The 72,089-nt window shown below is 46.8% G+C and overlaps 1 protein-coding gene across 1 annotated transcript; it reads right to left on the bottom strand.

Moving 5' to 3' along the window:
* Positions 1–40,298: 40,298 nt before the first annotated feature.
* On the bottom strand, positions 40,299–43,776 carry LOC120839375 (1,2-dihydroxy-3-keto-5-methylthiopentene dioxygenase 2-like). Its single transcript, XM_040209657.3, has 2 exons — positions 43,525–43,776; positions 40,299–40,438 (listed from the first exon to the last, which is right to left on the bottom strand). The coding sequence occupies exons 1-2, from the start codon at positions 43,774–43,776 to the stop codon at positions 40,370–40,372; spliced, it is 321 nt and encodes a 106-aa protein (XP_040065591.2). The 3' UTR covers positions 40,299–40,369.
* Between the last annotated feature and the right edge of the window lie 28,313 nt (positions 43,777–72,089).

Genomic DNA, 72,089 nt, shown 5'->3' with positions numbered 1-72,089 from the left:
CAACACCTCGCTCCCCCTTTCCCCTTCCCCTTCCTACGAGACCTGGGAAGCTTCGCTGCTCAGCCCCTTCTCCAACGACCAGCAAATGCTAGTACAAAGGGGGAAGGTTGCGGCAGAGAGCACTGGAGCCCTGGACTAAGGGCCCCACCTAGACCAAAAGTCTCTTGCAATCAATAAAGTTATACTCCTCCTCGACGAATGTTTCATTTCTCCCAAAAAGTGACGGAAGTGACGATATCGCGTCTGATTTGTTAGAGGCTCAAATGACGAAAGAGGGAACATTTGTCATTTGAGCCTCTAGCCAATCAGATGCGATATCGTCACTTCCGTTTCTTTTTAGGACAAACGAAGCATGTGCCGAACATAGCCCCCCTGGCCTTTGCCAGCGCCGAAATCAACTGGTGAGACCTAGCATGCTCTTCGGTGCCCCACTAGATTGCGCTGGGCACTTCGCGTATGGTCTTACTACGCAGAGCACCAAGTTGGTCTCTGTTATGAATACCTGGGACCTGAAAATTTAGGGCGAAACTTAATTATTCTCTCAATGAATATCTTTGTTAGTCTCTTCGCTCTGGAAAAGACGGATGTTTGCATCCTTAATTAAGCAAAAATAATGCAACGATTCGTAGTGCTTGCGTGAAATCGATGTGCAGTTCAGAGCGACTGGCCACGCTTGATCGCCGCAGTCTGTGGCGTCATTTATTTTTTTGGAAATCTGCCAAATCAAAGCTGTGCAGTCAATTGCACAGCACTACGCATCTTTCGCAGCCACTGGACGCGGAGAACAGCCCAAAATACCAACTGCATGACACAACACACCACACTTCGCAAAGACATATTTCCCTTTAAACGCATACAAACAATATACCCGAACCGGAAAAGATCTTCGGCCTGTGTCATGGCGGCTGCAAGTGCCCAGAGTACCATGTATATGTGTATACTAACGCCTCGATACCACTTTGGACGGTCCCCATAAATCGGGTTCTTAATGTATCTCGCTAGCATGTACTACAGAGGTGCCCGATGGTGGTGGAAGGTTTAACTAAAATTGTGGGAAGATTGACTCATCCGAGTGAATCACGCAAAAATAAAAACAATGTTTTACTCCATACTCTGCATATACACTTCAATAATGATTTGTGTCACCGCGGCGCTTATTTGGGCCAAATGAAGTGAAAAGTAGTTAAGCCAATGGCATTTTCTTTGCAAATTAAGTAAAAAAAAAAACGCGTGATAAAACCCGTTAATAGCGGCCGTACGGCAAACCACTTTTCGTTTTTATATTTTCTCATATAAGAGAAAACAAACCCGGCTTTCTCCATGATTTCTCGCGACTCCAACTAACTATAGGTGGCGCCACTGATTTTCCAAGATGGCGGGTTTAGTGAGGGTCAGAGATGCGTGCCGCTGTTGAGCCTGTCTAGTGTGCTGGCTTCACTGAGCGACATAAATTATTTCTGGTAATACGAGGAAGCTAATGTTTTATGAGCGCAAGTCACCTCTTTAACCTGAAAACAAGAACGGTGTTTAGCGTATTATTTACGGAAGGATGCGCGTTTTAATTCTGGAGCGAAACCGACACTTACCTCTATTTTGGATTTAATTTCTCAATATAGGTCGTAATTTCGGATTCTTTCATGACTCAAGATGTGTCTCACATCGTAATTATTTACTTAGAAAAGTTGTTCGCGGAAACTTTAATTTGTGACATACTGTTCGATTCAGGCTGATATTTGTAGTTGTTGAAAAAATCAGTGCTGATATCTGTGCGTTCTCGCTGCCTTTTTCTCGCTCAGACTATTGTCATGGAAAATAATGACAATTATCCCAGCACAAGAACTCGAATAATTTTAATTTTTACAATGTGTCCACCAAACGCATAAACTAATAAACACTGCTCTCACTGCAACAACCCAAAGACGGAATCCGAGTCAGACAGCTGAAGTGTGTGTGTGTGTGTTTTTATAAGCACCGCGGGACTCGTAGGACTTCATATTACATCCAGTGTTTGACTGTTTGTCTATCTTGATAACTACGTCATAGTTTTTCATATGCTAAAAAGAAAACAGAATTATACCTTTCTGGAAAGACTATCATGGTTAAATAGAGTATTCTCGTGATCTTGGCGTTAATTAGAGGCATACATTGCCGCGGTTTGTATTAATAATATTAAATTGACATATTTGAGCAAGTAATTCTTCAAGCTCTAATATAATTTGTTGCTTATGATCTAATTTTAAACGCGCGAAGAAATATGACAATGAAAACTGTGCTAATTATCATCACTGGTTCCAATTGTTGCATTTTAATTACCAATAAAACAAAAATAGTCTAAAATGAATTAAAACCTTCTAGCTAATGTGGGAAATCCATGTAAAATTACATTAATTGTGGGTAAAGTATATTGTGCTATCAAAGTCGTGACTTTTGACAATCGGCGAAACGTCCAAAGTCGCCGCCAATATACCTCCAAACCAAATGCCCAAAAGTAAAAAAGAAAAAGGTTTTTTTTTTAATTACTAGTTTTTTCATAACATTTATTTACTCTTGTGTTTGCTCGCCGTCGTTTTGCCAATCTCAGCCTTTCCAGTTCGAAGGAACGCTATACCTGCTTGCACGTCTGCTCACTGCAGCACGTTTCGTTGGCGTTGGAAGCCGGTGAAACAGTAGTGAGTTTTAGTATTGCGTATACGAGCGAACTCAAGCCCTGTGTGTTTGCGTTAGCTTTGCGTGTTCCACACTGCGCGTGCGCGGAACCCGAAATTGCGGTCTTGGATGGTGCATGGCGATGAGGCGCACGCAAAACGTGGGGCACGCAACTCGAACGCAAACGCACACCGCTTGCGTTTGCTTCTATGCGCTATACTGAAACTCTCCAGTGAGGTACAATCTCATACCGGCTGCAGCACTATACTTTGGGACAGTGAAGAGTGTTGTTTGCATTCGGAAACGACATATCGCGAGCCATGATCGCGAGCAGTTCCGCCATGCCCGCTAAGGAGGAGAATCGGGGGACCCTCACTAAAGTGCTTCCCGTTTCCGCCGCGGGAGGGCGAGCGTCGAGCTGGAGACGCGAATACAGCTTGCCCTCCTTGTGGGAGTAGGAGGATGGAGGATCTGCCCAGGGACTAAGAAAGGAGGGTAAGTCGTAGGTGGAAATAGGTAGCAAAGACAGCTTAAAAACGTTTCGGGCGCCACCAACGGAATATCCTTTCTGTTATGTACTCTCCAAGTTTTGGCGGCTGGTTGTGGTACGAATTTTGCAGGCTTTAAAACAAATCCACTAAGGGCCCTCTGGGCGGTGCCATTTTGTTCGATTGCAGCGCCGTCCTCATATATCCTGGCATTTCAACGGATTCGGTTAACATTTGCAGGGTAAAAGGAAAAGGGCACACACATTTGGTCCCGGTAGCAGATATCAAATCGGACGGTCTCAACGTTTGGGCAGTTTCGATAGGCCTTTCCGCCAGAACTGCCTGCCCTCCCCCCCTCTCCCCAATTCAAGTCATGAAGATCCCAGCCAATGCGGAGTTCGTCTGCTTCTTTTGCAGGGGTTGTGGTGACGTCAGAACGCCGCCGAACTCCGCTCTTTCTGAAGGATCGTGGGTAGACCTCACAGCAAGCTGCCTTGAAGCCGCTATCCTTCAACCAGAACTCGGCCTTCTGACGTCATTGCAGCCCCCTGCGGAAGAAGCAGACCAACTTGCGCTCCGCATACCGACAACATTTCTTGGCAATGCAGTAGGAGGTACAGGCCCGCGTCCCCTCTCCCATTTTGATTGGGCTCTCCTCCTCTCCCGGAAATGGGGGAGGAGGAGAGCCCGCGTACACTCAAAATGGGAGAGGGGACGCGGGCTTGTACCTTCCACTGCATTGCCAAGAAAAGTTGTCGCGGAGTATAGTAGACAAGGCCTGCGCATTTCCCACGCACGTCGTCGCTAGTGGATTCACGCAGAGCAGCCTACTTTGCATCATCATCATCATCGGCAGAGCGCCTTGCAGCGTTTCGCGGCGAGCGCGTCTGCGTCCAGACAGAGACGGACGCGTCTGCTGCTTTGCGGTGGCTCTCGTCGCGCTTCCGTGTGTTCGCCGCTTGGAGCTGGTCGGCGATCCACAAGCGGCGACGTCCCGCGCAGGCCTTTTCGTCTAAGTTGTATTGTCCCAGACTCCCAGCCCTCCTCGAAAAAACGTCATTGAAAGTGGGGTCTCACGGGCGGCTGCGTGGTGATGAAACGGTGGTAGGTGTTGGGCGCCAGCACGAGGTGGTCTCCGGGCCCCACCTTGACCCGCACCCATCGGTCCTGGCAGTCGCGGGCGTCGAAGTACAGCGAGCCCCGCTCCATGTACCGGACCTCGGCCTCGTCGTGGCGGTGTTCCGTTGCCATGTATTTCACCTGGGGGACCGAGCGGGCTTCATCAGAGCAACTCCTGTGTGGCGGAAGCATGCGACAAAGCGGTGGCGCCGCGGTGCGGCCTTTAGCACAAGCATCTCGCTAAGACCATAGCAGCCGATCGGTTTTGACGTAAAACGTTCTTTGGCTAGGTGTTTGGTGTCTCGTCAAGCCCAGATAAAAGCGTGGCCGGGAGGTTTGACGCTGATTGGTTGGCAGAGTTGGAGTGGATGAGTGACCTGCGCGGCGCTGATTGGTTGACGGGGAGGTCTGGTGACCAGAGGGGTAGGCGAAAACGAGCTTGACCATCTTTTCGTACTGAGGGAGAGGAGCTCAAGAGTATGGAAGATTGCCAAGTTTATCAGCCCGATTATCAAGTGTACACATTGTACGTGTTAAGGCTGCGGTACCACGGCGGCCATCTTGAACAAAACATTAGTTGAACCACCAGGGCAGCGTTGGCTGTCCGTGTGAGCAAATGCTGCAAAACCTGCGCGCCAATTTCGAAACCCTTTTTCCCGTCGCTTGCGACCTTGAGTTTCCTTCTCCACTCTTACGCCCCTCCTTTCACGTGTTCACCCTCTGGCGCGTCGCGCCCACGTTCATTGTTGGGAGGACAATGTACCGGATAATCCCCAACTTGAGGCCCCCTGCCAAAATTGTCCGGCTGCCAAGGGATTTGAGCGAGATGGGGTTTTGAAGCGGTATGGAAAAGTGGGACCGTCAATTTTGAACTATGCCTTTTCGATACTGCATAAGTTGTGTACGGGGCTGGCCAAGGCACGGGCGCGAGGACGTAACTGTATACAATGCTTGGGTTGCAGGAGCACTTGCGCGTAGAAATGGTAGGACGCGCTTTCTGAAATCACACGCCTACATTCCGCAGCGTTGCAATCCTACGAGTAAAACAGAGTACATCTTCGGACAGTGCGTGACTTGATGCCGGCCGTACGAAAGACACACCTCGCGCTTCCTGTCACTACTGCCTATGCTTGCACGCGCTGCCGATTGGCGGTCCTTTCTTTATTTTGTTTCGTCGCTCTTTTGAAAATACTGAAACTAATATTTTCTCAGACCCTGCTCATCGTACCTCTGCACTACAGTTGTGTAAACACATTGTGATGTAATTTGAGATATGGGACGGAGTGTCTACATTCTTATTTCGTGTGTAATGCCGGCATAAGATTCCTTTGCTGCCAGAGGGTCAAAATAATGGTAGGGTCGGCAGCAAAAACTATTTCAATGACCGAATTATGATCAAACACCAGTAAGAACATAAAAAAGAAATCACATGGGGACAATAAAAATATTGCTACAAGAGGATGGTGCGCGGGGCACAAACAATATTCGGAGTGACGTTGAGGGAACGCGACAAGCCAGATCTTTCCTGATGGCAGCCGTAAAAGTTGATCTGGTGCCTCGTTTTGATCGGCTTTGCACGGAAACAGGTCGACTACCGACTATCTTGTCAGTGGTGAACATAGTGAACATGAACTGGATGATATTTTTGTTGTTTTTGTTTCTGTAGTTAAATGAGAGTATGGAAATATGAGACGTCCGCTGACGCTTGCGTCGGCTAACGGAACCTCAATCGCCGATCGCGGCCGATGTCATGGGCGTACACAAATACATCAAGTCGTCTGGGCGGGAGCAGTTGAAGCGCCGCACTTTTTTGGCCGGTCAGTAGAGACTCCGCGAATTCTGACTCGAGGCTACTCTGTGCGGAGGGAGCCGCTACTGAGCGCGACCAATCGGAAACCAAGGATGGCTGAAATTTCCTAATTGCCATGAGATTTGCAAATTCGTTCTTCCCGTCGTAGTAAATTCGTCCGAATCGCTATTCGATTTACTAATCGATTATTTGGATGAAAAGATATATTTCAAAATTCGTACGTGGCTCACCAAATGGCAATAAAATTGGTATACAGGATTTCAAACCTATATAGTGTCACCCTAATTTACAAACTTGTTTCACTTGAAATTAGAGTTCACGCGCAAGCGAGCTGGTGGAAGCCTACTAAAAAGGCCAGAAACAAAAAATAAATAAATAAGAGCGGGATAAGCGCAACACAGTCTCAAATCACAGCTGAAAATGGTTACTTGGTAAGTGTAAATGTCCAGACATTGTATTAGTAAAATGTATATATATATATATATATATATATATAAAGTCAAAAATGCGTACTGTCGGAGTTATTAATTCGAAGTTTATTCCGACGTTTCGAGCGGGGACCGTTCTTCATTAGGTGATGAAGAGTGGTCCCCGCTCGAAACGTCGTAGTAAACTTCGAATTAGTAACTCCGACAGTACGGATGTTAGATAAATATTTTTCACTATTTGCTGACGGCCGAAACTAACTATGCAACACAATTTTCGCTAAAGGCTACCGTTATTTACAAAATATGACGAGCGTAGTTATTATATCTGCAATAATTTGATAGCAGAAACATAATTCGATCAAGCTACTTGAGTTGGCGTTCAATGAAGCGGTGTTCGATGAAATGTCCACTATTCGATGAAACGCTAATCAATAAAACAGAGCTTCATCGGACGAAGATGCCTAGCTGTTGTGATCCGCAATATTTCGCGCAAAAACGAAAGACACCAGAATAAACAACAAGTAAAACCACAGAGCTGCCCCGCCTCATATCACCCTCAGTTGGAGCTCGACTGACACATTGCGCCGATCAAGCATCACCAACAGCTCAACACCTAAACGCCACGGCGTTCACTATCTTTGTTTGGGTGATTCCACCCACTAATATAACAACTCATACAATGCGCCGTGATAAAGTGCTTTTTGTCTTTGTGTATGTGTTTTCGTGACATCTAACCTCTGTTTGCGCTCTGACTAAGAATGAAACCATGTATACTAAAACATCTATAGTGGTCTCTATTTTTAGCAACGCTCGCACACGTCTTGTCTTTGACGCAGTGGCATTCTCATCTCCCATACACGGACAATTGGACAAAATAGGTTGGTCGGCCTTCACTCATTAGCTGCGGAACGTTTTGACCGTGACGTATGTATAATTCAAAGAAGCACCGACAGGCGGGTGCCCCTTTGAAAACAAATCATGCTCGCGTAGAGATATTTAGCGGCTATAGTATAGTCCGTGGGTATTTATTTCTAGGCCAACTCGTCGGCGTCAGTCGGTGCAGGCGCTGAAGGCGTGATGAAAATGCTGGCAGATGTCGGCTTGACGAGCCCCACACTCTCCCCTTACACCAGATGGCAAATAAACCAACAACAATATTTGTCGACGGGCAATTGATTGAAGAGGCCAATCGGTAGTAGGATGACTCGACAAAGGGTAATTCATCAAAAATTCCAACTCGTTGACAATTGTCTGTGAGGCCATTCAGTTTCCACATTGCACTCATCTTCTGTATTAGAACACATACACATGTTAGACATTTTAATATAAGCAAGTTTCGGGCACCGGATATTTTTTTGAAAAGCTGTTTCACCAAATTTCGCATCTCCCGGTTCGTCGAATTTTGATATGAAATCATAATATAATTATTATACTTGTCACTTCTTCAATTAGAAATGGTTACAGATAATTATAAAATAAAAGTAGGCTTTCGCAAAAATTATGTCGATTATAGGCTATGCCAACGTAGCCGAACAGTAAAAAAAAATGTTATGAGGGTGTTTTTGTTAGGGTTCAGGAAAGACAAAGGCGATTCTTCAAATGAGCACTGGTCACACAGGCCGACTGGTAACATAATTAAAATAAAAGCACCGACTTCACAGAACAGGAAAAAACAATTTCACTAGACGTTTCGCCTCCCTTGCGGGAGGCATCTTCAGTAGTTACACAACAATGCCAGTGTAAGCTTCGTGGAGAGGGCCGCGTTTTTTGTTACACACGGATCTGTGTGTCCCTGCGAACAAACCACGATTCTAGGAGTTTTCGGGACCCCCATCTGTCCTCCCTCGCCAAGGTCGTCGCGGCCGGGAAGTCAAAATAATGCCCTATTGTCCACACATAGTACACCAGTTCAGACTTCAGTCGGGTCGCGTGGGATGCGCACGTGACGTCACGCTTGTGTTTACAAAGCAAATGAAAAGTTCAACCTCAAGTCAACGCTATTTATCAAATATGTCCGTACTTCATGGAGAGGGCCGCGGTTTTTCTTACACACGGATGTGTCTCTGAGAACAAACACGATTTTAGGAGATTTTCGGGACCCCCATCTTTGTCATAGGGTGACTCGTCTATCGGACTGTTCGTCGCAGCGAGAGTACAGGGAAGGATAATAATTCATATCCTATATCGTGCAGAAGAGAAGAATATTAAAAAAAAAAGAAAACGAAGCGAAAATTTCGATTTCCCTTCTTGTGGACAGGGCATTGTAGGTGAACGTGGCTTCCTTGTTTGATTCGCCAAAGTAGCAACAAAGCGGCATTTTACGATCGAGCGAGCACCGTCGGAAACACTGCCCAAGATAACTTTATAGGGAGTTTCACGGCTTTCCACTGCGACATAAGCACGTGGATAGAAAAACAAATATTGACAACAATAAATGTCGAATATTTTTGGCAGGCTCACACCTGGTTTTTCTTCATAATTTGATGACTCATATGTTGATTTTGTTTGCGGAACCGAACTTCTGACCGGCAATTTTATTGCGTACACGAAACTTTTGCGTGCGATCCACTAAAGTTAAATATTTTTGGGGTGTCCAAGTTGAAACGATGCGTGTTATTTTTCGATCTCTGTCCGAATGATACAAAGTTTCACGTTTTCACCCTGTGAGTGAAGTGAGTTGGTCAGTGCTAGCATCGAAGGCTAACTTCGAACTCTAATTTGGAAATAATGTCTCTGTTGCCGCATCGCGGACAAAGATATATATGCTCTTATCACTGTAGCAAAATAATGTGGCAGGATTTGTGCTCTTGTTATGATCGTGTGCCATTGTAGTCGACGTCATCCCAGCACGGCGTATCGTTTTTGTATTCGGTTCAGCCCTGCAAACCACACTTAGGAAAAAAAATGAAAGTTTGCACCTTGTTTGTTCAATTTTTTGTTATACTGCAGAAACACATTGCGCCCCGTGTTTTTGAAGGCACGGTAGACGGTGGTGACGGTGAGGTGACCGACCCCCATGTCAGCCGGCGTCTCGCTCGACCTCCTCGGAGGACAGGTCGTTTTTACTGGTGACTGGTGCATACGTGGAGCAACTCCGCGCGCATTGCGTTCTTCATCTCAGAGGACGCAATACATGACTCAGCTCTATCTCGTCATCGCTCCAAAATGACAAGTGGAATTCGCAACTGTAGTCGGTGACAGGTCAAGAACGAAGTGGGAGCTCCTCCCACCCTGTTCCACTTCAGCGGAGCGAACCGAGGAGAGGAGGTCGCCCCCTCTCCAGCGTTCGCAAATGGCAAATTTTAGTTTATTAGGCCACTAACTGTCAATTTACGCTCGTTCCTTTACGTCCGCCGCAGCCGATAATGTTATCCCCGGGAATACCAAAAGTATAATTTCTTTCAGAAAAAAAAACAACAAAACAAAACAAAACATAATAATAAAACGCCCGGTATATCACAGCTTTGACAACGCTTCACGTGTGTGAGGTTCGATGACCGACAGAGAACCACCGCTGGCCGTGCTCCCGAAGCGGGGAAGTGAAATTTATGGAGACCGATCATATTATCAGAAAGGTGCAGACTAGGGAGCCTTCATGTGCGCGAAGCGCACATGGAGGCACTCTAATGCAGACAATCCAGGAAAAGTATTCTTGCAACTATGAGGTTCCAGTTGTACTTACACATGCATTACCGTCAAATTTGACGGAGTTCCTTCCAACACTAAAGAGTTGTCAAGAGTGAAGATTATAAAGGAGAATATCAGCAGGAATCTATTGTCTGTTTACTGAAAACAAAACAAGCATCAGAAAAACGCATTTGGGCGGCCGGGGCGGCCAGAAGCACGGACTGCGCGCACCCGAATGGGAGGACACTCCTAGCAATTTGTTTTCAGAGCCACGGTATGCCGGCTGCCGGCCAAATAGTCACTTTAATTCTATTATGGCTTTCGAAACGTAAATACACGCTCGAGGATTTTCAACAATATCACGCGAGCGCCGACCGGCCTGTAGATCAGCGCATCGTCACGGCGCGAAGTAGCGATATCAATGACAGTACGCGCGTGCGCAGAAGAAACGCGCCGAAGTCGGCGTCGGCTGCTAAGCTGTTTCCCCAATCACGACCCACCCCTGGCGCGACGCCCACCGCTTGCTCCACCCCATAAGCAGGGGACCTAGTAATCAAAGCGACACACACGGTACGCAAACACGAAGAGCAGCCAGTAGGAAGGACACCGACACGAGCTTAGTCAGCGAACGAAAAGACAGACACAAACTTCACTCTAGGCAAACAGAGCAGGGGTAGTTACAAGGATGAGAGGCGTGCGCAGACCAACAGCAGACGGAGGTAAGCAGTGCACAATAAATACGCGAAAACTCGCAGCAACCGAAGAACCACGCAGCAAACACGTACGTGCACACGCACCAAAAGCACGTGCGTCACGCTGCGTATCTACGCGGAGCTGGCGATTTTAGCATTTCGAGCATTTCGGTAATTTGAAACTTCGATATCGATTGCGTGAACAATTTATTCAGCAAACTGAACCGGTGGAGCCTCGCATAAAAAAAAAAAAAAATCGTTTGACAATATGAAAGCGACTGAAATTCTTCCTAAAAGCTATATTAGCAGAAAGTACCGTGTTATAAAGGACCTCACGAGTTTCGACCAAGTTTTCCAGCACGTTATTTTGCAAGAAACGGAAGAAGCCAAGTGTACAACCAGTTTCCGAAGCTGGCAACCACAGCTGGAATCAGCGCCATCCTCGGCAGTTTCCTGAACCTCGCGTAGTCACATTTCAGCCACCGCCACATAGAGGGCGCAACCAGACATCCAATTTGTGTTTTCTGTGTGTTTTATGATTTTTTTTAATAAATAGGCTCGATTAGTGAAAATGTGGGCTAATAATCAGGACCTGGAACAGTAATCTCCATTTAATACTAAAAATATCGGCCTAAATGTCTGCCAAAAAGGGTCAAAATACTCGGTTTTGACTATCAACAAATTCGTGATTTCGCCTATATTCAAACTTTTTTTATGGAAACTCAAAGGTGAAATTTAGAAAAAGGGCCTCTAATGACAAAGCAGAATATGTTTTTCTTTGCAGGTCTACAATTTTATTCAAATGTGCCAATCCCTAAGCGCTGTACCACTGTACTACCAAATGAAGTTTGCCAAAAAAAAAACTGTTTTTGTCACTTTTCACGTGAGCATTCCGAAAAAAGTTTAGGCCATATTACAATGAAATTTAGCGTAGCTCTTTCTACCATAGTTGCAAACACATGTAAAAAGTTTCAAATAAAATGACCGAGTAGGCGGCCAAAAATCCGCGACTGAATGTGCTTCCGCGAGGTACATTTTTTAAAGTCAATATCTGTCAAAATAAAATGAAAAACGAAAAAAGGGCCTCTAATGACAATGAACGCACTCTTCTTCTATAACATTCTAAAATTTGAAATAAATTGCTCCAACTGTGCACCCTGTACCACTGTACTACGAAACCATGTTTTGCCGAAAAGGCCAATGTTCACGGGTGCCCACTGAATTAGCGTTTTGCACTAGGAAAACAAATCCTACATCAGAGGAAAGATAATGTTGTACAGGACAAGATGATATATAACACATAATCTTAGAAAGCTTGAACACGCCACAATCGCATTTCGAAAACGTGCGGAAAGCGTCATATGTCATGGCCGCCGTGGGACCGCAGCCTATCTGATGAAGAGTGCCATGAACGTAGGCGTCTGGCTTCTCGAAACTCAGAGTATCGCTAAACGTCTTTGATACTACGTTTCGCGCATGCAACACAATTGCGTAGGAATTTGCCGTACGTTTTTTTTATTTTTGTTTAAATCATTGTCAACTTACCCGAGCACAGCGCAATACGATATCTTCGGGGCAACAATCTGTGCTAACGTTTTATTAATGTGATAACATTATTCAGCTACTCACCACAGATTTCTGTCTCTCTTGAGTCTGGCCTCGAATACTTTCCTCGTAAAGTTTTGCAGGAAACTTCTCCGCAAAAATTTAGGAGAAAAATGGACGTCGTGTGGCCTATGTTGTAGAAGCCACAAGGGTGATCATCTATGAATGCGATGGTATTATTGTTGCACACACAGGAAGGTTAGGGGAAAACAGAATTTGTGCAGAGGTCACGTGACGTAAATGTTCCGCTAAATTCAGTGGGGAACATGAATTTGTAGATCTCGTGAGGTCAGGTCACGTGATATCAATTTTCCTGCCAAATTTAGCTGGCAAACTGAACTGGTGCATCGGTCACGTGACGTCAATTTTCCCCCTAAATTTAGCAGGGAACGTGAATTGGTGCATAGTCATGTGACATCTGAAATGGCATCGAATACTTTTTCCCGCTAAATTTGGGGAAAACATTTTTTACGAAATTAAGCAGTAAAAGTTAACGTGACGTGACCTAGGCACCAATTCAGTTTCCCCGCTAAATTTAGCGGAAAAATCGCCGTCAGTTGACATATGCACCAATTCAGTTTCCCCTCTAAATTTAGGGGTAAAATTGACGTCACGCGACCTATGCACCAATTCAATTTCCCCGCTATATGTGGCGGGAAAACTTTCCGCTAAATTTAGCGGCAAAATTTATATAACGTGACCTATGCACCAATTTAGTTCGCCGCTATATATGGCGAAAAATTATCCGCTAAATTTAGTGGAAAAATGACATCACGTAACCTTTGCACCAATTCAATTTCCCCCCTAAATTTAGAAAAAAAAATGTGTTGCTAAATCGTTTGAAAAATCGATGTCACGTGACCTATGAACAAAATCAATTTGCCCGCTAAATTTAACGAAAAAATGACCTCAGGTAACCTATGCGCCAATTCAGTTTTCCCGCCAAATTTAGTGGAAAAATTGATGTCAGGTTACCAATAGACCAATTAAGTTTCCCCGCTAAATTCGGCGAGAAAAATTGTCCGCTAAATTTAGCGAAAAAATTGACATCATGTGACCTATGCACCAACTCAGTTTCCCCGCAAATTTTGCGCAAAAAGTTTGTGATAAATTTAGCGGAAAATTGACGTCACATGAGGTGACCAATGCACTGATTCAGTTTCCCCGCTAATTTTTTGGGAAAGTCAATGTCAAATGACTTAAACACCAGTAGTTTTCCCGCTAAATTTAGCGAGAAAAGTGACGTCACGCTACCTGACAATACGTGACATATATCAATTGCATTTCCCCGATAAACCTTGCAGGAAAATTGATGTCATGTGACCTAACACCAATTTAGTTTCCCTACTAAATTTAGCGGGAAAATTGACGTCACGGGACCTAGACCGCCTAGTCTCCCCCACTCTATGTAGTGCGAAAATAAAATTAAAATAAAAGGTTCACTCGCCGAAGCGATGGTTTTAATGGTTTCTAAACAATTTTAAACTATAGCCTTTTAAATACTGCGTTTCGTATTTTTCTGTTTCTTTTTTTAGCCGTGATTTGGACATGGTGCGCGTGTTTCGTCTTCCTTCCGCTTATCTTGAAGTGTTCGGAGCACGTGGCTCCTCGGATGTTTCTGCAGCTACACATTGAATCCGCACTCACGATCCCTTCGTAGTTGACGTTGCTGGGGTCCACGGGCTGCGTCCTTGTCGTGTGCCAGCCAATCTCGCTCTTGAGGGCTTCTAGCTTGGCTTCGCCATCTCCTCTGGAGCTAGCCTGGAGGACGAGGTGCGTATGCCCCGGGAGAAAAAAGAAAAGCATCCAAAAGTCAGTGTTGCAAGCACTGTCCGAGGGTTGTTCCTACCTTACTCGATGCTCACATTGGTTATAGATATTCATTATACATTATGCATGGTCACATATACGTGTTCGAAGCGTCTGTACGTATGTGACATGCATGCTTCGAACAGGCTTGAGACGTATCCGCAGTTGATTCTCTCATCATGACTGCAGATAGCTCCGTGTCTTTTCAAGCAGTGTGACGCGGGCTTCAAGCAAAAGCTGTCTAGGCTAGTATCTTGCGATAAAGCTCGCGTGACACCACCAGTTACGGCGCCAAATTTGTATAAAATATGAACTTGCGTTTTTGACGTACGTCATGGTTGTGACTTACCACTTGTGTGCGGAGCAATGTCTTACCCTAAAAAATGAAAGACGTTTACAACTCCCTGTAACACCGAATTAGAGCGCAGCTTTTGAGGAGGAGGAAAGGATGGTACAAAGAGGAGGGTATGCCCCTCATTCTCCTCCTCTCCCCCCTCTCCTCCTCCTTTCCCCACCTCCTCCCTCTTCCTCTCATTCTCCTCCCCCTCCTCCCCCTCCCTCCTCCCTCGTGACGCCCGTGACCCTAGTGACTGTCAAGACGTCACTCGTGAAGGTACAACCTTCACGTGACCTTCACTGTGAAGGTCGTGACCTTCGTGAAGTCACGTGTGACGTCATTATGAAAAAAATGTCTTATAATGCAACGCGCGGGTCACGAGTGACCCGCACGTTGCATCATGGGATGTTTCACATAATACAACGCGCGCGACCTTCGTGACGTCACACGGGAAACGTCTCATAAACCGACCCGCGGGTCACGAGTGACACCCGCGCGTTGCATTATGGGACGTTTCCCATAATGCAACGCGCAATCGTCGCGCGCAACGCGCAAAGGTGACGCCGCTCAAGCCGGAAACGGGCGCCTAAAAGCTGCGCTCTAAAACTTTTTTTTTTTTTTTTTTTTTTTTTTTTTTTTTTACGTACGAAGTACATGGAGCTTATGTGGACGAGCGTGTAGTGAGCCCACCTTGCAGCGGACTACGCCACCTGTTTTGTTGGGCGGCGTTTCCGTTTCTGAATCTGGTGGATTAAAGGCACTCTTCGTTCAACGTTCTTCTGCCGTGGTCATTTCTCGGCTGCTGTCTCGTGAGCAACCCCGCGGTCGCAACTAGAACGCGCTTGCAAATAGGATGTATTCACTGGCGGCCATAGCTGTGTGCGTGTCTGCTGAGCGCGTGCTGATGGTGAGCTTCCACAGTTCTTTTGTAACGTGCATTCCGCACCCTCAAGATTGCCGGTCTTAGCAGCCTATTAATGTGGACTCGTTCTGAACATGCGCTCTAAACAGCACCCACAAATATGGCGCCCAGTGAATACTCCTTATATGTGCGCCACTGCTAGGGTGTTCTAGAAGGGGAGGTGTGAAAAGTGCGGTCCTTTCCCGTAGGGCGACGTGGTACCTCCTGGTGTGTGTGTGTAGGCGTTGTAACTGGCAGATTGAGGGGGAGAGAGGGCCAATTATGTACGCGCACAAGGCGCATTTGTCACTGGCTCGTTCCTCCTCACGTTGATGCCACGAGGGGTAACTTTGGCGCAGTACCTATTGGCGACTCCAGCGAAATCGACGCCGCGTAGCGGCAACGCCGAGAAGCCGAAGAGAGGAGGTCGTTTGGACTCTATTGTCTGCTATCGTTTCTTGGTTCTCGTAGGCAGCATAGAAACAAACATTGTTTCCAGTAATTATGTTTATGCTTCAGTCGTGTCATTCCTATGCACTTACTAGAAGAATGTTTTTACCTTCGAAAAATCTCTTTGATTTTATATGTAATACCGATCTTACGCTGCAGTGCAAAAAAATATGAGATGGTCCGCGTGCGGAACGATGAAAACGACCTCTTTTCGTTCTCCATTTTTCCTGACCAGTGCCCTCTATAGTTCGCTGGAGTCGCGAATACTGCATTTCACTAAAACCGTACAGTACAGCCAAAGCTACAGGGGAGAGAGTGTATCCCGACCTGTTCAAGAGGAGGGAGAGGAAGAACGGGGGAATCCCAGCCCTTCTTTCCTGTGCCTCTTTTCCCTCCTCTTGAATAGGTTAGCATACAATTTTTCCTTTCTAGCTTTGGCTGTACAGCACGGTTTTAGTAAGAGTGAGTATAGTGGTGTCGTACGCGGGTCGGAGTTGCTCCGTGGTAGGGTGCAGTAGAACACGTTATCCCTTCTGGACAGGGATGGGCAGTATTTCAAATACAAGTATTTGAAATACGTATTTCAAATACTTTGTGTTTTTTGCATTTGTATTTAATTAAAAAATTAAATAATGTATTTGACGTGTGTATTTAAATACTAAAACGTGGGTATTTTAAATACAATTAGTAAATACAATTTTGTGGGCGAAAATACATCCCTCAAATTTATTGTCACTGTCCAGAGCAGGAAGAAAACTACGTCCTGCACCGAATGCAGTGTCTCTCAATCAAGCACAAGCGTTTAGTGACTTTGTGATTACGGTGCTAATCCAGGGCAAGAATAGTGACGAAATCGAGGTTCACAGGCAGACTGGCTAAATAAGTGCCTGTGACAACTTCTGATGCTTTCCAGCCTCATTTCCATCCATATTTTTGCCTGGAACATTCTAAATGCGCGGGTCGTCCAGATATTCGTAACTGGTGCGAGTTGCAACAATAAAAAAATTCTCTAGCTAGTGCTGCGCGCCTCGGTTCTTTGTTGGTCTATACCAAAATGTAATCGACAAAAAAAGCTGCTTGAAGCTCTGTACTTTGTTCACCTATTACGTCCAAGCTGATTACATTTTTTTTTGTGAGCAGTGTTGCCAGATGGTTTCACCAAAAAATCGCCAAACGACTAGGAGGTATAGCCCAAATATAGCCAAAGCCGGAAAAAGAATACAGCCCGAAATAGCCAAGACTGATTCAATTCATTTTAAGCCGCTCGTACAATACATGTTACAATCTCAATCTCTGTTTCAACCCTGATATGCACCACCTTTTGTGTACATTGTGTTACTTGTAAAATTTTCAAGAAAAGCTTCGGAAGGATGAATATCCGTACAAAACTGGCCCTTCCTTCGTCGGTTTTCAGAAGTACAAAACACACACAGACAGCTTTATGGTAAAGCTCGAGCGATATGATCCTACAATAAAAGAACAAAATACAGAAACAGAACAGTCATGACACTGGGTGTTTCAAACCAGAACCCCAATATCCGAGATCCTTACTAATATCCCCACGTCTCTTTTTCTTTGTGAAGAATATTAGTGTCACCCATTCATGTTCACGCTATTTCTGGTTGTGTTGTACTTACTTGGGGTAAACAACGATTGGAAGGTAGTCAATTGTTTAGCGGTGAAACTGCGGACTTCTCATTTTTGCAAACCTGGGCGCCTAAGGATTTTCACAATGGGAACCAAAGCAGCATTTGGAGAGTTCAGTCTACATCCGGGCAGAGCCATATGCGTTTGTGTTGAAAACGCGCTACCGGCCTGTGGTAATAGTGCAACCTGTTTGGTTTGATCCACTGCGCTGTAGGGGGACCGCTTAAACTCTGCAAGCTTTGCTTCACTGCGTATTGCGAAAACCCCGAAGTTTGTAGAAGTTTGAAGCCTTTTTCCTTTCTCTCCCTCCTCTCGACTAACCAAAAGAGAAACTTTCATTTCGAAACTGATTAAAAGTTCGAAAATCAACTAGCCGAACCTCAAAGTTCGGAGTCGAACCTGAGGTTCGACAAAAGTTCGCCGCGTTCTGAGAAATAGCCCAAAATAGCCACACAGCCAACCACAAAATTTTGAGGCCAACGAGAAAAAAATGTAGCCCAATTTGGCTATATATGGCCAAATCTGGCAACACTGTTTGTGAGTATATTTCTATTACGTTACTAAAGCCTCACACACTAACTCCCGAGTGTGCGATGCAAAATTAAAATGAGATATCCAGAAACCGTTGCAGGTGCCCTGAAGTCGCTGACGCAAATTTTGAGGAATGTATTTGGAAAAAGTATTTGGAGGAGACGAAATACATTTGGTTGTATTTGTGTCTTGTACTTCAATGCTTTTTTGGAAATGTAATTAGATTTGTAACTAAATACATTTTTGACGAAGTATTTTGTATTTGTATTTCAACGCATATTTGCATGTATTTTGCCCATCCCTGCTTCTGGAACACCTTATCCGTGGATCCTGAAGCTGTCAGGCCGTCAGGCTTACGGTCGCGTTCGGTGTTTACTCGGCTTTCTCGTTGTGGTATGCCATGTTTTCCACGAAAAAGAAGAAAACACAACGATCGTGGTTTGTGCCGGGGTGCGATGGATCATGGAGGATACAAGCTATCCCGTTTTCGAGCACTGAGAAACCCCGACGCGTTTCAGAAGTGGGCCCGCGCGATCCTCAGGGCGGATAAGCCTCTCGAAGGGCTGTAGCACGATTGCCCCCGCGTGCAGAATCCCTGTCGCAAAAGCCCCGCTTCATTAGCCCCACGTTTCAAAAACCCCGTGTTCAATTACCCCGTCCCGTATTCCCCGCGTGCCAAAAGCCGCGTCTCACCTTCTTCGCGCTTCAACCAGCCTTGTTCAATTTCCTACCTTAATCTGTCGAGCACCTATACTAAGGGTCATGCAATTGAAAGAAAAAACAAAATAAGCTTAACTTCAATTTTCGAAAAGCCTTTAATGACATACAAGTGGCCGATTGCATAGGTCTGCATCACCATCGATGCGCCACGCTGTCATAGAGGAATGCTCGAACGCAAAGTTACGAACTTTATCAAGATGAGTCCAAATATTTTTTTTTTTTTTTTTTAGAACAGCGTAAAAAGAATGGGACTGGTGTTTGGTGCTTGATAAATATGGCGCCATGAGCTGCGATTTAACAGTTTTGACAAAACCCTTTTCGTCGGAACTGTGAATCCGCGCGTGCTTCAGAGTGAACGAAAGCTTCGGTTCAATGCTTACTGATATTAACTGTAACTTCAAATGTTTTTCCAGTGAAGGATATTGGTCTGCGTATTTTCACTTTCATCGTCGTAAGACGTGAATATGTTAAGTGCAGGCCTGAAGAACGGAAGCTTTATCCAATTATTCCTTCTTTGAGTCCCGGGTACCTCATGATTACGTACACAAGCTCGCGTGCACACTGTCCCTAGTTAAAAGCAGAATGCTCCGCCGTCACGTTAAAAACCCGGCCACTTGACACGGGGGATTCGGGTCGTGGGCTTCTAAAACTGAGGCCTTTGAAAGCGGGGCAAAAATAACAGGGTGTTTGCCGCGGGTTGTTTGACACGGGGCTTTTGACATCGGGTGCTTTCGTGCACCTCTGTCGAAGAGAACTCCGCCGTATGCGAAAGGCATTTTGACGACAGGTGGGTGAATCTGCTCAACCGCTTTGCGCTATGGAGTGGAAACCGCTGCAATTCGCTTAAAAGAAGTGCAGCTTTTACAGCACTTACGAAAAATAACCCTCCAAATGTTAGGTAGGCCGATGCAGGGCTGGGCAGAGATACTCCAAAAAAGAATTCGGGAATACAAATACTGAGATACATGTATTTTAAGGCCCAACATAAAGATACTGAGGTACATTTCTCTTTTATGCAACCGGATATCCCTTAGATACTTCTGGAAAAACGGCGAAAAAGTATTCTGGAATACAGATACAGGTACGTATAGAAATACATTTGTTCCCGAACGTTGCTACGTGTGGAGGGTGGAGTTCGTGGCGAAATGAATGATAATTTATGCTTCTGCTCCTTTTTTTAGAGCGCAGCTCTTAGGCGAGGGGAAAAGAAAAAATAAAGAGGGAGCGGAGGACACTCTAGCAACGATAGCCACCCTAGCAACGGCGCTCACGCCGGATTGGCAGCTCGGCAACACGCGGGAACTTGGATTTCGGATTCGTACGGCGCGTGTTTCACTGGGGAGCATGTTAAGCCAGCCCCGCCTGCGTTCACGCCGCTTTGCGGCGAAAGTCCGCGGCCGCTTATTACAGAACTATTAGCCCACTTGCCCCCCCCCCCCCCCCCCCGGCAACCCAAGCCCCGCTGTCCCCCATGCACCTCTGCAAAGGGAGTCCCATACCATTTAGTTCAACGAAGTTTCGTCGACAACATTCGTTTTTTTTTTTTTTTTTTTTTTGTGTTAAGTTCCCAAACAAAATAAAATATTCAAAAAAAAAAAGGTAAGCCCACACTGTGGGTTGAACCGGGGTCTGCTGCATATAATACAGACAGATTACCACTAAGCTACGCTCCCGCTTCTGAAACTCGTTGTAACCGCTGCCTATGTCGACGAGCCAGCCAATCCGGCGTGAGCGCCGTTGCTAGGGTATCCTCCTCTCCCTCTTTTTTTTCTCTCGCTGCGTTGGGAGTCCAGGCAACACCACCTAGAGCAAAGGCCGCAGTGCTCGGAGTTGTGACGTCACAGATTCACGACAAGTGGGCCGACCTGAGAGGAAGGCTTCTCCGCAACACATGCTCTCTTTTTTTCTTATATGAGTTTTCCCGAGGACGCCAAGCGGCCCATGCTCCGACCTTTTTTTGTTTTTGTTTTTAGCTTTCTCCGAGCCCATGGTTATCCCGGGGCAGTTGCGCAATGAACAATCTTTGCCTCCTTTGCGCACGGCGGCTTGCACAAGTCTCGCGGCGGGCGTACGCGAACTGCTTGAACCGTCTCTTTTGTCTTTTTTTTTGTTTGGTGTGCTTTGCGGTTAACGCGTGGTGGTTGTCAGGTTACGGGCGGCTTTCGGGCTAGCCACGCATTCCTCATAAATGCTGTGTCCCTGGGTGCCATGGGAACTACGAAACGTAGTCGAAAAAAAAGTGTCTGTGTTTAAGTTCCCGGAGGATGAAGAACTGCGAAAAATATGGGTGCGGGCGATTCCTCGAAATAACCTGGTTCTATCGACGCGTACCAGGGTGAGAACTTTCATATCTTTTCACTTTTTTCATTTTTTAATCGTTCAATTTATTTTGTTGAATTTTACGCTGACGCGGCAGCGAAGGCGACAAGCACAAGCTAGCTCTCGCTTTTAATTTTAAAAACGTATCTTTGAAGTGCAAGCTCCCGTTTTCAAAACCACAGTCAGGAGCCTGTAGCCTTCGCTCTATGTCCCCCTCCTGTTCCTACATCTGTGGTGCATATTATTAATGAAATCAATGAAATCGTCCGGGTCTCGAAATATGAAGGAAATGCTAACATGGACGCCGAACAGAGGAACGCGACTCAGAGACGACTTTCAAGAACCAGTGACTTCTGCAGAGGACGATTCCAATGTTGTGCAGTCTTTTTGACTGGCTGGACGCCTGGCGTGACGTATGGGAGAGCGAGAACCTTACCAGTGGCACGCTAACCAAGGAGACGCACGGAGCACTCCATCAAACTACCCGCGCATTTGTAGAGATCGCCGAATACTGCTTTACTGAACTCGGGCTGAACTATGTCCTGCTGGGAAAGATTCAGACTGATAGCTTGGAAGACCGTTTCGGGAAGTACAGGCAGCTGGCTGGCTCACAATATCCCATATCTATAAGGCAGCTTTATGAAGGTGAAAATAAGCTGCGACTGCAGAGTACATTGCCGACAACCCCGGCCGTGTGAAGACGAGCGATGGGAGGAGCTTGAAAAACAAGTAGACACGCCACGGCCCAGCTGCAACGTAGTATAGTTACAGAAGAGGCAGTGTCACAACCGATAAATTAGACCCTCCCAGTCCTAGTCTACGTGACAGCATACGCAGTTTATGCCACATTGAAAACCCGAAATGTCAAAAATGCAGGGCGGCGCTTACTGAAGAAGATAAGACGGCAGCAGTTCTACTTGCGCACGAGAACTATACTCTCTTCTCAAGAAATTGGATTGAGGGGGCTCTTCTTATCCAACTATGTTCGCCGTTAATGCCGTGACACTCAATTACGTTGTTGCTCAAGAACTCTCCAAGCAGGCAGAGTTTCTGAAGGTTCCGATCCAGCGTCAGTTCGCCACCGAGCTTACAATGGAACTGCTGTCTACCAACGAGACTTCTGACTTCGACGCAAACGAAGAAGGACACACAAGAGAGCTCGTGCTGAAGAACTTGTTCTGGTGCAGCGCGAACCTTGTGCTGAAAAACTATTGTGGAAGGGTGAACGAAAAGGTTATGAGGCTAATTCCAAGTCAAAGAAAAGAAAATGTGAAACACTAAAATCTAAATAATTAGTTTGTATTCATTGCAGCAGTTGTCATAGGATTATTATTGCGAAGCGGCATTAAAGTCTACATGCCGTACATCCGCTGTGTCTTACTGTCTCGAAAGCTACAGAGCGGCATCGAAGTTGCTTGTGTTTGAATTTGTCAAGATGGATACAAGAAGAAAGTATGGATACACGAAAATATACAATTTGAAGCTTTTAAAGGTGAAATAACTTATATTCACAGCATCTATTCGTAGTGTGAATGAACGCGGGTAGATGTGTGCATGAAGCTCCTACAGCTGCATGTGTCCCTTACCGAAAATTATGCTTTAAGTTTGCTAAGTTTGCCTGCACTCGGTTAAATCAAAAACATACAGGCACCTCGATCTAGGTGGCGTCTTTCCCTCTTTTTTCTTTTTCTGCGTTTATTTTTGGTCTTCGTGTCTCAGTCTCCGATTAATTACTTTATGATAAAACATTCCCCAGTTTGCATGAAGTTTTGTTTTTATTATCATGTGTTCACTTCTGGTAAAAAATACGTTTCAACACATTACATTTTTGTGCTCTAAATGTCCACATTTCTTTCAATAATCTTTTCCCTAGCTTCACATACGAATTCAGTAACCACACATGTCATCGCAAACTTAATCGTTGCTGTTATGCATTTTGGCGGGTCCCATCCCTTACAATAAGGTTTCAGGGCATTTATTTTTTGTTTTTTTGTGTCTTCTCACTTCTAGAGATAATTAAAGCACCCAAGATTTGGATGCCTAAAGCGAAAACCCATCTCTCTCAAAACGTCGTTAACGTTGTTCTTTGTTATCATAACAATAATTGTATGTCCTAATATTCTGCCTGTGTAGCAAAACATGTTTTCCAGTCATATAGAAATTTATAAATCCTGTTTGACCACTTAACAAACGTTTGGGTCAATGCAAAATGCCATACTACGTCGGTAAATCAATGCGGGACGTCTTCAGTGCAGTACTTTCACGCGGCGCTCGCCAGCCGACTCGTGTGACGTCACCGGAGGAGCGCTGCGGCCTTCAGCTCTAGGGGGTGTTTGTCCAGGCGATCGGATACACGCCAAAGGGACGTGGGTGTATCCGATCGCCCCCCCCCCCCCCCCCCCCCCCCACACACACACACCTTAAAGGGGCACTCAAGTGGTTTTTGAGTTCGTGTTTTTGATGATGACAGCTGAATTTAGAGGCCCTAAGTATCCCTAGAAACCAAAAAGTATAGTCATACGGTGATTATTTCTTTAATAAAATGTAATTGAAGGCCGCCAAACCTCGGATCCATCCGAAAACGAAACCACTCTCATTGGTCCTCGCACGCTTATCAAAAGGATCTCGGGCCAATGGCGTTGGACGACTTTCCGTCGCGCAGTGATCCCGAGGTAGCCGCATCGGCCGAACCTCTTTGTCATTCGAGCTTCGATCATGGCGCAGTTCTCTACGCTCGAGGACCTGACGCCGTTAGAGGTTGAAATTCTTCGGCGGACAGCCGACCTGGGGATGATTTCCTATGACGCCACTGCGACGTCCGATGTGTACGATAGCAGCGCTTCTGAGTCATGTTCGGGTTCCGAGGACGACGAAACGCAGACCTTTTCGGGCGTTCTTCGATTTGCGGTTGCGGCAAGTCGTGACCAAACCAACGTTTAACATCGCAGCGTTACCTCTGGTACGTGATGTCAAACAATGTCGCCACATTGACTTTCGCCTCGGGAGGACGGGGGGAAGGCTGATTCAGACATGTGCAACAAGCGCGTACCTACGACTGCGTCCGTTGCAACCGGAGCGACCGGAACGACCGCTCAGCGCCGCGCGTACACACACCTGCAACCACTACAAGTGCAGCGGGTCGTCAGCACGGCGACCTCTTCTATACCCCGCCGTCAGCTGTTTCAGCGGCCCCTCTAAAAAGGGGACGCACTGCTACTCAATGCCGTAACAGAATATAGACAGACAGTTTTCTGTAGCCTAAAGCTTTATTATTTTTTTTTTCTTGATAGGCTTGCAGGGTACAGTGGATGAAAAAAATAAAATAAAAAATGCAGTCCGCTGTCTTGGACGATCATGACTCTAATACACGACTTTGCCAAGAGTACAAATATCGCCACACGCCTTTTCTACGATTATAAAAGATAATGTAATCTTAGCAGCGATATAGCAACGTAGAAATATGATTTCGTGATCAGATAGACGTTGCGAGCGTTCAGGATTGCTAACACTAATCACTTTTCTCCGGTGATGAAAACGCGTGAAAATTCGCATCCTTTATACGGTACGCGCCAGTAATACATTGAACTTGAGCACACGCATGAAATGCGCCAAATAAGAAATCCGGGCGATGTTCGAGGACACAAATGCTTAGAAAGCACCACTGCAGTCGAAGTAAACAAACACGACGGCACGGGCGTTTCTGCTATCTTGAGAGTGCCGCCACGACATCGCCGCACGCGTAGGTGCATCTTCCCTTCTAGTACGCACTGGGTTATCATAGCGACACACGACAAAAATTCACAGTCAAGGATAGCGCTTTTACGCGGAACGATGAGCTTTCACCACGCCGTCCACGCCGACGATCACCACAGACGCCATGTTTGCGGATAGAAGGAGCCGGCCGGCCCGCGACCGGCACGACCGGCCTGCAACGCGCAGAGATACGTGCGCTTCCGCGCATCCCCGGGGAACGGGAAATTCACCCCCCGCGGAGGAAGGCAAGGAGAAAACGTAGTCCCTTCTTTGGGAAACGATAATTGCAGTATCGCGTACTCTAAACTAGAAATATTTTACGTCTTGTGAAATTATTATGCACAACATATTTAAATGAACTGAAAATTGTTTCTTTAGCGAAACTACAAAGACCACCAAAATTTTCAAACATACGATAATTTCATTGGTCCTCGCAAGTACAGAAAAGAGTCCGCACGTATTTTATTCCTGCGTGATTAATAGGCGGTTCGGCGTTCTAAAACTGAAGATACTCATTCACTGACAATTCCTTAACGACATCGCACCAAAAAGTAGCTTCTCCAAAAACCGCTTGAGTGCCCCTTTAAGTTGTACCTGCCACCCCAAGATACACCAGCCATCGAATCTGTTGGTAAAAAACAAATTCTCGAAAACGCCCCTACATTTAGAGAAAAATAAGTCCCGGAAACACGGAACCCTATAAATATAACCCTCCCTCATTCAGTTCGTCGTGGCGGACAGACCACGTCTTCATTTTTATCTGGCGCAAATCACGCGCGCTACATTCAGGGAATAGCTCCACTTGGATACCTACACCCAGTGACAGGTCAAGAACGAAGTGGACGCTTTTCCCACTCTGTTCCACTTCAGCGGAGCGAACGGTGGAGAGGAGGTCGCCTCCTCTCCCACGTTCACTCTACTAAAGTGGAAAGAGGTGGGAAGAGCTTCCAGGTCGCCGCGCCCGGATTGGGTGAGGTGTACTGTGACGTCAGGGGGAGTACTCCGCTCCGCGATCTCGTATCGGCTCCCCTCCCAGCACCGGTTTCCTGGTTTGGCGTTGTGTGCCGCAAGCTCTTCGAGGAGCTGGACTTCGTTTACCGTGTGTGCAAGACGTTGAGTGAGGCCGTTATTGACGTGCTTCCGTACATTTTATAAGCCTGCTTGTCCCTTTTACCTTTAAAATTGGGTTACAAATCCCGAAAGCTTTCGGCGGAGGCAATTCCGCCGATGAACCTCCCCGTCCGTCCACACGACATAAGGCAATCTTGCGAAGGGTCGGTGAAGCGAAGGCGCAAGCGTTTCAGACGCTGGAATTCTGTTCATTGCACGTTCATGATTTAAGACGATATTAGATCCCGCTTTGAAGGCATTCGAAGTGGCATTTATATCATGGGCCTTTAATCGGTCACCAAATTAGCTCACGACCCCGACTCTGCGCTGCCACTCTGCATGCGCTGGTTCGCAGATGTTTTAAAGGCCGTTCGTCTGGTGATCTTGAAAGTGCTCGTGGAACAGGGTTGTTTTACATAAATGTAGCTTCTTCGCGAATTAATTATATAGTTTATACACGTATGCAGGCATATTTCTTAGAAGCTGCACAATTACTCTAAATTAGTTTGTATGGTAGCAGCAAAAACGGCGGAATTGCCCCCAGTTGTCTGTATGATATGTATTGAACTGCCAAACTATGCACGGCAATAGTGCCGTAATATGGAATGTTTATACTTTTTCCTGACACTCTTTATTCCAGCCTATTCCGAAAATACACCGTTTAGTCTGAATTGTCATTTCCAATTAAAAGAGACACTGCTGCAGGTCCCCAAAAGCTTCCTCAGCCTCCGAACTACTCTCTGACATCAGAGGAAAACAGGAGTAAAAGCAAGCATTCGAACGTCTGTCCAGTGGTAGATGCAGCACTAGCAGCAGGAAATGTGGAACCTGTGAAGAGCGACAGTCTGCGTGAGAAAAGCTTCTGGTATTTTAGCTTCAGGACAATTCGATTTAAGTAAAATCTCAATTTTAGGGCTTAAGGGACTAATAACGAAATAGACACCTTCGCTTACGGTTGTTATACATTACTTGAGGGTTGATATAAACAAGTCCACAAATACCACCCGTGTAGTCCATTGAAATATTATTTGAATCCAGCAGCTCCTGCATTCAAGTCTGCCATTGAAAACTATTATGTTAACTAATATGTGTTGAATTCTATTTTTTGTACTTTTTTTCCCCCACTCCCTTCTGTAATGCCGTGTGGCCTTGAAGATATTGAAATAAATAAATAAATAAATAAAATAAAAGGTCAATTGCGAGCAATGTATATAATAAATGTTCCTTGTTTTTTTGCTTTTTTTTTACTTTTGCCCTGCACTTGGGCTGTCTTACTTGTGATTCTTACTTGATGGCCCAGACTGTATTTGACATGTTGCTCGAGCAGCATGCAGCTTTTCTGCTTCGGCGAGCTTGTTTAAAAACAGAGATACAAAAAAAAAATATACATAATTTGCCAATTCATTAAAGGGGCCCTCCGGAGCGTTCTGCGATGGTCTATTTATGGCGGTAACTCAATCTACAGGCCCTAAGTATCCTAAAAATCATAAAATTGCGGTCATGCGCGGCGGATTTCCCTACTAAAATTGCTCTCAAAGTCCCCGGCACGCCCCCCTTTCTGAGATGACCCCGGAAAACGGGAGGGGTATCTCTTTACGCGTCAGCGAATAGCAAGCGAAGGATTCCGGCGTCACTGCGCGTCACCAACGCGGCCGACCGCCGACCCGCGGAGGAATCTCTCGAACACGCGCGTACCGTCGTCAAGGGACCCGGACTTTGTGCTCGGCAGTCGTCGTTCGTCGCATTGCACCGTCGCGCTGCTACTGCAATACGCAGTCGCATCCCACAGATCACAAGGAAAAGTTTGACTCGTTGACGTGGAAGGATCGCAAAGCTGGCTTCGGAGTCGGGATCCGCGGGAAGAAGGAACACGTGTCCCGCAAACGCACGCCTGCAGACGCTCCGGGAAGCAGACGAGCCGACGCGCCGACGCATCACTCCCTCGCAACAAGCTTGCGGGGAGAAAACATAGTTCGCTGGTTTTGGAGCGATAATTGCGGACTATGTTTCCCGCACCACAATCAGTTTACGTTTTTCTTAAACTCTAATTTACAACAAGCTTAAAAAGTGTTGCAATAATAACGTTCGCATTCACCACGAGATGCAGCATTTCCATTGGTCAAGTTTCAGCGATGGGCAGGGAATGGGGGATTGTCTTCCAAGAGAAAATAGTTCCGATATATTTCTTCTGCCATCTGCTTAATAAACGGTTTTGTAATCTAAAACTTTGTATACATATTAACTTGCACCTACTACGCAATATAACAACATAAACAGACGATCGCAGAAAGCTCCGGAGAGCCCCTTTAAGACCATCAGCAGCATTTATTGTGCGAGATGTAAATCTATAGTGATGCTCCTGCAATTGTGGTCATATTTCTTTATTTTCATAAACCAGATGTGATTCATGCGTTGCCTGCCCTGTCAACCATGTTTAAAATGTTGGTTGAAGTTTCGCCTGTAGCTACAGGCCATACCCATAAAGGTTCATATAAAAATTTACACTTCCTACGAAAAACACGCAAAAAAAAAATAGAAACGAGCGCGCCGTCAACTAGCGTCGTCACAGCCTCCACAGGGCGAGCGGGGCGAGTCGGTGAAAAATTCTCTCCTCGCCGTGACGTCACCCCCGTTCGCCGTAAGGGGGCGCCACGCGAACTTCTCGGGGCTAATAGAGTTACCGCGGAGTCGTGGCGGTTTCGTTGAGTTGGGTTTAGCAGACGACAAGCTCGAAGGCTTTGCTACGCGGAATTCGCTTACTATGGGAAAGCCACTGTCGAAATGGAAGTCTTTTGTCATTCACCAACTTCTGGGCTTCCCCGAGGACGGTCTCATTGACTGGCAAGTTCCTTTGTTTACTCCACTAAAGAAGCAAGCTTGCCAGCTCAGCCGTAGGTGCTCCAGTACGTTTGTTTTTTTTAATCGGCGTTCGAGCGTTTGACAATTACCGATCCGATCTCCGAACACCCGACATAAGAATCGCAGCACACCATAAAATAATGGCCTCCGAGCACAGCGGACATGCCTCAATAGTAGGGAGTTGTAGTAGATCGTTTTTCTCCGCTACGGTATCCCCGAAGAAAACGCCGCAGCTGCGCATGCGCGCCGCTAGCCTTGTCTGCATAGTTCAAGGTCTTGTGGCGGATTGCGGAGCGCTATCCGGGTGCTTAGCGGGCTGCGGAAACGGTCTACTAAAACTCCCTATTCTTACTTTTGTGCGTTTCTCCCATAAACTTGCGTGTACTGCCTGCTGTCAAGCAATGGCCGCCGATGGCGACACCGACGGGCTCCCGATCCGCAATCCAGCCTACTACAATAGAGATCAGTGGTGCGCCCTCAAGCTGCGCACGTGAAACATCATGGAAACAGGGTCACTGCTCCGTCTTCTGCTGCTACCGCCCTACCGCCATGCGTGAACCACGCTGCCTACATTCGCGTTGTGTCCCTGTGCACAGCCGACTGCAATCTTCGCAACGTACTGCACTGCTTTGCCCACATGAGGAAAGAAACCGTAAATCACATTCTGTTGAACGTTTTTTCGTAGCTGCGGGCGTTTTCTGTTTATTCCGAACAATCCAGGGCGAGGCTTATGGTGAGAACAAGCATAGCCTCCTCTATTCTCACAAAGCCTGGCAGTTCGGCGACGGAGTCATAGGGTGCCCGACCACAGATTTGGAGCGCGAGAATCTGGTAGCACTAGAACATTTCTGGTGTCCAGAGCACAGCTTTTGCAGCAGCGAGGACCCGAAACATGGTTTTCAAACCCGACGAGAAGGGAAGCGGTTGCGCTGAAGCGCGAGGAGCACGAGCGGACATTCCATCTCTCAGGACAAGTGTGTTTCGGCGTCTCGCCGCAGCGGGGCGCCTGTTGCATGCCTCTCCTAGAGTTCCTGTATAGCTACCTACGGTAGCTCCCGTAGGGAGCCTATACAGGAACTCTAGCCTCTCCTTTCATTCATTGTCTGCCACTCTACCTTTTCACTTTCGGCGGCCGCCTCTCGCGGCGATCTGCCAAACTTTGTCAGTATTGGCGGCGAGATGTTTTGGTGGCACCCTCGCATATAAAACGGATGTATTTACTGCTCACAAAGACAATTTACTTTTTATTTGTGAAAACAAAGTCCCCGAGTTTCATTTAGATGTAGTTTTTCAATGTTTGACAAGTTTTGTTTTTAACTTTATGTGACGTCATTACTTTGCGAACAACAAGTTCGATGGTGTTTGCAATGTGCATGGTGGATGCTTGAAATCATTGCGCTCTGAAATTAACCTGCCAACACCGTTAAAATTGAAGCTCTTACTTTACTCTTATTTCCGTAGATGAGAAATTCATTGGTGACGTCATAGTCAGCATTCGGCCAATCCTGGAAGACCGATCACAGCGACGCTTTTGATCGCTCACGTCGCCAATGGAGGAGGCAATGGAACAAGTTACAATAAGTCTCGCTCTGGGATTACGGGTACAAAATCAACGGAAGGCTGAGCTTGTATATATATCGCGACTCCAACTAACTATAGGTGGCGCCACTCATTTTCCAAGATGGCGGGTTTAGTGAGGGTCAGAGATGCGTGCCGCTGTGGAGCCTGTCTAGTGTGCTGGCTTCACTGAGCGACATAAATTATTTCTGGTAATACGAGGAAGCTAATGTTTTAGGAGCGCAGGTCACCTCTTCAACCTGAAAACAAGAACGGTGTTTAGCGTATTAATTACGGAAGGATGCGCGTTTTAATTCTGGAGCAAAAGAGAAACTTACCTCTATTTTGGATTTAATTTCTCGATAGAGGTCTTAATTTCGGATTCTTTCATGGCTCAAGATGTGTCTCACATCGTAATTATTTACTTAGAAAAGTTTTTCGCGGAAACATTATTTTGTGACATACTGTTCGATCCAGGCTGATATTCGTAGTTGTTGAAAAAATCTGTGCTGATATCTGTGCGTTCTCGCTGTCTTTTTCTCGCTCAGATAATTGTCATGGGAAATAATGACAATTATCCCAGCACAAGAATAAGAGAATAATTTCAATTTTTACAATATGTCCACGAAACGGATAAACTAATAAACGCTGCTCTCACTGCAATAACCCAAGACGGAATCCGAGTCAGACAGCTTAAGTGTGTGTGTGTGTGTGTGTGTGTGTGTGTGTGTGTGTGTGTGTGTGTGTGTGTGTGTGTGTGTGTGTGTGTGTGTGTGTGTGTGTGTGTGTGTGTTTATAGCACCGCGTGACGCGTAGGACTTCATATTGCATCCAGCGTTTAACTGTTTGTCTATCTTGATAACTATGTCAGAGTTTTTCATATGCTAAAAAGAAAACAAAATTATACCTTTCTGGAAAGACTATTATAGTAAAATAGAGTATTCTCGTCATCTTGGCGTTAATTAGAGGCATACATTGCCGCGATTAGTATTAATAATAATAATATTAAAATTCACATATTTGAATAAGTAATTCTTCAAGCTCTAATCTAACTTGTTGCTTATGATCTAATTTTAAACGCGCGAAGAAGTATGACAATGAAAACTGTGCTAATTACCATCACTGTTTCCAATTGCTGCATTTTAATTACGAATAAAATAAAAATAATATAAAATCAATGAAAACATTCTAGCTAATGTGAGAAATTCATGTAAAATTGCGTTAATTGTGGGTAAAGTATATTGTGCTATCAAAGTCGCGACTTTTGACAATCGTCGAAACGTCCAAAGTCGCCGCCAATATACTTCCAGACCAAATGCCCAAAAGTTGAAAAAAGCCTTTTTTTAATTACTAGTTTTTTCATAACATTTATTTACTTTTGTATTTGCTCGCCGTCGTTTTGCCAATCTCACCCTTTCCAGTTCGAAGGAACTACCTGCTTGCACGTCTGCTCAATGCAGCAGGTTTCGTTGGCGTTGGAAGCCGGTGAAACAGTAGTGAGTTTTAATATTGCGTATACGAGCGAACTCAAGCCCTGTGTGTTTGCGTTAGCTTTGCGCGTTCCACCCTGCGCGTGCGCGGAGCCCGAAATTGCGGTCTTGGATGGTGCATGGCGATGAGGCGCACGCACAACGTGGGGCACGCAACTCTAACGCAAACACACACTGCTTGCGTTTGCTTCTATGCGCAATACTAAAACTCTCCAGTAAGGTACAGTCCCATACCGGCTGCAGCACAACGTTGGGACAGTGAAGAGTGTTGTTTGCATTCGGAAACGACATTTCGCGAGCCATGATAGCGAGCAGTTCCGCCATGCCCGCTGAGCAGGAGAATCGGGGGACCCTCACTAGAGCGCTTCCCGTTTCCGCCGCAGGAGGGCGAGCGTCGAGCTGGAGACGCGAATACTCGCACGGTTGGTCAAAAGCACGAAGGAAATAGGAGCGAGAGCGCAACGCTAAGCCAGCACTTCTACACTTTTTCTTTTTCCGGAGAAAAGGCACATGTACGGGGAGGGCACGTGCGCTTGGCGCTCAACTTTGCTTTCTTTTCGCGTATTCTCCCGAAAGGAAAACGTAGGAAATATATATACGAAGAGGATAGGTGAGACACAAGTAAAATATTCCAAAATGAATCATTACTTATAGCCTGCAAAAGCTCGACTATAGCTAGACTCGGCGTAGCTGAAGGGTACGACGCCCTCACAGCTCCCATGATGCCCCGGGGCGTTCAATGGTGGCGCTGGTGTTTCCAGTAAGGTCCATTGAAACCTTATTCAAAAGAAGCCGTTGCTCCAAGCGTCATTCGTGCCATACCAAGGCAGACGAATCAGCCTGATCGTCTGCGAGGTGACGAGCGATACCCGGAAAATACCAGTCAAATATATTCACCTCACAAAGCTTGCTTCCTGCATTGGGCATGGAATACTTTTATTTTATAATGGCAAGTCAAGCAATCCTCCCCCAAAGCGTTGTCCTGACGGGAAACGGGAGAGACTTTTCCCGTTCTCTGACCTGCTTCTGAATTCAAAGGCACACCTAGCCGGCACTAATCCGCTGAGAAGAAGCGACCTGGAGCGTCGATGCCAAAGCTGACTGTCCGCAATATGGCGGCTTATGGCGACGATTTGAAACAATGGCGATAAAAGTGACCGCACACGAGTCACATGACTCCTGCCGTCCAATGAAGGCGCAGCAAATCAAAAGCATACTTGGTTAGAGTGAGTCTGCTTTAGCGAAGCAACAAAGAATGGGAATGCGGTACTCTGACACAGTATTCAGTGACACCTGTCCAACTGTGTCATGCAGACAAAAATTGTATCAAACTAGCTAGGAAACGAACCACGGGAAATATGTCGAGTCAAAACAATAGCGAGTCACTGGGCCTTTAGTTGTTCTTTACGATTGGTTCAGCGGTGATAGAACGCGTGCAGAAACACGGCGGGCAGCCTGATGGCGCGTGGTGGGCTTTTGATGCTGTCCGATTTGGTCACGTGCGCGGCCCGTGGCGTCCGCTGCGTCTGGACTTACAGCAGTGTGGACTTACGTGGTACACTTTGAGGCCGACAAGGTCGAGCAACTCCTGCGCGGTCAGCGTCCTGCTGGGCTCGTCAAGGTACCAAGCGTCCATGCTCGACCTCGCTGGCATTTTTCTATACGTCGTTTGGAACACTCGGCAACGAAATTGACAGGCTTTGCAATTTGAGATAGCTTGATTTTTTTTTTTGCAGCAACGAACATGGTTGAATGAGTCAGCGCTACAAAGCACCGGATAGCTAGGGCAGCTGGAATGCAGTTTCTTTTTCATCGTATATGTGAGTCGTTCGGAAGTTTCACCAGGATGCGATGAACTCATAAAAATTCACGAAAGCGAGTAGAGCTGATAGCTGAGCTTCACCAGCTGCATGTGTCGCTCCGGCCGGCACATGTACGGGTTTTCACTTTTATTTGCGCTATTCATTGCAATTATCTTCTATTTCTTTTTTTGCAGTGTAGCGAAGGGGATTATACTCCATCTCACAAACATCTGCAGCGCAGACAGAGAATGGGCACGAGAGTGAGACTGAAAAAATGTGAAAGCCGTTTAGAACTCCCTGTAATGCCGAATTGGAGCGCAGCTCTTGAGGGGGAGGAGGGAAGGGTACTGAGAGCCACGTGTTCTCGGGGGGGGGGGGGTCACGTGACCCCCCGAGGGCACGTGACCTTCGTGGGGTCACGTGGGGGAGTCACGTGCCCCCTTACGAGGTCACGTGACCTCGGGAGGGGTCACGTGACCTCGGAGTATCACGTGACTCCCCAGGTCACGTGACCCTCCAGGTCACGTGACCAAAATTTCCCCTCTAGATTTAGCGGGGGATTTAGCGGAGAAATTTTTCCGCTAGATTTAGCGGGGAAATTTTTCCGCTAGATTTAGCGGGGAAATTTTTCCGCTAGATTCAGCGGGGAAATTTTTTTTCCGCTAGATTTAGCGGGGAAATTTTTCCGCTAGATTTAGCGGGGTAATTTTTTCCGCTAGATTTAGCGGGGAAAATTTTCCGCTAGATTTAGCGGGGAAATTTTTTCCGCTAGATTTATCGGGGAAATTTTTCCCGCTAGCTTTAGCGGGGAAATTTTCCCGCTAGATTTGGCGGGGAAATTTACCCATAATGCACCGCGCGGTTACGCCGACGGCGACGCCGCTCAAGCCGGAAACGGGCGCCTAAGAGCTGCGCTCTAAAAAGCCTCTATGCGCGAGTTCTATGGAAACAAAAGCATTCTGCTGAGCTTGGTTTACGCGCCTGTGCCTTTGTCTTTACTGGAGATATTGGCGCGATGGGATTTAAGTTAGCAGCAGGCTTAATTTGACCAATCTCGCGGCAACCCATACAAAAACGGTCTATGGTTTTCTATGGAAATTTATATGGCTGTTTATCACCCCCTATGGCCCTCTATGGTCGGCCATAGAAATCCATAAAGACAGCTACAGCCAGCTATATAAAAATCTATGGCCCTGTGTCTAAAGACTGGGAACCAATACATTTTCTTTACCCGCTTATAGATAATTCTATGGCCACCGGTCTAAAGACTGGGAACCAATAAATTGTCTTTAACCCTCTATAGAAAACTTTATGGCCCAGAGTCTAAAGACTGGGAACCAATAAAATTGCTTTAGACGCCTATAGAATATTATATGGCCCCATTTCTAAAGACAGCGAACCAAGAAATGTTTTTTACCCGCCTATAAAAAATTCTTTGGCCCCGAGTTTAAATACTGGAAACCAATTATTTGTCCTTTACTCGTCTATAGAAAAATTTATGGCCCCGAGTCTAAAGTCCAAGAACCAATACATTTTCTTTCCACGCCTATAGAAAATCACTACCGGCGCTTACTTTTTAGTAAAAACACTCCACGTTAGAAAATTAAATCAATACTAAATTTTTGTAATGGAGGTGACAAACCATGACCCAAGATATGTTCTCTGCTGTTGCAACGAGTCGTGAAAATTAGTAATACTGTTTGTTTGAAAAATCCATTAAAATATTTGTGCCACAATTAAAATTAATTATTACCCCCAAAAGTGAAAATAAATTACAATGGCGCCGAACACTGCAACCAAGCAATAGCTTGATTGCAATCTTCAGCACCAGTGTACTGCATGTCATCACTGCATTGTCAACGTGATTCATCAAACTTTTTAAAAAGATAATCAATAAATTTTAGTTAATTAGCCTAATGATCTACATTTGCTTTTTTCAGGGTGTCGAATTAAGAGAGGGGGGCTATTCCAAGAGACAATTCAAATAATGTATTAAGTACGAGTAATATTTGCTCCGCCTCTCCGTGTTTTTGAGACAAATGATGGGTCACCGGGAAAGTCGGATTCAAAAATTAGACTACTATATATACAGCTAGTGCGAACATAGCGTACGTTCGCACTAAATGAATAAATGGCAGTCCGGTGTTGCTGCGTTGTTGCTGTTGTGTGGGGTAGTGTTCTGCTTGTGTTGTGTGTATTCTGTGTGTTCAGAAATGTATGTATATCTACCATGTAGCGTTCACAAGTTTGGGGAACTTGAAGTAAATTTTTTTAGAGTTTGCTGGCTAAAGAGAGCCATAGGATAAACCATAGAGGAGTCTTTAGCCAACCATTAGACAAGCTAAAGAGCGCTATGGCTGGACAGCGATAGGGCCATAGACAAAGCTAAAGAGCCCCATAAAGGCGACCATAAAAAATGCTAAAGACAGCCATAGAAAATTCTTTAGCTAATTGGGCCAAATAGCTAAAGCCGACCATACAAAGAATTTTCTATAGCCGACCATAGGACATTTTTGTATGGGAAGTCTTATTGCGCCACCGCTGCCACCGCGCATCGTGGGAAATAGAGCCACTAAATGAGCTGCGCTTAGATTATCGGCACTCCGTTCCTCGACATTGTTGTGGGCGCCGCCACTTTGTTGCTTGTACAGAGCAGACGCAACTGCCGATCGTCATGATTCAAAAGTGCGACTTCCTCAGCATTAAATTTTTTGTTAGGAAGCTTATGTAATATTCGTTTGCTCTGTCACGAACTGTTTAATCATTTGTGTAAGGCGAAAAAGCGTTTCCTATGATTTTAGGTAAAGTTTGAGACAACTGGCAACTTTGATTTTATGCCGCAATATGAGAAAGTGTCCTTACCCTGGAGTGTAGCTTATTTAGTGGCACAATACTCCGTTTCATCTTATGTTGTGCCACAGCGAAGGCTAAAAGCGTGAGCTTGTAGCGTTGGCAGTTGCCCTTGGTGCACAAAAGCTTGTCCCGCCGAGATGTGTCCTAGAGAAGGAGTTCGCGCTTGTAGCCTTCCCTGCTGTACAACACAAGGTGAAACGGAGTATAGTGAGAACTGCATAGAGTCTGTATGCACGCGCGATGACCAGAGTGCGAAGCGGCGAGAGCTCTCTCGTCAACTGGCGCCTGCCTCTTTTGAAGTACAGTTGTGGCGGCGTCACGCGTTCGTATAGAACGCTTGGTGAGATGGTACTATCAACTGCTTACAATAAGCGGCTATTTTTGTCTCCGTTGCTGGGTATACGAAGCAAGATAATATGATATGTTACTTTGGGATGTCTAACTGTCGTTAAAAAACCTCAAGTACTCAAAAAAAACAAAAAGATAAAAAAATGTAAAATTTAATATAGAAAATGTCCCATAAAAATACAGTATTGCTTTTATTTAAAGTACAACAATACGTACAGCTGCATCGCCGAACCAGATGCCAAAGTTTCGGAACTAACTGCTATCTTATTCAAAAGTTGGAAGCGATTTCTGGAAATTTTCAACGGGAAATAGTGACTGACCGGAGCTCTCGAAAACACGGAGCTGAAGGCCGCGGCAGTTACCGAGAACTGGGGAAACCGGGCGCCGTTTTTACATTGCAATTTTCAGAGAATCCCTTGTAACTTTGAATTAGATGACGGTTAGCTCCGAAACTTTGGTATCTGGTTCTGAAGCACTGGAAGAATTTGTATTTTATATAAACAAGTACCGCCAAACAGGTGCATGCTGCGATGCACTTGAGTCAAAAATGGCGGAGCGTCGCCACCAATCTATAGTTTGTCGCGGCGGCGCGGCATCTATACAGTATAGACTATAGACCAATGGGAGCGTGCTCGCAAACGGCGGCGCGTCACCAACAGCCACAGCAGACCAATAGAAGCGTGCGCGTCGTCTTCATGTGGGATACGCCATGAGCCAAAAAATGGCAACACGTCGACGGCATTAAACAGGAGCGCCCGCAGCACGATCAAACGATGGCGGTGCTTGGATAAGTAAGTTGTCCAGCGCTCTACCTGGTTTGTACCGCCAACGCTACATTTGAGCGAAGAATGAGTGTTCGGCAATGCGTAACTTAAACTTGCAAAAAAAAAGTAACTGTTTTTTATAAGGGGGAGGGGGGAGCACATTGTACACGAGGAATGAAGGCACACAAGATGAGAAGTACTAAGATGTAGAACAAGGGCATACAATACTCACCGACAGCACATACGCTGTGCACGTTGAGCACCGAGTACCTTATCATCGCTCGATGGTCAATAAGATGTGCGGCACGAGCCGATCGGAGTGTCGGAGAACCAATCGGGAAACATGTACCGCGAACACAATTAGACACGCCATGCAAAGCATATCCTAGTCTCCAAAGCGCCAAGCACACCTACGTCGCAGTTAGATGCTGTCAGACTGGCGTACACAGGTACTACACTCATTCGCTGCTGAGGCTTGGTTCATCGAGTGCACACTTAATGGCAGCGTAGGATCCTAATGTCTTTAAGGAAGCCGCAGAAAATTTTATGCGCTCGTTCGCGATTTGTTTAAATTTTATTTGCGTTTATTGAGGTCCCAACAATTCGGTTAGATACGGGGGTCTGTCATCTGACACTTTCCCTTTATCCCGGGTCTTTAACCCGGGCCTTGCGGGCGCGTGCTCAGCCCGTGCTCATCGTAACGGCTCGAGCTCCCGCTAGCAATGCAAAGCTCTCGCGAACAATCTACGAAGGGTCCGTCCTGTCGAGGAGAATTTTTATGGAAGTACATAGCGTTTAAGGTAGTTTGATTCTGAAGCAGTTCTGGATACTTAATCTTTTATTTCACAAGTTGATTATCTAGAAGCTTAAAAAAATAACTTTATAGTTCCAATTGAAAACCAAAATTTCAAAATATACACGCAAAAAAGAAAAAAAAGTGAATAATTTCTTCTCTATTTAATGAACTCTCGGAGCCCTGATAAATGTAAAATCCATAAAAGTACTGAAAAAAAAATGGAAGAAATGGTGCCAAATACATGGATTACGACTATTGCAGTTTATTTGGCGTAAAGACTTTGCTAGATTTAATTTATGATATATCAAGTAGATTTTTTTAATGTCTGATGTCTTCTTTCCTTGATATGTTAAGTGTTTTTTTGTTATCTGAAGTGTTGCCATGAGAATTAGTTTCATTGCTAGATATTGTGTTTCTACAAATCAAGGCACATTTCTTTTTGTCTTGTTTTTATTTCTTTTGCCTCTACACATACAAGCAGAATGCTGCTCTTGTGGGCTAGCAACTCTAAGTTGTATAATTTTAATCAGACATAAATATGTACTCATGTAACATTCGCCTTTTCGCATTCCCCCAGGTTTGCACCTGTAGCACAAAAGGCATTTTTCGCGTACCAGTACTCTCCTGACTCCCTTCAAGTCATTGGAAAATTGACCGATTCATTTGTTGTATATGACACTTAGGAGGTTTTTAACTAGAATTATGTTAATTTTTACTAATCAGGAATGTAATTATGCAAAACGAACTAGGAATTTTCTTACGCAAAACGCTATTTACCTTGCTAAATACACCTGACAAGGATTAATATAGTACCTAAACTTTTTCTGTACGATGCGTAGTTTTTGTTGGAACATTGTGGTTGGCGTTTGGCGAAACACTAAATGCAAACTTTACTCACGTACTTTAGAGTTTTTCTAAATATAGGAACACAAATCATCGAGCATCACGGGCTTAGAGCAATTCACGCAAACACAGGAGATTGTCCAAGTCCTGTAACATATAGTGGATAGTTAGCTACAAAAAAGATAAGGAAGCAAACTGCACCCCATTAGAACAACAACAAAAAAATCATTCGTAAACTAAAACAAAACAATCAATGACAAACCACGAAAAACAACAAAAAGTGCCCTGCCGGGCTTTTTTGTTGTTTGTAAGAAATATATTTGTAAGAAATAACTATGGAAGGAAAAATTATACAAAGGTTTCGATCTACATTGTTTAAAAACCACAAAATACAAACAAATTTCGGCAGGGACACTAATTAAAACCGCTTACGTGTAGGAACGCAAAAGCATTCATACACGCAGCGCGATCCTACAAGCAGCGCACGACGTCTTCCTTTTCCACACGGCGCTCCGGCGGTCACATCTTGCTCCCCCACTGCGCAGGCGCTGCGAACCTCGACGGCTTCACGACGGCTTCTGTGACGAGGCATCTGCGTTGCTGTGCTTTTCTTTGTGCTTTCTTTCTGTGGCGCGTCCGCTTTGCAGCCAATGGAAATTTATGTGTCGTTTCGCGCAGTCAATGGGCATTTAGGTGCCGTTTCACTCAGCCCATGGGTAATTAGGTGCCGTTTTGCTTATCCACTGGGTATTCACTATTTAGGTGCCGTTTTTCGCTGCTACAGACATCAGATAACGTCTGCTCGCTCCAAACGCCATTTAATGCTTTCGCAATAAAAAGAGACTCCACAATCACCAAGTAAGTTTATTTCAACCCAATTATGCCCAAACTTCCGAATATGTACGCCCGGTGTCTGGTAGGTGCTGTGCTTGTGCAGTGACCAATCCCCTCCTTGCGTACCATGCACCAACAACTTAAGGACTACAGCTGGTGCAGCACACCATCACTTCTACTAGAGACGTGATCCGCTGGCCGTGTATAGAACACCCAGCAAGGTTCCTTGTTCTAGGCGTTCCTGTAGTCCGCATGGTAGACGTGTCCGTCGGGGACAACCATAATCATCATGACGTCCTCCTGCAAACAGAGGCACATTGTGATTACCAGGGTGCAGCGAAGATAGCTGCATCGCTGTAGACAGATCACTGTAACGAAGACAGCCGCATTACTACAGTAATAGCCTTGCCATTATCGTTTGCAACATGAGATCAGTAGATGTTCGGCCTGCAGCGCCTGCTTTCTACATTCGATAGCACTTCGGGGCATGCGCAGCCAAGCACGCTAGGAGGCAACGATCGAGTGCTCGCTGGAGACCGAGCTACTCGTGCCGATCTTATGTTTGTCTACGACCTTCCCAATTAGTTTGCATACAGCGGCTTACGTATTGGCGTCGTTCTTTGTGTTGATGAAATGCACGAGCATGACGAGTGGCCTCTTCAACGACAGAGCTCAGTAGGTTCGACCGAGGACGTATTTAGGCCGTATAAATTTATGATTACTCCATCTTATATATATATATATATATATATATATATATATATACACACATATATATATATATATATATATATATATATATATATATATATATATATATATATACATATTTTTTTTTTTTTTTTTTTTTTTGGTGGGGGGGTCGCTTTATGTACTAACCGGGGTCATTTTGGCTACCGACGGGGCGACTTCTCTACTTTGGGTCGTCATCAAGTACCAGGCGATGCTCTTTTCTGTTCTCGACTACTGTTGCTGACTCGGTCAATCAGGGTACGAAAAAAACCTGAACGAGCTGGAAAACACTTCTTCTTGTGCGCAATGAAAGACAAAAAATGGAAGTTCATCAACATGACGTCCGACGAGATTTCTAGCCGTAAGTATACGTAACGGGTCAGTGCAATGAACAACGAGACTTTGAGGACAGGTCAAGCAGGGGGCAAAGGAGGGATGCGGTGGGCCGTGACGGCTACGTCCATCCGTGCGGACGTAGCCGTATCGGGGGGAGAAAGAGTTCCAGCCACGCTCGCTTTCGCACTGCACGTAGACATTTCTTTCGGTGCATGGGAGATAAGCGGAGGCATCAGGTTGCTTTCTCGCAATGTCAAACTTTGCAAAGGCCGGTCACAGCAATGTTTGCTTACGTTGGGTTATGTTACGAAAGTTTACGTCCGCTTACGCTGTGAGTCTGCGCTTCATATTAAGCGTGGTAACCAGTTCAAGGAGTAGCCTTGCACGCGACATTTGTGGCGCGGATGCTGCGGTAATTTGTCACTGGGGTTCCATGTTATCGGATAAATTCGAAAAAACTCCAAGAAACACTCGCCGGCAAAATTTCCATCAATTCGGATTTATCGGAAAAACTTTGAATTGCGGTGTCCTAATACCAAAAACAAAGACTGTATTCTACAATCAAGTTCGATCAAAGCACAGGGTCAATGGTCCTGAGAAAATGCCACACTACTTTCCTTTCAAATCTCGGATTATTGACAAAAGGCTTCTTCTGTTTCTTTCGTCAAGGTTCCTCCATGACAACAGCTCAGTGTTCTTGGCCAGAACGAAAACCACCGTTTCGGTTTCAAGTTTGGACCATACATTTTGCGTTTCTTAGAGGGTCTGCTTTCGTAACAGTGTAGATTATGGACCAGCGATTTGGTCGAAGGGGCAAAGGGGAGAGGGCAGTTGAAGTTTCTATATTATATATGACCCTATATCACAGCTTCCCAGCGGTTACCTACAGGAGCCTAGTGATTTTAAGGTATCGACGCTTATCTAAGCTGCACTTGTTCTCAAATTTCGTCGTGGGACAGCTTAGTATTGCCAACGCCGAATCCAGCTGAATACATATTATTTGATACAAGGGCATTATTTTGAATCTAGCACGCGTTTGCACCCGCAAACTATTTATTTCTCTTTTTGATAAATAGAAAGGACTGCGAAATGAAGTTAAAATTACGGAGAATCGCGTATCTAACAAAAATAAACTACGACAAACTCCACATTTTCGGAAAAAAAAAAAAAAAAAAAAAAAAAACTCTTAAGAACAGTTTAGATTTTGTCGAAAAATAAACTTGAAAAACACGTAATCCTACTTGTAACGTAACGTAAGAAAACGTAAGCAGACGATTCTGTGTGAACAAGCCTTGAAATAAAGCGCAAATACGTGTTTTCCGTTTTTCCACTCTGCGCACTACATTTGTAGAGTCAGGCGGACTGACGGGTATCTTGCCGCACAGCGTCTATTCTTGATCGGTATCCTGGCGTGCGAAGGCAGAAAGACGCTACACTCCGGCGTGCCAAGGAAGCTTTGATCGCGCCGCGAGACCGGCTAAACTTGATTTCGGCGAGTTGTGCCTTTTTTTCTGTGGAACTGCGCTTTCGTAAAACTTTCCACGTATCCTCAACGGCAAGTCTCACCACTTACACACGGTTTAAAAAAAAAAAAAAAAAGTTCTTCGGCGAACGACGACGAACGAGTAGAAAACGTGTCTTCAGCACGCTGCCGCCATCCTCTGCAACGCTAGCAAAAACACGATTTCATCGTAAGCAAGATGGCCGTCCGGTGGCAGCACTTGCGACCAAGCGGTGATGCGCAATCCAGCAATTCCCATTGAGATCAGTGGCGGGCCCCGACAAATGTTGCCGCGGACTCCTTTCCGCTTTGCTGGTGAATACAAGTAGCTCTCCTGTCGTTTAGAATAGCCACAAGAGGGACTTTGAGATCACTTGGCCTGTTTTTCGAGGACAAGAAACTAAGGGTACCTAGCGCTCCAGGCAAATAGCTGCCATAAATCCGTCTTCGCTTCGATATTTGAGTCCGATTTAGCGCTTTGAAAGAGGGGGAACAGGCTTGAATTGTAAGTGAAATGTATCGCATTCGGACACCTTAGGGGCGGCATGTGATGTTAGATGTGGGGACGGTCGTGTGGTGCGAGAAATAAAGAAAACGACAGACAATAGCTTGCGCAGTCTGAGCGGAATCGGCTCGAACGCACTTCCCGCGGAGCGGGTCACGTGACCTCAAAATCTCTCTCGCGGCTATTTTAACAACCGGGAGACGTCCCCGCATCCACCGGTAAACCGGGCCTGGGGTTTGACGGACCACAATTTGGGCATCTCGGCTTTGGAGGTCAGGAGTTTCGAACTATAGGCCTGTCGCCGAAACTCACGTCCGGCGTCTTGGGCATGAAGCGGTGGTAGCACTGGGGAGGCAGGACAATGTGGTCCCCCGCCCTGACGTCCGTGCGCACCCAGCGGTCCTTGTCGTCGCGCACGTCGAAATAGAGGGAGCCCCACTCCAGGTAGCGGATCTCGGCCTCCTCGTGCCTGTGCTCCCGGCACACGTACGTGGCCAGCTGTCGGGGTTGGGAAGCAGAAAGGCACACACTGTAGTCAGGTCGATCCGATCCGTTGTGCCGCATATATCTATACGGAGTGCAAGTTCGTCCGCTTCTTTCCGCAGCGGTTGCGGGGATGTCATGACTTAAATTAGGGTGAGGACTATAAATCAATTAGATATATTATGCCTTTATCGATACCGCCTTGGAAGGCACAACCGATTTAAAGCCAATTTGAAATTAAAAAAAGAAATGGGTGGCAAGTTTACCAAATGTTATTTTTTGAAAATTAAAAATCAATTGAGGGGAAAAATGCCGAGCTCCGATTGGCTGGATTGGAAGGATAGCGGGTAGACCTCAAGGCAGCTTGCTTTGAAGTTTATCCGTCAATCAGAGCCAATCGGAGCTCGGTGTTCTGATGTCACCGCAACCCCTGCAAAAGATGCAGACGAATTGGCGCTTTGAAGGTAAAGGTAAGGTGCTTCACTGATCGTTTTATTAGTTTCTAAGTCACCGGGTGGTGGTGACGGCACACCACACAACTATAGCCAGCCGGCAACAGCCAGGCGGTGCCAGCAGAGTGAGAGCCAACTTTTACAGCCCGTCTCGTTGTAACTTGGCAAAGGATGAACCATGAGCTCCACAGTGAGTGCTGACGGCTTCGATATGCGCCACGAATTCGAGCGCAACGCGCACACATTGGAGCACGACGCAGCCAAAAACCCTGACACTTATTCGCAGTAAAAGCGCACTCCGGTGATACGCGCCGTCACGTTCCGACTGGTCCACCAGGGCCGTAGCCTCCGCCGTATACTGGCATGTTATGCGATCACGGCTTTCTGGCCTACCCAGTACTTCTTGCTATAGACACTAGGCTAAGCGGCGCCACCAGAATAACAGCTCATGTTTGAACGGTGCAGCCGCCACTGCCAGTCATGCCCAATGTTTTTTTGCTTCAGTCGCTAGATAGCGTCTTACCAAACAACATTGTAGGTTGCCGATACCCTTATATTTCACTCAAAGTTTGACCTCAGCTGACGCTATAGGATCTGACGAAGCCAATCAAGCAGCGCTAAAAGTCCATTGTCATGAAGCTTGTCGTCTTTGCGCGTCGGCTATTACCGGCTAAACAAACTAAGCACAAAAAAAAAGGTCGCAGACTCACGGTGTGTTTGCTGCGCATGAGTAGTTTAGCCAGCGAAAGAAAACGGACAAAAGCCAAGGAGTGCCGTTGACGCGCGAACATTGTGTGTCATCGGCAAACATTGCGCGTCAACGGTGCGTCAACGGCGCTAGCAGTTCATATTTGGCGCTTTTTGATCGGCTCCGCCGGGTCGTAGTGTTGACTGCGATCGGACTTAATGTCGAACGGAGTACATGTGCATTGTTTCGTCTATACTCCGTTGAACTTTAAGCTGAGACTAGAAGCTCCGATTTCAGCGCGAGCTCGCTGGCTTGCGCAGTGCTTTGGTTGCGCGTGACCGCGCGTTCACACTTGTGCTAGCCAGGGCAGAAAGCTCGCGCTGAAGGCGGAGCTTCTATAGTCTCAGCTTAAGGGTGAGCGGAGTTAAATGTTGCACTTCTCAACGAGGGCTAGAAGTTCAGCTTCCTGATACGACATGCTCCTGCCCGATAGTCCGAGCAGCCAAGATGCGTGCTTCTGCGAAGAACTCGCGCTTATAACCTTCGCTGCGGTATACGCATCTCAGGTAAACCTGCTCAGACGAATTTAGTTGCCCTCATTCGCAACTAATGATGTCTGTCGATACCTCTAAGTTTCAAGGTGCCCTTCTACGTGGGAGATGATAAAAATACCAAGCCTTTGGTTCAGAACCATATTTACGTCGGAGAAATTTAGAAAATTGTGTTTCCGTAGAACGATAGCTGGCTGTCACATGGAACCCTGCTTCGAAACACACACACCGGATAACACCACATAGGCTATGAGTAGAGCAACTTTGTCGGCTCCTAGAGTTGTGGTGACGTCAGAACGACGTCGAGCTTTGATTGGCTTCGCTTGAAAGGATAGTGGGTAGACCTTGATGCTAGACGCCTCCAGGTCTACCCGCCATTTTTTTTTAATGAGCCAATAAGAGCTCGTCGTTCTCACATCGTCGCAACCCGTGTGCAATAGAAGCAGACGAACTTGCGCTCTGAATAGTCGCCGACGGCCGAAGAAACGCGGGGTGTGGCTTAGAATGTTTACCATTCGTAGTCGGTTCTTCGGCGAGCTTATCGGTTAGCGCCGCATCGTTGTTGGCTGCGGTACAAAATTGCATGTTCGGGACACGCTGCGCCACGCGTTTTCTACAAGCCGTCAGCAAATATAGGTGGCGTTGGCACGGATTTGTTTACATTATGCAAAAAAGGACATCGTACTCCGGATCCACCGTTTATAAGGTTACCATAATGTAGTACGTGTGCCATCAGTCATCGAGATGGCTTCAAAAGTTTATAGTGTGTTGTTACAATGAAGACGGCGCCACATGCTTGACAGCGGCACGCGCTGTCTCTGGACCGATGTACAGTACACATTGTAAATCGAACCATTCTTGATCGAAACTCCGATCTGGCGTGGCGTGTCTTCCTTTACCGGTGTGCCCGCTTGGTCCCCTGCCACCGACCATCTCGCGTCCTACGCGCCACGCAATGTAAGCCTTTCAGTATCTTTACAGGCCTTCGGAGGCGCTGTCTTTGTCGTAGCTTTCATATCTCTCTCTCCCTCCCCCCCCCCCCCTTTCACTGTGGCCCTCCGCGACCATTACACACAGCAGAAAAAAAAGCTGTCGCTTGTTGACAAGAAAAAAAAAAAAAAAAAGAACGAAGCAAAAAAAAAAAAAAACAAAAAAAACAACATAGGCCACGCAAATAATTGTAATTTCTTGTTTTTTTTTTCTTTCGGAAGAATAAATGGCACATTGATACTTTAGACCCATGTTGTTGTAAAAAAAAAACTATCTCCAAACTCCGGTCTAAAAACATGCTTTTCGTGCAAGGCTCGTCAAATAATGAAGCGCTGGAGAAATGCAGCATTCTGCGTTAAGTCCTTATTTCGAACTCTTTTTGTTCGCCTTCCGCCCATTGAAAAGCATGCGGCAAGGGCCTTAGAACGCACCTGGTATCGCTGCGCTGCAGCGTTCTTCCGCATCAAAAAGTTCGTCTGCTTTCCTCGCCGTCACCATGGCAACGAACGCCGAATGAATAGAAGCACGCACGGTACCGCCGTGTGAAGCCAGCAACAGCTGACGCGATTTTACGAACGCCGTCTGCTAGCCAAAGCCGAACGCGGTGTGTCAGATCAACCGCCTCCGCCGGTGCGCCGCTAGCAAAGACGACGAAGCTGAGACACGCCGACGGCGATCGAGCAAGCAACAACACCGCGGACGACTGCAGCGGCGGCATTTATTCCGCCTTCGCCGGTGCGAGGCTAGCAAAGACGACGAAGCTGAGGCACGCCGACGGCCGCCTTCGCCGGTGCAGGGCTAGCAAAGACGACGAAGCTGAGGCACGCCGACGGCGAATGGGCGAGCAACAGCACCGCGGGACGACTGCAACTGCGGCTTTTATTCGGATCAAAGGCGCGAAATAAGCAAGAACAATTTTTATTTGAATCATAACACCCGATATCCAAGTTGGAGACCACACACCTTTGCTGGGTCTTTTCTGTGAACTTTTTACAGAGACACGGGGTGCCGCATTCAAAACACAGCTCCGTTTGCAAAATATGGGGGCCCTGAAAAGGGCCGTTTAGACCGCTACCAGAACCTATAACTGACGTAACGAGCACTTGACGAGCGGTTGGCGCATAAGTCGTCTGTATGCATGCAGGCGGGTGACGGGCTCAGCGCAGCGGATCCCTCGAAGTCACCGGGGCCGTCAGAATCCTCGCCCTGTCTGCGTCGGGGCTCTAGATTTTGGCGGCCGCGGCGACGAACGGCTGGAATCTATTAGTGTTTCCGCGCGCCTTGTCTCTCCTCCAAAACATGAACTTTGCAAGGTGACCAGTGAAATGGTGGCTCTCGCGCCGTCCAGATGGAAGAGAGTTTTTGAGGTGGGCCCAGGTGCAATCCACCGTATTGGTGTGCGCACCAGTGTTCGCGTCGACAAAGTGCAGCCCGTGGTCGACGGTGAGGTGCGTGAAGCGAGCGTCATCTGGAAGCTTGCGATAGCCAGCCCAACAATCAGTGATTATTCTTGTTCCAGGGCGGACCCACTCGGCTATTAGCCCTTGCACGGTTTTAGCGTCACGGGTCTCCACGGGAACGAGAAAGCAGCACCCGCTGCAACGCGCCACACCGCCGAAAACCCACTGGCCAGGCCTTAAATACCCGCGATGGTGCTTGTGCCGACCGAACATACTTTCGTCTAGTTCTACAGTCACGCCTTCGCCACCAATCACGTCTGAATGCTTAAAGACGGCATTTACCACAATCTCCCGACAAAGGCTCACCCAATCAGTTATGGTCTTACTTGCGATATCAGCCTCCCGCTGAATGACGGAGCACGGTAGGTTCTGGCATCCGGAGGATGATTTTCACGAGTTGGAGAAGCGTCAGGTGCGATCCTTCGAAAAAGGAACCGCTCGGTACAGAGACCTCGCCCCGGCACTGAACTTTGACCGGCTTCCTCCTGGGCACCTCACGAGTGATCCACAGACCGCACCTCCCCCCCCCCCCCCCACCCCCCCACTTCACCGCGTAGCCATCCGCAGATCTAGCGCGGACTTGCAGCTTGTCATCGCAGCTTCGCACTCTGGACACGCACGAAAACCCAGGAGCCAGGAGCAGGCCAACGCGCTAAAGCAAATTAATTGCTTCAAGAGGGTCTTTCATGGCGCCATGAAGACGGCACAAGTTGAACGCCATGGCACTGCGTTGCTCGCCTCTGGGTGAATAAAGCGCTGAGGGGGAACTGCGCGCTTCTTTGCATTTATTATTTTTATTTCATCCGCCATTTTATACCTCGTGACACAATTCTAACAAACTCTTTGGTTGAACGGTCGGACCACACCATCGCGTGACAAAACAAACGCCAAACCAGAGTCCTGCCAAACGTACGTCCACAGACGGTATCGTCAAAGAGAAGGGAGCAGTCGAACCCAACAACAAAATGAAGTAACAAGGTTAATAAAAAGAAAAAAAAATCAAGAAAGGAGCCGGTGGAGTTTCGGACGGCGTCTTTGATGAAAGGAGCTGCTCTGGCTGCTCGGAATATTCCTTTCTTTTTTCTTTTTTTTTACTTTACAGGGGTGCCACAACCCCTATTTGAAGCTGATTCGTTAAATTAATAACAAACAACGCGTTGGAACGGAGGAAGTAGAGAGTCGTGGCGTCAGAATTTGACGTGGTAGAAAAGAAAAGAAAATAACGAATGCACAATACATACCGTATGCCAAGACCGCTATACTCCGCACTTGGCGCGGCCTTATGACGCCGCCGACGACCGTTAAGCTATTTATTTTGTTTCTTTAGATTTTTTATCGTGACGACTACTGCACTGTGCCTCGGAGTCTCCAGCGGAGATTCGGCAGTTTTTAATAATTATTATTATTGTCGTTTGAAGGGCACTCTTCGTATGCTGCTTCGTTCCTGACGCCATAAAAATACGGGGCGGGATTACTTTGCACCACGTATAAAAAAAAATAAAAAAGTTTAGTTCATGGTCGGATTGGTTTGTGGATACAATTAGTCCAATAAAATTATTCCAATAATTGATTAGCACGATTATTTAGCTTCATTATTAGCATCTTTTATGTGCATGCGTGAAAAACAGCACCCAACGAGAAGACACGAGAACAACGCTGCAACTGCTGGACCATAGACCACTTTTGAGAAAACGCGCCGCAAGACAGGGAGGAAGTAAGGGAGACAACAGGTAGACTATTTTATGTCACGAAAATCCTGGGCGGGGAACACTTGGTGGTATCAGTGTATCGTTTTGAAAGCGACACAAAAACACGTCGGGGACACTGGACTTCTGGACCAACTTTGAGTGCGTGCGCTTGTGATGTGTGTGTATGCCATTATTTCTTTTTAGATTGTAGGCGCGAAAAATCCACACGGACTAGACCCTGAGTAATGCAGAGTTGTTACTCAGGCCCCAGTCAGTGAGGATTTTTCGCGTCTATAATCTAAACAGAAAGAATATTTTTATGGCGTCAGGAACGAAGCAGCATAGAAAGAGTGCCCTTCAAACGACAATAATAGTTACTAAAACCTGCCGGATCTCCGCTGGAGACTCCGAGGCACAGTGGAGTAGTCGTCACGATAAAAAATCTAAAGAAACAAAATAAATTGCCTAACGGTCGTCGGCTGCATCATAAGGCCTCGCCAAGTGCGGAGTATAACGGTATAACGGTCTGTGCATTCGTTATTTTCTTTTCTTTTCTACCACGTCAAATTCTGACGCCAAAACTCTCTACTCCTACGTTCCAACGCGTTGTTTGTTATTAATTTAACAAATCAGCTTCAAATAAGGGTTGTGGCACCCTGCCGAGTAAAAAAATAAAATAAAACATGAAGGAATATTCCGAGCAGCCAGAGCAGCACGGCTGCTCTGGCCGCCCTGGCCAGAGCAGCTCCTCTCATCAAAGACGCCGTCCGAAACTCCAACGGCTCCTTTCTTATTTTTTTTTACTTTTTATTCACTTTGTTATTTTATTTTGTTGTTGGGTTCGACTGCTCCCTTCTCTGTGACGATGCCGTCTGTGGACGTACGTTTGGCAGGACTCTGGTTTGGCGTTTGTTTTGTTACGCGATGGTGTGGTCCGACCGTTCAACCAATGAGTTTGTTAGAATTGTGTCACGAGGTATAAAATGGCGGATGAAATAAAAATAATAAATGCAAAGAAGCGCGCAGTTCCCCCTCGGCGCTTTATTCCTCCAGAGGCGAGCATCGCAGTGCCATGGCGTTCAACTTGTGCCGTCTTCATGGCGCCATGAAAGACCCTCTTGAAGCAATAATTTGCTTTAGCGCGTTGGCCTGCTCCTGGGCCCTGGCTCCTGGGTTTTCGTGCGTGTCCAGAGTGCGAAGCTGCGATGACAAGCTGCAAGTCCGCGCTAGATCTGCGGATGGCTACCGGGGGGGGGGGGGGGGGGGGGTGGGGGGGGGGGGGGGGGTGCGGTGTGTGGATGACTCGTGAGGTACCCAGGAGGAAGCCGGTCAAAGTTCAGTGCCGGGGCGAGGTCTCGGTACGGAGCGGTTCCTTTTTCGAAGGATCGCCACCTGACGCTTCTCCAACTCGTGAAAATCACCCTCCGGATGCCAGAACCTACCGTGCGCCGTCATTCAGCGGGAGGCTGATATCGCAAGTAAGACAATAACTGATTGGGCGAGCCTTTGTCGGGAGATTGTGGTAAATGCCGTCTTTAAGCATTCAGACATGATTGGTGGCGAAGGCGTGACTGTAGAACTAGACGAAAGTATGTTTGGTCGGCACAAGTACCGTCGCGGGTATTTAAGGCCTGGCCAGTGGGTTTTCGGCGGTGTGGGCGTGTGGCGCGTTGCAGCGGGTGCTGCTTTCTTGTTCCCGTGGAGACCCGTGACGCTAAAACCGTGCAAGGGCTAATAGCCGAGTAGGTCCGCCCTGGAACAAGAATAATCACTGATTGTTGGGCTGGCTATCGCAAGCTTGCAGATGACGCTCGCTTCACGCACCTCACCGTCAACCACAGGCTGCACTTGTCGACGCGAACACTGGTGCGCACACCAATACGGTGGATTGCACCTGGGCCCACCTCAAAAACTCTCTTCCATCTGGACGGCGCGAGAGCCACCATTTCACTGGTCACCTTGCAAAGTTCATGTTTTGGAGGAGAGACAAGGCGCGAGGAAACACTGATAGATTCCAGTCGTTCGTCGCCGCGGCCGCCAAAATCTAGAGCCCCGACGCAGACAGGGCGAGGATTCTGACGGCCCCGGTGACTTCGAGGGATCCGCTGCGCTGAGCCCGTCACCCGCCTGCATGCATAAAGACGACTTATGCGCCAACCGCTCGTCAAGCGCTCGTTACGTCAGTTATAGGTTCTGGTAGCGGTCTAAACGGCCCTTTTCAGGGCCCCCATATTTTGCAAACGGAGCTGTGTTTTGAATGCGGCACCCCGTGTCTCTGTAAAAAGTTCACAGAAAAGACCCAGCAAAGGTGTGTGGTCCCCAACTTGGATATCGGGTGTTATGATTCAAATAAAAATTGTTCTTGCTTATTTCGCGCCTTTGATCCGAATAAAAGCCGCAGTTGCAGTCGTCCCGCGGTGCTGTTGCTCGCCCATTCGCCGTCGGCGTGCCTCAGCTTCGTCGTCTTTGCTAGCCCCGCACCGGCGAAGGCGGCCGTCGGCGTGCCTCAGCTTCGTCGTCTTTGCTAGCCTCGCACCGGCGAAGGCGGCCTTTGATCCGAATTAATGCCGCCGCTGCAGTCGTCCCGCGGTGTTGTTGCTTGCTCGATCGCCGTCGGCGTGTCTCAGCTTCGTCGTCTTTGCTAGCAGCGCACCGGCGGAGGCGGTTGATCTGACACTCCGCGTTCGGCTTTGGCTAGCAGACGGCGTTCGTAAAATCGCGTCAGCTGTTGCTGGCTTCACACGGCGGTACCGTGCGTGCTTCTATTCATTCGGCGTTCGTTGCCATGGTGACGGCGAGGAAAGCAGACGAACTTTTTGATGTGGAAGAACGCTGCGGCGCAGCGATACCAGGTGCGTTCTAAGGCCCTTCCCGCATGCTTTTCAATGGGCGGAAGGCGAACAAAAAGAGTTCGAAATAAGGACTTAACGCAGAATGCTGCATTTCTCCAGCGCCTCATAATTTGACGAGCCTTGCACGAAAAGCATGTTTTTTTGGCCATCCCGCGTCCTGTTTTCTTTACCCGTAACATGGGTCTAAAGTATCAAACTGCCGAATAAATTACTCATGGCCGAACGCTCATTCTCCGCTCAAATGTAGTTCTATACTTCGTCTCACCCTAGCATGGACTAACCGTGAAGGGTGTGCTAGCGCGAGCGGCCAGTCTTGACTGCCTTGACTAGAGCACTTGCTGCACGAGCGCTCGTGCAGCCGCCGCGGCTTCATTGAAAGCGACCAGCTCGCGCTTTTAGCACGCGCGGCTAACAATAGTCCATACTAAGGTGAGACGAAGTATAGTGGTCCGAACTAGGGCGGGCTTTTCGCTAGAAACAGCGCCTCAGCTGAGACTGGGTCAAAGAAAGCACTGGCAAAGCCAGCGCACGAGCTGAGCGGAAGTTGAACCGCGTCTCAATGACGCACGCGCGCCCCAGCTTTTGTAGTGCTTTCTTTCACCCAGTGCTAGACCTCAGTCTCAGCTGAAACTCAGGTTTAGCAAGCCGGCCCTGATGTCAAAGTTTCATAACTAACCGTTATGTCATTCAAAAGTTTTAACTGACTTTCTGAAAATTTTGAATGGGAAAAATGGCGGCCGACGGACCTCGACAGATACTTAAGCTAAGTAACGCCAGTCGAAAAAAAAAAAGCTTGGAAAAAATGAGCCCCATTTTTTTCTATTATTTTCAGAAAATCACGTGTAACGTTTAAGTAAGATAATATAGTTATAAAAGGTTTTGGTCTAATTGAAGTCCGACTGCCAAATTGGCGGTCGCGCGATGCGATGGAGTCAATCAAACAAGCGCCAAAAGTGCATCGTCACGGCGGCCGTTGTTTTTGTGGATTCGCTATTTCCTGCTGAACGAATCAGGTGATCAACTCCTGACCTTGCGCCTTCCTCTGCGCGTGATTGCTTGAGCCGGCCAACGCCCAACGACGACGCACGCCGTGACGTACACGCTTTTGGCTCTACTTGATTGGCTTATCTATAATTGTAGCGTCGGCAGCGATGGTGCCTGGAGCGCGTCTTCGACTGATCTGTTCACCGTCCTAAGCTGCCCATACATCATAAGTAGTCCCGAAGTGGCAACAAATGACGTCACAGAAGCCGGAGTGTCACAACGAGGTAGAGGGGCTTAGAGTGATAAACCGGAAGTTCGGAAGTGGCACCCCCCCGGTTGCCGCCATATTTTACGCAAATGTGACCACTCGTCACGTGACCTCCCAAGAGCCGTGACGTCACAGGTAAGATGGCAGCGCCCAGAGCTGGCGGATGCGAGTTTGTTCGGTGCGCGGTAGCCGTGATGTGCAGCTGCTTTCCGACGACTTTGGGCTTCTTCGTGCTCGCTGACGCAGGTATAATGTGAAAATATGAAGGAATGAGACTTTATACCGTTTTTGCGCAAGATCGCTCTGGATCATCTGGATATTAACGCCTGTGAGACAGCATCAGCTCTGCATCGCCGTACCGGTGCTTGGATTCCGGGATGTGTCCGAGGATCGATAGAACTTTGAGTGCTTTTAACATGAAATTTTCGCATTCTCTTAGCTTTGTTTGAACGTTGAAATATCTGAGAATCTACGCGAAATGTATGCGTCGCGTTAGAGCCTAAGGGAAGTTGTTTCAGCCCTCCGTCACCGAACAACCATAGCAACTTTTAGCGAGGAAGCTCCTGCGATTTTAACCTTTTGTGCTAATCCACGATTCTACATTCGATCGCTTTTCTTCCTTTTTTTTGTGTGTGTGTGAGTGCGAAGTGCACCCTTATTTTCAGCTACGAGGTTGGCGTTGTATTGAGTATGGGGAAGAATAAATCGTTGCAGGCACCTGCTTCAAAGCTATTCGACTTGCTGTAAGAACAACTGTTTTGGTGCATGCATAGATTAACTGCGCATTTTTTCTGTTTTGTAGGATTTATTGCAGCTATACTCTTTTCCATCAAGAGTGCATTGTATTAGTCGGTCAATTATTTAATTGTTCTAATTACCTGGATAAGATGATTCATATTTGTGTTCATCCCTTGCCTGGAGAGCAGTCTTGTTGAAAAATATTGACTACCATTCCTTTCGGTCTCTTCAATAGACTCTTTTTAAAAGTGTGGGCTGTCTATACTTCGCATCACCGTAACTTGGAAAAGGCCAACCGCCACAGCCCCCTCGAGCCAATCAGAGAGACGGAGCGAAGGTGTGTGACAAATCTGTGCAGACGAGCACTCTGGTGATATGCTGTCATGTGCCTCTCTCCAATGTGTGTATTGACTCACCGAGACCGTAGCCTTTGCCGTCTGCCAAATTCTAGTGAAACAAATTACAGTAGCTACTACTGTAATTACCCCAGGCTTTCATACTTTGGGTATTTGTTCGACAAGAATGTTATGTCCGCCATCCCTGTGAATTCGGCTCAGCACCTATTGGACTCGAATGCTGCATTGGCGTTCGACGTGAACTGGGGCCCATTCGTGTGCTTTGCGCCGAAAAAAAATGGTGACGGTTGTGTTGCTTGATAAGGTTCTGCAAAGGGTCTATTGTGTCATACATATAGGAAGTGTCATGCTATATAACAATGCATCAACACATACTATTAAACTATATGCTCAGAGGTGTGTTTGTTTTTCCAATTAACAAGTTACAGCAGTGTGCTTTAATGCTATTATCATGTGTGTAGTTTTAAGTATCCTCTCTGCAGTGCCTACGAAGGCCCCTGGAAGGAATAAATTAATAAATAACATTTTCACATCACTGGAGTTGGTTTTCGGATGCACCACATGTTCAGGAAAGGTTGAACGAGTGCAGCCCCTTGCAAGAAGTCTGCCAGTCTGGTATGACCCCTTAATTAATATTGAAGGGTCAGAGAAGCGAGTGTCCTCGTAAGGTCCAGAGCGTGCAATGGACACAATTCTCGGTGTGTAGACTCTCAAGGCATGAAGGCAAGCGGAAATATGTTTATCTGGTTAGTGTATCAAATATGTTTATTTCCACTTGATTACATAATTATTGATTCTTAGTAAATGGTTCCATAACGAGTTCTTTCTGCGACAGTCTCGTGTCAGGCGTTCAGTCGTAGTACCTGCGGACCTTGTTGTCGGATGACGCTCCTGGCACGTCGGTGTTCAGTTTGGTCGAGTGGCAACTTTGACCGACTGATGCTGTCTCGTAATCATACGTCATGTGCACTGAAGCTGCAGGGCTGGCTTCTAATCCGAAAATTTTCCTGGTAGTTTTCGGCATCAATGTAGCAAGCTCGGGCATGTATTGCGTACGTGGCTGTGCCTTTTGCTGTACCGTTGACTTGAAAGCTGGCAACAATTTTTATTTGCTATCCAAGTCTGGTGATGCTTGCAGTTCACTTTTGAGAGCAACCAACCATTCTATTCCTTCAAGTCACTCAGGGGCATTCTCCCTCAAAGTTGGAAATTGTGTGCTTCCTGGAGTGGACACAGAAAATTGGTGTCAGCAAATTTTTAGGTATTGTCCTTGGACGACAACCGACACCAAATCCACCGTCACTGCATCGCCGCTCACCTGCTTTGTCGTGCTTACCTCTTGTTGAGGTGATGGACATGAGGAGCTTTGGGGTAATCAGGGATAGAGAATCTTCGATTCAGCACCTTCGGCATCAGGGACAAAGGTCGCCGAAGGTAATCCTTAATCTCCTGTGGTCGCTCCTCAAGACGTAATCGAGGGTCGTTTGGCACGAACCCTCGCCGACCAATTCATTGGTACGGGCTGCTTTGGTAGACATGGTCGGCTTCATGCAGTGGTAGCAAAGTGGTTTTCAATCGCACATTCGCATCACCTACGTTTTCCTCGGTGTACTTTGTTGAGCACAGTCTTACACACGATGTCGGGAATGCTTCGGCGTTAGAGTGTCTCATTGAATTGGCATTGAATACTAAGGGGCAGCCGGTGGCAGTCGTCGTGCCATTGTGGCGTAAGTTGCGCTTGGTTTGTCAGATGCCGCTTCGCTCGCAGAAGTCTCGGTTGAAATACCTGTCAAACTTGTTCCGAAACAATCTCGGCAATCAAAATAAAAGCCGGGCAACTGATGGCAGGAAGTAGCTTCCTGATCTCCTCCCAGACAACGTCGTGGGTGATGTCGTGGATGCCTGGGAGGCTGGCGTCGAAGTAGTAGCTGGACAACTCGAGTGTCGAGACGCCGGGAAGTTGTTCATAGTGGCAGGCTCGGGCATGCAGTGCACATTCCATGTTGGAAGCCTCAGTGATATGAACACTTCGACTGTTGTTGGGGGGTTGCGGACAAGGCTGCCGAAGGCGTTGTCCATCACGTGAGGCGCATGGGATTCTTAGGTTCTTGCCTTCTGTAGCATCAAGGTCGGCGTGGGCGTGGGCGCTCGATCAAGCGCAAAACATCCTCCACGAGTGCGGTGGCGCTCTCATTGGGGCAGTGTCCTGGACAGAATCAAGAATGCGGCTCTCTTTCGTTGATGTTGGCTGACGGATGCGCGCTTCAGCTCGATCTTGCAAACTTCCCATGACGTTAAACGGATCCATGGTTCTCAGACCAGCGCCGGCAGTTGCTTCCACGAGAAGTATAGGTTCTGCAGGAGCTGGTTGTCTGTCCACCCAATGTGGCGGGCGACACTGTCATATTGTTCAATCCAGTCCTTGACGTCTTCATACAGCTTGCGTGAAAAAGCGTCGGAGTGTGATTTGCGACGGGCATGCAAACAATGGTGGGAGGGGACATGGTTTGCTGCTACAGGTTTATCATTGTTGGCTTAGTCAGCTTCGGATTTTCTGACAGGAGACCGAATTCCGGTGGTTTTTCCTGGTAGCAGCAACTGGCTCGGATTTCAGGTGCTTCGTGGTGTATTTCCGAGGTTACTCCTTGTGGTACTCGGTCGTCTTGCGGTTGTTCTGCCAGGCTCGGGTCAGGACTTTGCCTACGGCTCGACAGGGGTATAAGACGCAGGATAGTCCGCCAGCCGTGTCCCATTATCGGGTAACTCGGCTGAAGAGCCGCCGGGTTCACACAGAGTGAAGGGCTACGGGTAAAGTGCCCAGCACCTCCACCTGAACATACAATTACAGCTGAACACGACCTGCAGTGTCCCAGAATAGTGAATATTGATAGAAGATAGGACTGGAACAAGGATCCGTGAAAGTATAACAAAACTAGCAAAAGAGAATCTATCCTGACCACTGAAGAAGCTGCATTGCTTTAGTGGCATTCTGTCCGAATAAATCCTCTCCTTCGGGGTTTGGCGACTGCCGTGGACGAACTGAACTGAAATGGATGTGGGACCACTTTTCTGGTAATGAGCCACTGCAGACTGTTGCCACAAAGCGGCGTGAGCTGGGTACGTAACACGCTCGGTGAAATGTCCGGACAGCTTGCAATTCGCGTAACGAGTGTGGATGAAACGTTTGTGTTGACGAAACGTGCGACAGACCAGCGGGATCAATACCAACTGCAACACCTGTGCTCCGTGAAAGTGCACGTCTACGCCGGAACAATTTCGGAAGCAGCACAGCATCACCTAAAGCATGGCACAGGAACTACCAGCTTGAAGGCAGCTCTTCGGTGCGCCGCACACCTGTGCTCCGTGAAAGTGCACTTCTACGCCGGAACAATTTGTAAGCAGCACAGCATCATTCAGCAGGGCACGGGAACTACCAGCTTCAAGGCAGCCTTCCGGTGCGCCGCACAACCGAAGTGAGCCCTCGGTCATTTGATCGAAGCTGCACCGCGATTGCACACCGCCAAGCACGACTCACGCAATTTCCGTCGCTAAACTGTGTATCCAAATATATTGCACACGCTTCACTGCAAACCTCGAAGATTCCGATGGTCAACGAGAGCACAAAAACGTCGCCTTAAATTTTATCCTAGCGGTATCCGAATCAATCCGAGGTCCGAGCAACGTAGGTCAGATTGTCTCTTCCGTGGCAATATCCCGGTCGGTCACCAGCGAAATGCACACCGTTTCTCCGTATTTTCACGTTATACCTACGTCAAACACCACGCTGAACTCTGAACTCGCTTTCGACCGGCCTCATATGACGGCTTCCGCGTCTGAAATCAACTCGCCGAGACGAACGACAACCAACAAAGCATCCGACAAGCTCCGGCCCAGCTGGGGCCAGCCGCTTCATGGGCGCTGCCATCTTTCCTGTGACGTCACGTATTTGGTTTGGTCATGTGACGTGTGGTCAAATTTGCGTACAATGGCAGCCTCCTTATGGGGGTCACTTTCGAGTGCAGACCGGAACCCCGGTTTATCGCTCTAAGCCCCTCTACCTCGTTGGAGTGTCATGATGTTGCATGTCGCGATCCTGGCGGTTGGTCGTAGAAATGCTAACGAAAAGGCTGCAAGTAGAACAAAAGAACGCGAGTGTCGCTGTCACCACGGCGTCCCTTTTCGCTGAAGGAACTTCCGTGGACTGTCAAACCGGAGAGCGACCAGCAGCAGAACAGGCGTCTGCCACATCCACCACCGCTGCTGGGACGCCGCCAGGATCGCGACCGGCAACAGTATGACACTTCTAGGACGTCATCGGGCGGAAATCGAGGGACCACTTTTTCGGACGCAGTAAACACACCAGTCGGAGATACGTTCCAGGCACCATAGCTGTAGGACTTAGTGTGGAGTCTGCGGAGAGCATGTTCGTCTGCTTCTTTTTCAGGTGTGTTGGTGACCTCAGAACGTCTAGCTATGATCGGCTCTAATTGAAGGATAGTGGGTGGACTTCAAGGCAGCAATTGCTTTGAGGTCTATGCACTATTCTTTGATCAGAGCCAATCAGAGCTCGGCATTCTGACGTCACCAAAACCCCTGCAAGAGAAGCAGACGAACTCGCGCTCCACATAACCAAGACTCTCGAACCGTTGTAAGGACGGAAAATATGTCACAGCAAAGAGAGTGGTAGTGTGCAGCGATGACAGCAGCATTATGACATCTATAATTGATGGCCTCACCCTTCTCAAACTGGGAGGCGCATATTTCTTTTAGAGCGCAGCTCTTAGGGGCCCGTTCCCGGCTTGAGCGGCGTCGCCGTCGCCGTCGGCGTAACCAAGGTCACCCCAAGGTCACGTGACCCCCAAGATCACCACAAGGTCACGTGACCCCAACGTCACCCCAAGGTCACGTGACACCCAAAGTCACGTGACTCCCCAAGTCACGTGACCACTTCGAGGTCACGTGACCCCCTCAGAGTCACGTGAACCCCTCCCCCAAGGTCACGTGACCCCCCTCCCCCGAGGTCACGTGACACCCCCGAAGTCACGTGACACCCCCCCCGAGGTCACGTGACCACCCCCCAGGGTCACGTGACCTCACCGATGACGTCATCGTCACTGATGACGTCACCGGCATCCGCATTGTCATCGTCATCATCACTGATGACGTCATCAGTGACGTCACTGATGACGTCACCGACATCCGCATCGTCATCGTCATTATCACTGATGACGTCATCAGTGACGTCACTGATGACGTCACCGACATCCGCATCGTCATCGTCATCATCGCTGATGACGTCATCGGAGTCTGCATTGTCATCGTCACTGATGACGTCATCAGTGACGTCACTGATGACATCATCGGCATCGTCACGTGACCCCCCATAGTTACTTCACCCCGCCAGTACCCTTCCCTCCTCCTCCTCAAGGGCTACGCTCTAATTCGGTGTTTTTTCATAGCTCGCGCGTACATATAACGTTCAAAAATTAACCCCCCCCCCAAAAAAAAAACCCTGCGGGTTGCGGGGATGAAAAAAAAAAGCCGTTTACAACTCCCTGTATCGCCGAATTAAAGCGCAGCTCTTGAGGAGGAGGAGGGAAGGGTACTGAGGTTCATGTGTTCTCGGAGAGGGGGGAGGGGGTCAAGTGACCTCGGAGAGGGGGGTGGTGGTCACGTGACCTTGGTGGGGTCACATGACCCCCTACCCAAGGTCACGTGGGGGTCACGTGATCTCGGGGGTCACGTGACCTCCGAGAGAAATTTTTATGCTATATTTATCGGGGAAATTTTTTCCGCTAGATTTAGCGAGGAAAATTTCCCCGCTAGATTTAGCGGGAAAATTTTCCCGCTAGATTTAGCGGGGAAAATTTTCCACTAAATTTAGCGGGGAAATTTTTCCGCTAGATTTAGCGGGGAAATTTTTCCGCTAAATTTAGCGGGGAAATTTTTCCGCTAGGTTTAGCGGCGAAAGTTTTTGCTAAATTTAGCGGGGAAATTTTTCCGCTAGATTTAGCGTGGAAATTTTTCCGCTAGATTTAGCGGGGAAATTTTTCCGCTAGATTTAGCGGGGAAATTTTTCCGCTAAGTTTAGTGGGGAAATTTTTCCGCTAGGTTTAGCGGCGAAATTTTTTGCTAAATTTAGCGGGGAAATTTTTCCGCTAGATTTAGCGGGAAAATTTACCCATAATGCACCGCGCGGTTACGCCGACGGCGACGGCGACGCCGACGCCGCTCAAGCCGGAAACGGGCGCTTAAGAGCTGCGCTCTAAAAAGAAAGAAAGAGAGAAAGTGCTTTTTGTTAAGTTTTTTTACAAAACGGAGTATGCAACTTGCAAGTTTCTGGTAGCCCTCGTCTTTAGGATCAATGGGACATCTCCGCTCGCTGTTCCAGCCTTTTTCTTTCTTTACATCGTCCAGCTTGGCTCTGCCATCTTCTTTTGAGCTTGCCTTTGTAGGGGAGAACGCAAAAGACATCAGGGAAACAAAAACCACTACAGTAGCAACAACAACGACAACTACAGTAGCAACAACAGCAACAACAACGAACAACAAAACAACAAACACTTTATTTTACGCAACGAGAACATAAACTGCGTGTCGCTAAGAGTTCGGACAGCGCATGCGCTGTCCGAACTCTTAGCGACACGCAGTTTATGTTCTCGTTGCGTAAAATCACTTGCCCTTCGGTCTTGCAAGACCGAAGGGCAAGTGATTATGATAATTTTTAAATTGAACGTATTTCGATGAGTAAGATGAAGGGCTGGCGCGGGTGCCCGCGGCTGCCAGTTCAAATTAAAACTTATAATGGAGTATAATGCCTTGTGGTTCGCTCCAAAAGGATCACAACTCTCTTTGGTGCTGTTGCAGGCCTTGAACGAATCTCGGCAGTTCGTGGTGACTCTTCACTGGAAATTGTAGATAACAGCTGTGCCATTTACAAATGTATAAAAACAAAAACAAAGGGGAAAAGAAATCCATCGGAAACTGGTATAAGAAATTATTGCCACGCTAGAAAAAAGATAAGCGAATGTAAACTTTACACTTTTAATAAGGAAAACTCGTGCTTAGAAACTAAAAGAACAAGGTACCAGCATCTTGCGTTGGCGACGAGGGGGTGACTGCCATGAACCAGTGGCTTACCGCTGCTTTTATGCACACGCGGTATGTTCTGGAACGTTCTGAATCAAACCAGAAGATGATAGTCGAGAATGGCTTGTAACTTTCCAGAAATAACGATGATTTACAAAAAGAAGAACTGGGCCTAGCGGGTTTTGTACCACGACCTACTGTAATCCTGACCTGCCCACAGAGGAGTGTGCCAGCGCGCACCTTGTAGTACAGGCCGCGGCCGCAATGTTTTGTCACTCAGTGACTTCGTCGCGCTGCACAAAGGTTTTTTTGTTTCTGTTTTCTAGGGTAACCGCATATCAATTAAAAGCGCGCAAGGCGCCGCGGCGTCATTTGGTCCTGACCTGCTCTCCTCCGAGCTTCGCGTGATCTAGTCAGTCAGTGGTCCCTGTGACAGATTCGTCAAATAGAGGCGCCGGGCAAAGTGGCTATTTATAGGTGATCCAAGAACGCGTCTTATTTCGACAGTGGCACAAGAGCAGTACGGGCTAAAGAATGCCCTTGCGCTTCCGTTCCTAAAAAAACTCGCTCTTTCGATCCGAACATGAGAGCAATGCCGGCGATGCGTCCTGCTGCAGAGTGCTACTGCAGCCTTCTGGCGCCACGCTACGGCAGGTGTTCTAAAAAAAAAAAAAAATCAGATATTACCAGCCGTGCTTCGTGCGGACTGTGCGCTAGACAGGCGGGCTGTGAACCCAATTCGGGTAGCAGAAATTCCAAGAAATGCCTTTGCTGAGTGCCCCCAACGTCAAAGCGAGGCACTTCCTCGGCGACAGCATCTTTGTTTGCAGGTCAGGATTACAGTAGGTCGTGGTTTTAACCTTGTTCTTCTGAGTGATAATCGCGTGAGTTGCCAACGCTGTCAAGCACGCAGCAATAGTTGGAGTGCCCGAAGTGGACTTTCCGCTATAAAATAAGCAGACAAAATCGGCGCCCGCACATCAAAGACTCAAACTTTCACCGAATCTGCATTGAGCAGGTCAGTTTTACTGAGAGAAATGCCAAGGCGCCGTTCTCTTTCTCTTAGAAGTTAGTGCAAAGAACTTGCCAAACCCAAAGTTGGGCGCATTCGCGGATGATCGAGTTAGAGACACTATTTACTTGTGGCGCCATCCCCCGATGGGCGCAGCAAGCAGAGACGCACTCTGTCGTCTGTTCGCTGCGTCTGTCGGAAGATGGCGCTACAAGTAAATAGCCTCGCTACCTCAGTCGTCTGCGAACGCGCCCAGCCTTGACTTTGGCAAGTTTTTTGCTCTCACTATTTACAGGTAGAGAACTGCGACTTGACATTTTACACGGTAGAACCGACCTGCTCAGTGCACAATCGGTGAATGTTTGAGCTTTCTATGTGCAGGCGTCGATTTCTCCGGCTCGTTTTACAGCGGAAGGCCCGCTTGGGCACCCTCTATACGTCGTTTCCATCGAATGATGGTGTGTAATCGGAGATCTAGCTTACAGTCCTGATTATGTGCGATAGACGTGCTCCTCGTTGCGCCAGCAGTGGCGCGCGCCGGTTGACCGATCACCTAATATCACTTGATGGAAATGGCGTTAACTTTGCCTCGGGACATGGGTATTAAACTATAGTCTTTGACAGCTTAAGCAACGCAGGATATGTCTCTAGCATCTCATTATCGCTATTCAATCAATCAGACTGCTGTATTAGCCAAGGAGAACGGTGAAGAACCAATCATGTAGCAAGAAACGTGAATTAACATAAGCAACGTCCTCCAAAGTCGTCAGTTGCCATAAGAAGGAAAGAAAGAGGGGCTACACAATTTTGGAAGTGAATTACGGTTTGGAATTTCCCGCGTAAAATGTAATATATATTATGTTCAAATCCGTATTAATAATAATTCCTTTATTTTTTCCCATCACTCGATGAGAGGGAGACCCGGGAAAAAAAGCTATGAAGACCGCTTGACAGGTCCCGGGCCTCCTACATTGGCTGAACAGAACAGCTTGAATAAACAAACAAAAGTAGCTGATACAAAAATTGCTGACACTGAGCAGTCCTGGCAGAACACATTAGCACACAAACCTATTTAAACTTTGTCGATCTCTAGTTAGGTTGATCTCTAGAAATTGAACCTTTGACAATCCGCTGGTTGAACAAATGACATTTTGAGTGCTAAGATCGAATTTCCCCCCGGGGGAGGTAATAGGACTATCTAGATCTATTAGTCGTTGCTCACTACGTCTAGCATCTTGCAACTGGGGAGGAGAAACTCTGTGAAGTGACAACGGTCTGCTTTTTTTTCTCCCTCTCCCTCACCCCTGGAAAGAGACAATAAAGTTGAAGAGAAAGTTGAATCTACGCTTTACCGGGTGTTTTCATATACGTTCGACCGATCATGCCCGATGACCGTTTTCAATTTTGACGAAAACAATTATGTTGTTGACGATACCCATAAATTGGAGAACATAATAGCGCTTCACGACAGGGACGAAGAGTAGGAACGAGACAACACAATGCGCTCCTACTCTTCGTTCCTACTCTTCGTCCCTGTCGTGAAGCGCTATTATGTTCTCCATGGCCAGAAATTTGTGACAAGCTGTTCTAGTTCACTTATTTACCGACACGTGGCGTATTCACCTTTAACTTTTACGTCGTGTGCAAATTCCCGCCAAACCGAAATGCGTTCCGCGTGCAATGAATAAAATTGTGAAAAATAGAAAATAGAGCTACGTTATCAGAGCTTCTCAAACAGTACTACAGAAAGGGGGAAGATCAATTGATGGACAGCACAAAGACCACGCAGAGTGCGTGCTGACGCGGCAGTAAAACCCGCGCCAGTGTTGGTGGTTAATTCGACGAGACGGGTTGTTTGCGTGTGTCAGTGTGTGCGTGCGTCCGTGCGTGCGCGTGTGCGTGTGAACGCGCGCGCGTGTGTGTGTGCGTGTGGTGGGGGAGAGTGTAAAAGCAGCCTGTGTGCGCATTTTGAGGCAAACAAACGCAAGACGGGCGCAAAGAGCGGACGAGCACGCCGTATCAGCGCCTCCCGGTTGCAAGAAGTCGATAACACTATTATTCCGCGTTTTCATATCTAGCGATATGGAAGCAAAAAAGTCAGATCTGCGGAAGAATTCCGAACAAGTATTCGAAAAACTACCCGACAATACATACGCGATATTTTTGGAAAGTTGTTTGCAGATTGGCGAGTGTGTCGAGTAAACTACAACAAAAAGGATCCATATTTTGTGTTGCCTAAATTAGGCTTTCATGAACTCCACAACCATCGTATCGCTACACTGCCTCCGCTGAAGTCATCAGGAGCGAAATATTCTCTTTGGTATGACCACTCGCTGTGCTGATGTCTGGCTTCCTTTTTTCTTGGGATTTTTGTTGAAATTGGTAAAACTGAAAAACTCCGAACTGAAATTTTTGAATTAAATGAAACCCCATGTTAACTGGAAAAATTGCTTTATTTCTGTTGACCCCGAAAACAAACCGCCCTTTTCCGCGAGGCTGCTTCCTTCTGCTGCAATTATTGTTTCTACATGGGCCACTTAGTGATAACTGGCGCGAATAGCATTGTGTGTTGTAAAAACGCGATAGATGTGCAATAGCTTTTACGACGTAAGCCCTGATAAACCCTGATTTCTGGTCGACACCAGAAATAGATACCGAAAACAGAGAACTTTGAAAAAATGAACACCCAAAGACACCCTTAAATTTAAAAAAGAATACACAAAAATACGGAACCCTACCTATAAGTTATAACGAAATCTGAAAGCTGCACCAACATATACGAAATCCAGCTTATAATTAGGATTCTGCGTTTTCGGAGTTTATTTCTGCTTAAAATCGCGGAGTGTTGTTTAGTGCTTATTTTTTACCATAAATTCGGAGTTCTTTGGAGCTTTCTTTCATCGTACAGAGTTTTTCGGCTTTTTCGGTGAAGTGAACGAAAGGTTGAAAACAGCAGTTTGTGAATTTAGTAAAAGTATCCTTTTCAATGAGAAACGTGTTCGACGATTCCCCTTTTTTAAAATAGAAGCTAAACGGAAGTTCTTTGTGATCATACAAACGAAAGTTGATACTGCGAGGGCCTGAAAAAGGCCTGCAGTTTTTCAAATAAATAAATAAATATTAGATATAGAGAAGTAGAGCAAAACTTGTTCGAAGATCCCTGGAAAATATTAAGGCCAGTAGGATTCATAGCAGTTGGCGGTCCTGAAAAATCTGAGTTTTTTTGGGTAAATATAAATATTAAAATATTTTACCGGAAGTATTTTTTCGATTTTATCGAATTTGTCCGAAAACACAGAAGCATACTTATAGTACTCACGTCCGCCCCAGAAACCGGAATACGCCTAATATATTTAGAAGCCTTTTATTAAGTAAATGGAGGAAGGATCTCCACTGTGACGATAAAAATAAAAAGTCGGTTTAATTATGCGAACTGTGTTAAAATAGAAGGAAATAATGAATTATTTATTTTGGAGGTATCGTTGAACTGTACCCGACCGTCATCTCGATCCTTTCAGTGCGAGCGCTCTCTCCTTCCTCTTTCTTAGTTTCTTCCGTGTCTATTTAGTCTCCGGAAGCTTGCACCTTCTTTTTCTTAGTCTACAATACTTAATGATATCACCAAACGTACAGAATTACGCATTCAGAACCCGTCTAAAACTGTACCGCGCTATTCATATAGTCTCATTCTCGATTTATTAGCGTGTCAGATCTTAGGCAATGTAAGTTCATTCATCCTCTCCAGACTCGTCGACTAATCTCGCTCTTTTGCTTACTTCATCGGTTCCTTCAAAACTTCGGTCAGTCCAGTTCACCTCTTTTGGAACCACTGCCAAGCGGGGCAATGCCAGCTCCAACGGCAAGGCTAAGTCCGTCCTGATATTTTTTATAGCGTTGCTCGCCCCCCCCCCCCCCCCCCCGCCCCCCTCTCTCTGTCTGTCTCTCTCTCTCTCTGCCTCTCTTTCTTTCTATTTTATTAAGAACCACCGGATTCTTTTCGTAAAAAGCAGCGAAAGCTTCCAGCGAATATTTCGTTCAGCATCCATCCTTTTAAAACCTCAGCACTTCCTCGTGCCATCCAGAACTCAAACGATCTTTCCGACAATAATTGACACCATATCAGATCGCAAAAAGTTGCGCGGTGCACTGGTTAACAGTTTCTTTCCACCAGGCTGGCACTCAACAAACTGAGTTTTTTCTTCTGTTGTTGAGCTATTGTAACCCTTACATTGTGTTCTTGCTCCCAAGGGCTTACTTATCAAAGCACGTTTATTCCGATTATCACAAAACGTTCGTCTGCCGTCGAAGGAATATTCTAAACTGTATCTTTGTTTTTTGTGTGTCACTATTAGGCTTATTCACATGTCATCACATTTTACATTAGTGCTACATACCTCTTCCGCGGCAGACGTTTTCAGCGCTCAAGAATAAATAAAGTTGTGGCTACGCTTTCCGTGAGAAAGTCAGGAAATGCATGAAATACATTTGTTTATTGTTCATTTTTGTTTATTTATTACCTACAGTTCGCCCTTGGGGCATTATTATTTTTGTTTATTTATTACCTACAGTTCGCCTTGGGGTATTAATATTTAAATGGCGGGGAGAAGTTCGCACAAATATGTGGCCGAGGACTCGAGATTGCCTTTTCGAGTAACCAGACACTTCGTTTGTTTTGACGTTCGCTCGCTATGTAATAGTTCACCTCAGCTTTCAGGCCCACGTGACAAACTCCCACAATTCAGCTCAAAACGGCGTTATGACCATATCAGGAGTTCTTAGTACTTATCAGAAATTTGCACACGCCACCACGTTTTTGGAGCATGACATAAGAGCAGTAGTGAGGACTGCTGCACCGAGATTGTGAAGATTATTCACATTTCAAGAAACAGGCTGCTGCGCATGTGCGTTGTATATAATCAAAAACACGTACGTGTGGAAAAATACAAATGTTGTTCTGTCAACAACATGAATGATATTGCCTTTTTCACTTCCACATAATTCCAGCGTAACTTCCTGATACTCCTATCAGAAAGGTAGTTCCAAAAGTGCAATGCAACGCCGTTCTTATTCTAATGTGTGAGTACTACTCCGCTGACACAGCGGCCACCGAGCGAGATTGGTTCCTGCTAGTAAGAAGAGGAAATCGGAGGATTTAGGAACGACTTTATAACTCCACAGTAAATTCAGCTGAAACGAGCGGAACTCCCGAATCTTTGATTTTGTCCAAACGCCGAGGTCTAGTATAAAAACTAATTCGAGTAAATATGCGATATATTCCTGAAGTATGCAATCTTTGGTCCTATTCCGTTAATTGCTTTAAACAGACACAGTCGTTAAAATTTGATCATATAGCATGACCTCACTACAATGATTAGAGCCTGTGTTCCTCAAGGCCTTCAAATACTCTAACAAAAACGTCGTGAGCTTATGTTAATGTCTGCCCTCACACATCATAAAGTTAAAAAAAAAACCTTTCTCAGTTTTCACGTCGGTCGGTCTGTCGAGGGGGTGGCGGTTGCAACCACATAAGATATCGCACCTTCGGTGGTCGCACGGACACGTGATCATGATCATAAGGGATCACCTGTCCATCGTCACTGAGGTCACGTGACCATAGCCCGTGGGGTCCCGTCCACCACGTGACCACATAAGAAATAGCGCACCTTTGATGGCCACACATGGTCGCGTGACTGAGTCGGACGCAACCTGACAATACTGATAATAGCGCACCTTTGCTGGCCACATGTTCTTGCGTAAGCGTCGTTTGTTTGTGGGTGGGGGTCACGTGACCATGGCCCATCGGTTTTCGTCCACCACGTAGCCACACTAGAAATAACGAACCTGCTGGTCGCACGGTCAAGTGCCCATGATCCGTGGGGTCACGCGTGACCGTCGACCACTACGTGATCCCCCCGCAGTTCCCTTCCGAAGCATCTTCAGAATTCCAAAAAAGCACGCACGGAAGAAGCCATATAAAGGACCTCACGGAAGTCGACAAAGATTCATGGAGGTTCCATAACAGTTACGCCATAAAAGACGGTGCAAAATGCTGCGAGTTCCATGAGAATCTCCTACACGATTTGGTTTATAATTTCTTATTTATATCTATATCTAATTTTTCTCTTCAATGAACCGCAGCAAACGTTACGATTCATCCCAGCCAACCCAGCCCGGTGAGCGTGCCACATGACTTTACATTTTTCGCACTGCTGCGCAATTCGCGACTCCAGCGACCTATAGGGGGCGCCACCACCAAACAAACATGGCGGCTGAGTCCAGGTCGCGTCGGCTCGGCCGGGCCGCCTGAACGGGTGGCGCATTGAATTTAACAGGTTTTCTTTTCTTTAATGCCCAATTTTATAGGTATCTGAAATGCGACAGTTAAGTGTAGCCGGTGCACATAAACTTGCAGAGCATAGTTTTGTTTTCCCCGTGTTTTTTGTTCTTTTCATATCAAACTTTCGTATCAGAGATTTTGTTCAAAACCGAAACTATGGGCTCCGGAGAGACGGCAATAGACTCTAATCAGTTTTAATCAGCTAAGGAAAGCGGCGAGGCCTACAAAATTGTTCCACCGAGAGTAATCTTCAGCTAACTCACATGCCTCGACCATGCGACTTATCTGTCCGCAAAATCGAGCTTTTATGCGTATCCGCGTTTAAGAAACTGCTCCAGTCGTCTGCTCGGTCAACAACACAGGCTGCAGGAAAATCACGAAAATTAAGCAAGCGCTTCTTGAGTCAAAGTGCGTGTTAACCCGCTGGCGCCCCACTAAGCAGCTGATACTCGTATTTCAATTCATGTCTTAGTAGCAATCAAGAAGTTATTTTGATGAATATACCGGTTATGTATTATATTACTTACTATGGGCCCCGCTAAAGCAATATTAGTATATTCTTCGGGTTTAAATATGGGCTTAATTTACTAGCCATGAAGTGAACTGCTGAATAAAAGTATATTTGACACACAGAGAGATACTACTTAAACTCAGCCAAATGGTAGTAGCCGGTAGCACGGAGACGAATTCGGACAAACTGAAGAGAACCTTCATCGGAGATTTACGCAGAACCTCTCTGCAGTGAACTTGACTTTGAGTACTGGACGGAGAAAATTAGTATTTTTTGTGGCCGGTCAACCTGAACAATGTAAACGTACATCGCAACTGGCTTCGAAGGGGGTATAATATAAATATTGGAGGCGCGATAGGTCATAATGCCGTGACAGCTTCTAACTTTGCGAGACGCGTCCCGCACCTTTTTAAAGCAGACAATTTCCCTCATTAATCGTATGCAGCGAGCAGGTTTTCCGGAATCAAGTAATTGCAAAAACAGTCCAAATCCTTCGTTGTGGTCCAGAGGCTTTCTCGGCGAAAAGCAGCCAAGATGAATAGCCAACGCACCGACCGGCGTGGGTGGCTCAGACTTGAAGCTAATCGAACGCGGCCAAACTCAAGAAAAGCAGCTATCGAACCTTCCCTTTACTTGACTGTAACGTTAGTATTACCTCCGGTGAAACACCCCGTCTGTCGTCCCCAGTCCACTGTTCTGCATCCTTATAAAGAGACCACTTATCAATTACCAAGTAGTCGTAACTTTGAATGTGATTCGAGACAGACAAGAAACCAAAACGTTTTTCCGTGATTCCTCCCCATCCAAGAAATCGAAAGCACGCGACCGTGTGTTGTGGAGTAAACGGGCTTTCAAACACGTGATGGAAGGAAACAATCTACTGAGGCTTCACCAGACTAATGAACAATCAGGCAAACTTAAAAAAATTTCGGACCTTCGTCAAATTACATTGTTCGCCACCGCGCCGACAACACGTATCCGCGAAAGCCACCAGAGACGCGGAGGGGCGCTGGGCAACCTGGTCCGGCTGGTTCCGGGTTTTCCCGCTTGGTGGCGTCCGTTTTGCTGGAGTCGCGAATACCGTCTGATCACGTGGCGCACTCTCTGTGTTGGTTTGGTTCCGAGGTTCGTGAAGTACCTTTCTGTTCATTTGTGACTGAGACAGAGTAATACCCGTTTCTTTCTCAATACTCTTTATTCCAGGGCTAACATAATTTTCTACAGCAGTACGCTTCCGGCCACCGTTTTATTGAACAAAGACTGAGGGTCTGGCTACTTTGTTAGGAATGGGGAGATCAAAGTTAGTGTTAAAGAAAAAACATAGCTTAGCTTATCACTTCGCGTCCGGATACACGATGCACGCACGCGCGCACGTTGCGCTTTTAGAATTGCTTTGAAGGCTCGTTGGGCGTTGTCGTGTTGTCCATGGGCCAAGCAGTTTGGCGAGTCTGAAAGGTTTCAGTGTTCATCCGCTCAGATGTTGTTTCTATGATATCTCCTCGAACCTTGGTCTCTCTATACTCAAGTGGTAGACGACGCGAAATATATAATTTTCATCCCTCTACTACATGCTGGTATCATGGCAAATACTTGAAAATAACTCTATTTTGAAAAAAAAAAAACGCTTCAAAGTGGACCTGGTTTTTCAGTACTGACGGTTTCGCCCTACTTTTCAAATTTGAGCACACGCGCCTTCACAGGGAACTTTTGGAGCACGGCTCATAGGAACCGTGCGGATCTAATTCAAGCCCCGACCAGGGCGCCCCTAGCGGCAAACGGGTCCGTTGCATCGGGCATCTTCTGCCAGTCGCTGCGTTGGTTGTACGTTGTAGTGGGTTAGCGCTGTAATTTCTGAGATGGCTATTCCGCACCAAGACAGCCGCAACAATTGCTGCGTGGTCGGCAAGATCTCGCACGGCACGAAGTACTAAATCTTCCCTTTGAAGCCATACGAGGCGGAGTACTGCGCGACCTGGGTACGGCTTTGGTACGACTTGTGCGTCCATACAGGTTAGTGGTGTTTCTTACCTTCCAGTTCGCGCTTTGTTTAAGCTGCTGACGAATAATACAATTAACTTTTTTTCTCTTCTAGCGACGATGGAACAGCATCGACACCGACGGCAAACTTTAAAGTATGCAGCAAATACTTCACCGGAATCGAGAAGCGGAATGCGGTCGCCCTCCTAAGCCTACCGTTGGATGTTTCCATCAGCCTACAGGAAGATAGTAAAGAGAATCGCGGAACGGCGCGAAAAAAAATCGCCCAGTTATTGTCAAGCTGATTCAGAAATAAACGTACATAATTACCGCAGTCCACTCAACGCCAACAAAATGTTTTTGCGGGCGCGCTTAATTTTGTTTGCAGAGTACGGCGCTCCGTGACATCCACTTGTCCGTCGAAACGGACCTCCTTCACGT

This window comes from Ixodes scapularis, unplaced genomic scaffold, assembly GCF_016920785.2.
Source record: "Ixodes scapularis isolate PalLabHiFi unplaced genomic scaffold, ASM1692078v2 PGA_scaffold8__174_contigs__length_109621045, whole genome shotgun sequence".
Classification (NCBI taxonomy): domain Eukaryota; kingdom Metazoa; phylum Arthropoda; class Arachnida; order Ixodida; family Ixodidae; genus Ixodes; species Ixodes scapularis.
The sequence above is the reverse complement of the archived record's forward strand: the minus strand, read 5'-3'. Positions and strand labels throughout refer to the sequence as shown.

What these genes read in the sequence shown, in the direction of transcription:
- LOC120839375 (XM_040209657.3), bottom strand. Translation starts at nt 43,776, where the DNA reads ATGCGGCACAACGGATCGGATCGACCTGACTACAGTGTGTGCCTTTCT. An exon ending in TCATGCCCAAGACGCCGGAC is followed by an intron (nt 40,439 to 43,524) that starts GTGAGTTTCGGC and finishes CTCTGTTTGCAG; the next exon opens with GAGGACGTCATGATGATTAT.